Below are 69,526 nucleotides of genomic sequence, written 5' to 3'. Positions count from 1 at the left end.
CCATGATAATACTATTGCCCAAGGCCTCCTTGATATTTGATGGTGGCACTCAAGCCATACTGAATGATGCATAGAATAGTACCCGAATTCCGATTCCGAAAGTGATGGGACATTTGTAAATAAAATGGAAACGAACTTAAGACTAATACTAACTAATTCTCTTTCATCCACACAATAATCTACTTATCTTTGATAAAGAAATACTAAGCAAAAAACAAAACTGTACAATTTTGTTGTTTTACTCTTAGTTCTTTAACTTATAACTGACCCTATATTTCAACTTTTTCAAGTGGGGTAAGAGAGATGAGAATTCCGATGATTGTTATCCCAAACTCATTATTAGCTCATATTATGAATCATCTGTCATAACACTAGTATAACTAATCCACATAGTCATATATTATTAGCATGTAATTTCTGTTCTTGATCTTTTGAAAAATTGATGGGGGAAAGGTAGACCCTACCTGTAGCATTAATCTGCAAAGAGATAGATACCTCCCTAAGAGTATGATCATTAGATAAAGGTTCTTGACTACAAAAGTACTGGGCTATAAGCCATAACAACACCAAACACACTAGGATTCTTGCAACAAGGATAGTAACACCACCTGACCTTCTATTGCCTGCCAAACAAATGTTTATCTCAACCAAACAATACATCGGTGTTGTAAATTTATTGTTACAATCACAAAGATTGTAACTAGAATTTGGGTTGATTGAGGAACCCACGACTGCCAAATAGTTCACTTCGAGGAGAACCAAACCTCCAAGATAACACATAAGTGTAATCAACTAACATTAATACGGATTCTCTAATTCAATACATGGCAATTTATAATACTTAGAGCAACACCCTTTCAATAACCAACTATTAAACCACTATCAAGGCAATGCCTAGAATAAAGGAAACTAACAATAGTAACCTAAGGAACACTACACTTAATCCTACGTACTGACCCCCTACTAGATGTTGTCATGCAACATAACAGTATACCATTCCATCCCCCTTTGAAGATTGGTTTGTCCTCAAGCCGAAAACAATGGCAATTGATTTTGAGTTTCATGGAACAATGAGGCTCCTTAATTTACATTGTGTCCGTCCTTTATTTCTTAGAACAGTCTCATCCTCGATCTCAGGCTCCGTTTAATTTGGGGTGCTTTTGAAAAATTGTTGAGCAACACGGTGGACTAAAGAAGAATTTTCAACAAGACACCTTTCATTAGCGAGCATAACCCCGTCTTTAAATTCCTTAAGGCCCACCACTCGGATATGCTCCTTGCAAACTTGAATTTGGAATCACTTCCACCTTGATAATTCCCACACAGTGAGGAGTAGGTGGCGTACTATCAGTAAGTAGTTCTTGGTCCTCTCCTTCCATTGAATCCACCTGCAAAGAAATTGCATGCAGTTTTTTGAATCCACAATTGCTTTCTTACCTTGCATGATTTGTTTTAGCCTTTTCCTAATAAGAAATCCTCTAAAAAACCTTGAATGCCAGCACCGTAACAATTAATCAACATTTCCACGTTGGTTTTGAATTGTTCCAGTCAGTGAGACTCACCATTGCAACAAACCAATGATAAAAAAAAAATGACACCATGCCCCAAAGAACGCAACTCTGATATTTGTTACAGTCACAAAATTGTAACTAGAATTTGGGTTGATCGAGGAACCCGTGACCTCCAAATGGTTCACTTCGAGGAGAACCGGACCTCCAAGATAACACCGAAGTGTAATCAACTAACAACAATATTAATTCTCTAATTCAATACATGACAATTTATAATACTTAGAGCAACACACTTTCAATAACTAACCACTAAACCACTATCAAGACAATGCATAATATAAACGAAACTCACGATAGAAACCTAAGGACCACTACACTTAATACTACGTAATGACCCACTACTAGATGTTGTCATGCAACACATCAATATAACATTTATCTCTCATGACAACCATATATTAATACAAGAGAGTTAACCGATATCTCCTTAATGTGTCCACCAAGATTATTACCTTCATATATTGCCTTTGAAAATTGCTTCGTCATAGCCATGGTAGGATTCGTTATTTCACCAGGTTAGCGCTCTCTGACGTGCTAACCGTAGAGGGGGGGCCCTCTCCAAAGTACTAGGTGCCACATCAACAGTCCCACCTCTCCTTGTTTCTCAGAGGATAAAGGAGTATTACCTAGAGTAATAATATCTTTAGTCCCTTGGATCTGCACTAGTTCCCCATTAACCCCATCCACTTGCATTTCAGAATCAGCAACTTGGACATTATGCTTGGGAGTATTGAGAACACCACCTTCACTCCATTGGTGCTCCCCTTTTTCTTGAACAACAGGGAAATGGTTTGCCATCTCTGCCCTACACTTTTTTGCTAAGTTACAATGACACGAATGGGTGTGTCCGTATCCGACATGGATACGAAGTGTCTGACACCGCAAATTATAAAAACTTGAGGTTTATCACATACAATATGTGTCAGACACAGAGTGGATACATATCCGACAATATGGCATGTCCATGACATAGCTTTTTTGTCCTTTTGAAGCTCGCTTTGCCAATACCATATATCTACTAGTCGCATTCAACACATTCCCACTCCTATCTTTGGCCTTAGAAACCCAAATCTTCGTCATACCATTTCCACGATTGCACTGCTCAGTTGAATGTACAAATATCTTGCATACATTACAAGACTTTGGCATCCAATAGAGTTCAACTAAGATACTTTGATTTTCCCACTCTCCGGTTCAACCTTCAACAATGACTTTCATCAATAAACAGAAAAGGTCCAATCGTCAACAATGCAGGAAGCTTTGGGTTAACCTCTACCTCAATGCATATTCTTGCAAAGTTTAGCCTTTCTTTCTTAAGCTGTTGTATCATCTAGACAGACTGGAACCCTAATCATACTAGAAAGGTACCCAAGACCATAATTCTTAGGTACACCTTCCATCTTGACTTTCGTTGTGGATTGGTTGCCTTGTTTTTCAACCATTGGCTCCAGGCCTAACTGCAAACAGTCTTCCAGCAATAAGCACGGGCCCAGATCTAAGGACCATTTGTCTATCACTCTATCCTCAATCCTCATGACAGACCATAGATAAAACAAATCTTTATCAGCCGATTTCCATAATCCGCTTTGTTTTTTTTCATTTCTCTTGCAGGATTTCTTTCACCGAGGGAAATGTTAGTTTTGTCTCAATGAAGTTTTCTCAATGAAAAAACCCACAAGGTATTCTTTTCATTCAACCACACCCTGCTCAATAATACCTTGTGGATCTTTGCAACGCCCATCAACAGTGCTCGGTGTGAACTGATTAAGCACTGCATTCAAGCTAGTGGAATTTCCATGCTTAAAGAGCTCATTTCAGGAGATTGGAACATTTGCATCACGGAAATGTTAATTGAAGTATTTGAATCATAGTTAACAACCAAAGGAAGGTGCAGATCTATATCATCAGAATCTATTCCCAATAAATCTGGTGGATCAGGGTCCTCTGTACCCTCCATAACCTTGCCATGGAGGAGCGAACAGCGTTAGTGACACGAAGGCTCCAATTAACCCACACTGGAAAAGGGAACCCTAGTCTCCAAAGAGTCTTAACGCTTTCGCTACATGAGAAATTTAGCATCTAATTTCTCAAGTCTCATGAAAGTTGCATCCTCTTTAAAGACATTACTTGTAATTTCTCAAGTATCCAAGTCATCCACGGGTTGTCTTTACTGAGGTTTTCTCGATAGATTTCCAGTATTTGGCTTCTAGTGCTTTTAAAGTGTAATTTTAAGTTTGAAAGCATGGGAAAATGGAAAGATATAAATAAGGGCATCATCAATTAGTCCAAGAACTCCTCGAGTCCTCATATTGGTGACGAAATCCGATGTATCACATACTTTTGGAAAACTTATCAGAATATTGTAGTTGCCAAACATTTCTCTTTTCTCTACGTCTCTAACATCCGATATATACTGATGTTTAAAAATGTTGGTTTTGGAGACATGATATTATAGTTCGATAGGCCATTTTGTTCTACCATTGTAACTATACAAGCATTGTCTTCCCAGTCATTTCTGCATTTAACTCTATCACATGCATCCTAGTTCTAGACGTGATGGTTGTGAAAGAAGAAGCATTGCAAACTGGTTTATTATTTCAAGCTAGACAACCAAAATGGAGTGATTGTTGCATAAATCAAGTTACTTACCCTATGCTGTGACCGTTCGTCTTGTATGGCCACTGTAAGCCCTGTTGGAATGTGAGTCATTCTAACAGCACTATTTGTTGTATTAGCATGCTGGCCACGGATCCGCCAGATCTGTGCATTATCTATTCTCAAATCTTCATTGCGCAACTGCACATCTACCTGCCAAAACCCAAGAGAATCTGGATTGAAATAGATGTTTGTACCACAGAACTTCAGACACATAAGAAGGTAGACATAGGAACTTAACCATAGAAACACAATGAAAACTTTGAATACCTACTGCAAGGGACTCAATTGTCTCACACCAAATAGAAAAGTGTAACAAACAAATATGCTTCCTCTATTTTATTTTTTCAAAACCAATAGAAATCAAAGGTTAAAATATCTAAGCACCTCGTCAGCCTGAGGAAGGATAGCAACAGAAACAGCACTAGTATGCACTCGTCCAGCCTTTTCAGTCAAAGGAACTCGCTGCCATTGGAAAGAAAACACCAAAATCAGTAGGTGATAGTTTATTCCTATTTTAGCCCAATAAAGAAGCCAACTGGAGCACCTGCACTCTATGAATTCCACTCTCAAATTTAAGCCTCCCAAATGAACCAGATCCACAAATTGCTCCACTGGCTTCCTGAAATTGAGATTTATGGGTCAGGATATCCTGTAAGACACCCTAATTAAACAATTAAGGACAAGCATGCAAATGCATGTGACTTCACAACCTACTAACTGAAGGGTGTCCGTCAATGAACACCTTTAAGAAGCAGCTAGAAGGCCTACTATATAACTAGCATGCCCTAACCAAAGGCAACATCAGATTCAGAGTTGACCAATCCCTCCAATGAGGCCGAACATTTGAATATGTGCATATGTGCGTGCCCTACTTTGATTTTTTTTTTCTTTTTCGGTGGGGAGCAAAAAGAGAATGGGGGAGGGGCAAGTGTAAGAAGAGGGAGGTGAGAGTTTAGCTCTAACCTTGATTCCTTTAAGACCAGATTCCATTATATCCACAACGTCAAACTTCCAACCTTGTTTATGTGCATATTTCTCGTACCTAGTGTTCATACAATTAGATAAATCCGGTGCAATTCAGAATTTGATAAACATTGAACTCATAATAAGCAACTTCCGAGTTCAAACAGATTTAGTATCATACATTCTGAAAATGTCCAATGCAAACAAAGATGCTTCTTCGCCTCCAGTTCCTGCCAAACATTCATCACACAAAAGGAAAAATTGTGAACAGTCTTTATGCAAGTAGTAATGGTAACATCAAAAGGATTTGAACTTGCATTTAAAGGAAATAGTATCTTTAAAAATAAATGTTACCTGCTCTCACCTCCAAAATGCAATCCCTTTCATCAGCGTCGTCCTTGGGAAGCAATGATTGGAGCAGGAGATTCTGTAATCTTTTCTCCTCCCCAATGGCTTCATCTAATTCCTCGGCTGCCATGTCGCGCATGTCTTTATCTTCAGGACATTCAGCAATAAGTGACTTTAAACCATCAATTTCCTGCCAATAGGTAAAAATAATATAAAATATATCATACCCCCTAAAAGTAGTTCCAAACATAGCTGAGCCTAGAGATAGTGCCACACTGGAGATAAGTCAGTTCTTCAGAAAACAGAGAGATACGCACAAGGTGGATATTGCATAATTCCTTGAACAGAATTTGGTTTAAAACTTGAAGCCCAAATCCCTATCATAACTTCCAGCTAATCAACTGGCCATTCTAACTCCTAAATTGGTCTTTGCCTTAGTGACAGTTTGCATGAGTCCTAAAAGTGCAAGCCATTTCCCTTCGACTCCACAAAGCTCACTAAGTCTTATGCAAATAATACATATATAATGTCGCCCAAAACCCCAACACACTAGTATCCCACATGCCCATTAAACCAAAACACACTATGAGCATATGGCAATGACCCTATAAACTACATTTACTAAATAAGAAACTAAATGAAATGGCATACCTTCTGTTTAGAGCGTAAATCAGTAATAAGTTCCATAGAGCTTCTAATCTTACGTAACTCTTTATTAGCTCTTGAATATTCTGAAGGTGTGACTCCTTCAGGCTGGTCTTCATTTAAAACATATATTAAACTAATCAACCAATTAATTATAACATTAGAAGAAGAAAAAAACTTATAAGCAATTACCTGGTTCATAAAGTTTTGAAGACAAGTGTTACGGTGTTCGATAGCAATAAGACGTGTCTCCATAATCTTAATAAGATCAGTTGATAATTGAGGTTGTGACTCATTATTAGTTGAGAAAAAACGTTTTACATTTCCATTTCTAGTCTTCCAATGTTTTTGTTGTATAAACCTTTTTAATAATAGGGCACCCCTCATTTTCATTGCCTAAAATTGATTACTAATGATTTTCGTTTACTTGAACCAAAGAAGGGAAACGGGCTGGACTTGAGCCCATATATAATGGGGATCTTTAGATATCAAAGACCATTAATACTCAGTAGTTGAGAATGCTCCCAGTGACCCACATCAGCCCCCTTTTTCTGCGGGGCTGACGTATGATTTTTCTTAAAAAGTAAATCTACATACTTTTTTTGATTTGATTGTTAAATGAACACAAACAAAAATAAAAAAACAAAACTCTCCACCAACATCAGATTTTTCTTAAAAAAAGTAAATCTACGCCCTTGTTTTTTACAGATTTCAATTGTTCGTAACCCAAACAAAAATAAAAAAACAAAACTCTCCACCAACAGAAAAAACAAAAACAAAACAAAACAAAACCTACCACTTCTTATTCACCGCCTTTACCACCACACTTTGCCACCACTCCAGCGGCTGCAACTCGCTTTTTTTGTCACAATACTAAATACCCATCTCTTACTCTTCCAAAATTCAACAAATCAAAACACCCCTATCTGTGATCTATAAAGAATTTGCAAATGAGGAGATTTGCTGGTTTTTGGATTAGTAGAACTATTGGCTTAAGATGAATGCTCTACTATTTTTTTTCCTCATCCCTGTTACCATGTATTTTTTAAAATGTGGTTGCTTTCCATATTTCCTATACGTTCTGCCCCAGATAGAACCTCTCCACGAGAAAATGTTGTACATCCGTCTTGATATTAATCCCACGATGGTTTTGTGTAACAAATTACTCGGTCTAGATTTGACTTAATAGTTAGATAGTTGCCGTCTCAACTTCAATAAACTCCAGCTTCAACACCCTTTTCCAGTTATGATCCTCAACAACAAACTTTTGATTTCACCGTTTAGTATATGTGGTTTGGGACTTCTCAAGGTGAATATATATATAAAGAAGTCAGGGGTATGATGGAAATTGAGTAATATTATTTTTTTGCTCTCATTTTAGGGGTTCAGCTCTGTCAGCACTGAAAGGGGAAAATGATGAAATTGGTAAACAGGCTATATCAAAATTGATGGACGCTATTGACTCATACATACCTGGTCCCGTGCGTCAGGTTGACAAGCCTTTCTTGATGCCAATTGAAGATGTTTTTTCAATTCAGGTGAGTTTTTCAATAAATCCACGAATAAAGAAAATAATTAGTGGTTTCGATGTATTTGCTTCCATTCCAACTATTGAAAAGTCTGATGGTTATGAAACAATTATGAATATATACAACTCTTGTTTTGTGCATGCAGGGTGAGTATTGATGTTAAGATCAACTACTAAAAAGCAATAGGTGATTGAGAGTGTGGTTAGAAAGCAAACATTAATGTATATATTGTTTTGGTTTTTCAATGATTTGTAAATATTTTTCATTTATGTCTTACTTCAGTCCCTTTACTAAAAATAAACGACTAGAGTATATTTACGCAAGTACATAGACAAGAGGATTAGTTCATGTGCAGCTGTTGTAGTATGTGAAAACAATGTCATGTTTTGGAAATATGAAATATCGGTATTGGGCTACCAAAGCTTCGGCGATGTAAGCCTATATTTAGGATATTTTCCTTTGCGATATCTGAAACCCCACCGGATCTGCTATGATTGTCTTATGGTTATAATTATTTCTTTTTCAACCTTTTTGTTTTATATATATATCGTGTAGTTCCTTTTTAGTGGTAAAACATGCATTTCTTTACTTCATAAAAGATGTAATTCTCGGTGAGCAAGTTGCTTAGTTCAAGGTTACAACCTTCCCACTATGAAAGATTTAGACTTTGGATTACATGACAAGGCTATCCCAAATGATTTTGAGACCTTAACCTTAGGTTCATCAAAGCTTCTTTGCTCCATAGAGAGGGTGTTTTACAAGATTTTGTATAGCACTCTAACAAGAAAATTATCTGTAAAAGAAAATTGAAAGTAAGGATGGTATATGTCACATTGCTCTAAGGCATTTGTTATCTCGCTTCATATTACGTTAATGCGACATCATTTTTGCCTTTGATTTTTAGGTGGGTTTTCTTTTGTATTTTTGGCCCTCGCATACTTATGTCGCAGTGATGACTCTTTGTTGGAGGGTATGTATTCTTTTCAAATTAAACTAAGCGCATCGCGATAGACATATTTGGGATTTGATTCTTTTTTTTAGTTAGGAAATGTTGGTGGGTTATCATGTCTTGGTATTTATAATGTTATTCAGGGTTTAGAATGTTCTCTCTTCACGGATGCTTACGGTGGGAGAACCTGCTTTTGTGGCTTTGAAGAACTCCCTATATCTGCTCCCATTGGGGTACATGGCCTATGGTGAGTTCTCATCCCGGTATAAACTCTTGACCATCTAAAAAAGCCTCTTTACTTTTTACATTCAAGTCTTGCATGAAGGCAAATCGCAAAGCCATTTTAATAGCCGAATTCGGATAGTTTGCCCTTTTCTCTGTTTCTTTTTGGATGTATATATGTCCTCTGGATGTTTTACAATCATGCTATAGTAAACTGAAATACACTTGGTATAAAACAACTAATGGAGAACGAGAAAAAGTTAGTAGGGGTCATAATTTGAATCCCGAGTCTTTTAGATGTCTTTAATGATTGAAGATGGAGTCCCCTAATTCCTCCTCATCATGGCACTTCTCTAATTGTTAAATGTGAAATAATTGTTATAATTGTTTACTTTGTCAAATGTTATCATCCTTGGTAGAGATTGGATTCATTATATGGAAGGCTGTTGTCTCAACATATCATCAAACGTCATCAAGTTCCCATTCAATAAAAAGTATGTAAAGGTCTTGTAACGATCAAGTAGCATCTCTAATTTACCCGCGACAATGTTCTCGATGATTATAAGAAGTCTGAAATTGTTGGATCTAACTATTCTGAGTTCCAACGCCGTCAAATAGCAATTATAAAAGATCGGGACCTTCAAGTTTACTGCCAATAGAAATGTTGAAGGACCCCGGCAATCGATCCACTTTTAGAAGTTCAAATTGGCCAACTCCCCGAAGAGACTACTTTTATTTCAAAATTTAACTTCCGGAAGAGGAGAGACAAGAGCTTATTTTGTTATTGGGAAGAATAATCATGTGTTTGCTTGGGAAATAGAGCAAATGCCGGTATAGATCCTTCCGGTGGCTTGTCATAAACTTCGACATTGATCCTAATGCAAAACCCCATTCGACAAAAGCCCCGAAGGATGGCCCCGATAGAAAGATGAAAGTAAAAGGCGAAATCGACCGTCTTTGTCCATTAACTTTATAAGGCGGGCGTGACTTATCCAACATGGATGTCAAATGTTGTCGCCATTATGCCTAAAAAGAACGGCAAATTTATTTGTTTATATCGATTTCACAAATCTCAATAAGGCTTGTCCGGTTCATCCATATCCATTGCCTCAGATATCTGAAATGGTCGATGCAACATCCGGTTTTCAGCGATTGTCTTTTTGGATGCTTATTCGGTTATCATCAGATTCCGTTATTCATTGAGGACCAAGAGTTCACTGCATTCATTACAAACCAAGGCATTATCGTTACCGGGGTAATGCCTTTCGATTGAAAAAATCCGGAGCCACATATCAAAAGCTAGTCAACACTATTTTTCGACATACTTGGAAAGACGATCGAAGCATACATCGGCGACATGGTTGTCAAATCTACTGAAGCGACCGATCATCTTCGCGATTTGCAAGCCGTTTTTCGACAGACTCTCCAATTTCAACAATCGTTTGAATCCCGGCTAAGTGTTCTTCGGTTTATCATCGGTAAATTCTTATGATACATGATGACTAGGCGGAATTGAAGCAAATCGGATCGGTCGAAGCTATCCTTGAAATGCCTTCTCCGACGCCAAAGAAAGAAATTCAACGACTTACGGGGATGCTTGGCTGCCCTAAATTGCTTTATCTACCGGTATTCGATCGATGCCGCCCTTTTTCCAAACATTGAAAGACGATCAATTTGGACGAAGGACCGTGGAACTTGCATTTCGTCATTTGAAAGCATACTTAGTCCAACCTCCAGTTCTTGCCGGTCCCAAAGAACGGGCAGCCTATAGGTTCAGATTTAGCCGCCGATCATCATGCCGTAAGTAGTCTTATTTGTCAACGGTGGTGATGGTCGCCCCCATATTCTTTGTTAGCAAGACTCTTACAACCGCTGAAACAAGATATTCTCGAGTGGGAAAATTGCATTGGCTTTGGTTCATGCTTGCCCGGACGCCTTAAACCTTATTTCCAGGGGACGAGGTCGTCAAAGTTTATAATGGAATATCCACTTGAAAAGCTTTTTTCGCAATGCCTGTGAATCAAGTCAGCTTCGCCAAGAGAATGGAAAGTTACCTTAGTGCTTATAACATTGTGTTTGAAACTCGCGGTACCGAGAAAGGACAAGCTTTGGCTTCGCTAATGGCTGATTTTCCAATTGAGGATATTCTTATGTCCTGACGACATTACTAGGGCAGAAGAGAATGTCGCCGACAACACGCCATTACCTCTCGTGGACGATGATTTGCCAAACTTATCGATGTATCTGGCTGATTGTTGGATTGTTTACACCGATGGTTCGGTGATAATAAGTATGGTTCCGTATTGGGTGTGTAATCTTGCAACCGAATGGAGAAAAATTGAGAAGTCATCGCGTTTGGGTTTTGACGCTTCAAATAATGAGGCCGGCCGAGTAAGTCATTTGCCATTTGCGTCTTTATGCATCGCTTCTTCACTTGGGGCTTACTAAACTACAATTATTCACGCATTCTAAGTTAGTCGCTAGCCGGTTTGGTGGATCGTATCGCAGCTCGGACGATAGAATTGCAGCTTATGTGGACTTAATTCATCGGATTGCTCAAAATTTTGATTCTATTAGTATTTGCCTCGGGCGACATGATGCGTCGGCGACATGCGGATTCTCTCTTGCTTATTTATCCGCGATGCTTAAGTCGATAAGCCTCGCCGGATAACCATTGAATTTCAAAAGGAACCGAAGTATCGACCGTCCATCGAGGATCTTGCGCCGATATGTACATCACTCGAAGTTGTTTTTCATCAAGACATTTTTCGAGGAAATCACGTTATGCCAATTTGATATCTCCCGCGGTTTCTCGGAAGAGCAAGCATGATCTTGATAATCAAGCTATCATTGCAGAGAAAACGCTTGATCCACAACTTATGCTATCAGATGACTACAATGATCCTGTCAATGATATTGTCTCGGTCCATACCGGCGGCGCATCATGAAGCCGACAATGCTCCGCAGGTTCCCGATATAGAGCTAAGTTTTCCACTTACACCTTGTGACGAAGATGATTGGCGTCTTTCCTTATATCACATATTTACATGATCACATCTTGCCTCCCGATCATAAAGTGGGTGATCGCGGTCAAACGCCGATGCTTGGAAATATTGTCTCATATCGACTTCGAACGGATGTTGCAACTTTATCGCTTAAAGGCACAAGTCTTAACCCTATGTTTCGTTGTTCGGCCAGAAGAAGGTTTGCTCGCCCTGGCGGAAATTCATTCAGGCCTATGGGAACCACTCGGCTTAAGTCTAAGTCATCATGAGCAATGACACAAGGATACTGGTGGCCGTACATGCAAAAGGATGCTAAGCGTTTGTCTGAGAAGTGCGTTCCTTGTCAGAAATATGCTAACATGGGAAATCTTCCAGCAACGGAACTTCATCCAATCTTGAGCCCTTGGCCGTTTGCAAAGTGGGGTCTTGACATCGTCGGTCCTCTTCCGAAAGCTCCTGGCAGTGTTCGTTTCTTACCGTCGCGAATTGGCCCGATTATTATTTTACCAAGTTAATGAAGCTATGCCCTTAGCCCGATCCATGCTTCAGATGTTAAAAAATTCTTATGGCGAGACATTGTTTGTCGTTTCGGTATTCCAACATCATTGACTTCCGACAATGGCAAACAATTTGATGCTGAAGAAATTCGACAATTTTGTTCTGACTTGAAGATTAATCACAATTTCTCGGCACCATACCATCCTCAAGCTAATGGACAAGTCGGAAGTTACTAACAAATCCATTCTTGCAATGCCTCGGCGGCGAACAGCCAAAGGAAATTGGGTTAAGGAACTTCCTACGGTTATGTGGGCTTATCGAACCACACCTAAGCATTCATTTGGATTTTCTCCGTTTAATCTTGCTTACAGATGGGGAAGCGGTCTTGTTTCACAGAGTTGATGACACCAACCACACGAACTTCTAATGTGGAATTGGAGTCGAATGATCAAGCACTTACTCAAGCCAAAGCCTTGATAGATGAGACAAGAGATGTTGGTCTTCAACAGTTAATTAAGTTATCGTCGATATGAAACGAAAATATGATAAGAAAGTTCGACTTAAAGTGTTTGAGAAAGATGACTGGGTACTCGCGCCGAAAAGCGAGGTTGATAGATTCCGTAAATTTGAGAAAACTGGACGGTCCATACATCATAGATCGCCCGCCACCAAAGGATCTTATTTTCTCCGAGATTTAGATGGGAATGTTCTCGATAAGCCGTGGAATCGTTTCATCTGGGCGCCAAGTTCTATAAGTAGATTTTAGTTGTGTTTTCCGTTATCCCGGAGAAATAAAATAATACAATATTTAATTTGTTTCAAGTTCAGGCATGTATTTTCCGTTGTTATCTTTGCATTTTTTAAGACTCGGTAATCAATAAAGAAGCAGTTCTTTCACTTCAGTTCTAATGATATAATTTTGGTTTTAGCGAACCTTATAATCGCTCCAACAAAATCACGGCTTAAATTACCACGTTTAATTTCGGTGCGCCTAAGTTGAACGCTTTTACGCCGCTTTTTAGTCGTTACTAGCGCTTATAACAAAAATCTGGCGAAATTACCACGTTTAATTTCGGGTCTAAGTTGAACGCTTTTACGCCGCTTAGTCGTTACTATCGCTATAACAAATCTGGCGAAATTACCACGTTTAATTTAAATTGGTCTAAGTTGAACGCTTTTACGCCGCTTAGTCCGTTACTATCGTTACAACAAAATCCGGGCGATATTACCACGTTTAATTTCGTCGGCCTAAGTTGAACGCTTTTACGCCGCTTTAGTCGCGTTACTATCGCTACAACAAAATCCGCGAAATTACCACGTTTAATTTCGTCGAGTCTAAGATGAACGCTTTTATTTCGCTTAGTCGTTACTATCGCTATAACAAAATCCGGCGAAATTACCACGTTTAATTTAAAACCGGCCTGATGAACGCTTTTACGCCGCTTTTAGTCGCTACTATCGCTACAACAAAATCGCGAAATTACCACGCGTTTAATTTTGTCGGTCTAAAGTTGAACGCTTTTTACGCCGTCACGGTCGTTACTATCGCTATAATAAAAATCTGGCTTAAATTACCACGTTTTAATTTCATCGGGTCCTAAATTGAACGCTTTTACATTTCGCTTAGTCCGTTACTATCGCTACAACAAAATCTGGGTGAAATTACCACGTTTAATTTCGATGGCCTAAGTTGAACGCTTTTACGCTCGCTTAGTCGTTACTATCGCTACAACAAAATCTGGCGAAATTACCACGTTTAATTTCGTCAGTCCAAGTTGAACGCTTTTACGCTCGCTTAGTCATATTATCGCTACAACAAACTCTGGTGAAATTACCACGTTTAATTTCGTCAGTCTAAGTCGAACGCTGTTACGCTCACTTAGTCGTATTATCGTTACGACAAAATCTGACGAACTTACCACATTTAATTTCGTCAGTCTAAATTGAACGATTTTACGCTCGCTTAGTCAGTTACTCGCGCTATGTCAACATTTGATGAAGTTACCCCGTTTCGTTTCGTCAGTTCTGCGTCGGAGCATTTTTTCGCTCAATCTAATTTTGTAAGCTTAAAGTTAGCATTGGGGGCGTTTCATTCTATTTCGTGTCATCTATATAATTCAACAACATTGTCAGTTTTCCACAGGTATGTTATCTGACATCACAATGATATTCAATTGCCAACACATACTTTATTTTTATTCAAAAGAATTTTTTTAGCTCTATGGTATTACAAACGCAAAAATCACATGATCATTGGTTTGGGCAAATCCAATGGTTCCTTACAAACTTTTCGCATATACAACTCGTACAAATCTTTTGTAATTCATCTTTCACGCTCTAGTTCATCTCCCGTTTCTATTAAAGTCTCTGTCGGCTAATTGTCTTACTGGACGATTCACAATGTGCCATTTGCACGCGTGATCTTGGCCGAGCCGCTCGTTTAAATATGTCATTCGCTTGTTATTTTTCGCCTCTTTTGCGACGCGTTTAAGTTCCTCGATCTTTGGTCGCCACGAAAGTGCCTTTAATTCTATCACATCTGTTTTTAAGTGTTTGTGTTCTTCCATTATCTCACCGTGCTTTCCCAAAGTCTTCAGATGATCTCTCTTCGGCTTCTTTCCATTTCGGTTAAGTTTTTGTTTTCGCCTTCTAACTCTTCTTGGTTCCGCTTTTAACGCTTTGTTTGCCTCTTCCAATTTTCGGTTGAGTATTTTCACTTTCTATTTTTCTTCCCCTGCGACATTGACTTCATCGAGGATCGATACTTTTCTTCGCGAACTTTTTCATGAATTTCTTTGGTCTGCATTTCTCGCGTATAGTGTTTTTCTTCGATTGGGATATGCCCAAAGACTTATATAGGATTACTGGCGGGTTTTCCGGTGGTGGGATTCTTCTCCAACCCAATTTCATCTCTACTCTCAATTCTTATCTCATCTGAACACTTTGAGTCAATTCAGTATTTAACTTCATTTTATTATTATTATTACTAAATTGCCCCTACGTTTAATTTTCAACGGTATAATCCACGATCGCTATTCCGTTGGCGCATTGTCAATTCAAATTTCATTATTATTACGTGACGTTGATCTGAGTTTTCGCCAACCGATTTTTTTTTTTGCAATTTTATTTCTGTGCATATTTTATTTTTTTCTGTGCATTTTTGGCCATCTTTTATTTAACTACATTGCGTCCCGTGATACGTTGGTTTGCCATTATTTCGTTCCCGATAATTCACAAATTTTTTTTTTTTTTTTTCGACAGTCAATTTTCCAATTATTTCTTTTCGCGCATACACGTTATCATTCCGATCATTTTTTTTCTTTCTTTGCCATATGAACTTTGTTTGCGATGCCAAAGAGGGGGGTGTTTCAACCCCACCACCTACGTGGCAAACGCCCATTGGTAGGAGTCTCCACTTTATTCGTTTGACCGACGGGGCTAAAGCCCAAGCAATATCATGGATCAATGTACATGTGCCTGATTAACTCATGTGGCTAAGGCTGAACCTTAGCCACATGGTTTGCCACTAATGTAACGTTGATTTATGTCCAAATTCATTTCTTATCAAAAAGATAATTATCGGTTGAAAGTTATAGTATATCACAATTTTCAAGCTACAAGATTACTTGAGCTACAAGGGGACTCTCTACTCTACCTATATAAATACCAAATTATTTTTCATACGTAACTACGTTCTTGAGACTTGATCCCACCGGATAATTTGGGTGCGAGGGCAAACCATAAGGTACAGTCTCATCATTCCCCCGATCACCATCATTTTTCTAATTACTTTTCTATGTTCTTCGTCTTTTTCATCAACACTTGGTGTTCTGATCATATTTGGTCGAAACAGTAGTGTCCGGCCAAACTTGAGGCCTAGAAGTGAAGGAAGACTCGCGTGCGCCTCCCTTTCTATGCTTGGGCTAGCCATGCATGCTGGTCTTATTTAGCTTCTTGTTTCCAGATTTGACAGGATTTAGTTTTATAAGTCTAGAAGTTGAGATGGGATTTCAGAGATGAAACCCCAGTTCAACTTCTTAAGCTAGTGAAATGGACTTAGAGATGAATCCATTTCGCTAGGGATCGACGCTCAAGCCAATTCGGGTTTGATAATGAACCCAAAACAGCTTAGAGATGGTGGTAATCCGATACTAAGATAGGATAATATGACCTTGCATGAGCAGCATAATTCTCCACCCCTTCTTTTTCTTCGAATATCTTAGAAAACATCTTAGTTTTTACCGTCTTTTGTATTCTGCGTGTTTAAACGTTCGTTAGGATTTACATGACATAACTAAACCTAGTTAGTAATCTAAAATTGAATCTTACTCACTAGTTCCCTACTTATAGCACAATAAAGTTGTACGCTGTCCTAGTATTTAGGTTGGTTCGAATCCTTTCTCGAATTAGACACACGAAGACGTGAGTAAGGACTTGAATCTACACCAAACGAAAATGAGAATCAATCTTATTGCCACAAAGTGTAGATATCAACATGCTGGTAATGAAAGTGATGTATCGACTAAGTGCAACTCTATTTGGTTGTCATAGAATCAAAACTCTTACTGTGACGTTATGTCAACAAATAATTAAAATCCAATAAAATTTTTCTAACAAATATTTTCTTATTTCCTTACTGATAGCAGCTTATATAGAATATATGACAATTTCACCTGAGAAGCTTCTAAAATTTAAGTGAAACATAGAGAAGATAAAATGTAGCAAATGCAAAAGAAAGCTTTAAATCTCACCCCCAGTCTATAATGGCCTTATGTCTCCATTTCATAACTTCTCTCCCTTTATATTATAGAAATATAAATAGGCCCAAGAGGATAAAAAAATCAGTAGAACAGAGGTCATAAAACATCTGAAGAAGGGACTAACTCACTACTATGTTAGTTTCAGGTAGCTAGTTAAGTGGACCAGTGCCTGAAGATTTAGGAAGCCTACAACACCCTTACCGAATACGTGTTGGTTCTAATAGATTGGGAAGTTGAGCTGGAAGTAATATGGATTTTCTATCTTCAATTGAGTAACTGTATCAACTTAGAAGTCTTAAGTGTATGTGGAAATGTTCCTAGAGGTTCAATACCCAAGTCCATGAGAATTTTTTTCTCTACAGTTGAAAATATTGACATAGAAATAATACAATATTCAGGCAACCTCATAGGTTTGAAATATTTTGGTGTCGCAGATAACCTTATTACAGGCAACATACCAAACATTTTGGGTAGACTCGGATATAGAAACAGATTGGCAGTACAAATATCATCTTCTATTGGGAAGTTAATGTTACTAAATATATTATTTTTAGCTTTCAACAGCATATATGGAATTATACATTCAAATCTTGCAAAGTGCCAAAACTGGTTACATAGAATACAAATGAGTTTACCTGCTAAAGTCAGAGAATAGAGGACTACCAATTTTGTAGTTGATGTTCTAGAGACTTGTATGCATTAGATATCCTGAAATACTTTAGTATAATGAGCAATTTTACTCAAAAAAGGTTAGCTGCTGAACAGAGAATAAGACATCAATCAGGTGGTAAAAAAAATTATAATAACAGCAATAGGTAGGACTTAGAGATTACCATTTATAAAAAAAAAAAAACGTAGTGATTTTCAGCAAGATACTTGTAGTACTTCTTTGTATACCACGTTCCTTGTATGAGCACCCGAGTGATCATTGAGAGAACCATTTTTTACTAAAATCCTTGTTGTCTGCCTTAATATACCCCTTGACAGTGCAACATATAGTTGTCCATGGCTGAAGACATGATCCGGCAAGCATTGTCACCAAGTACGGTACGGGTTTAAAACGGTGTATTTGAAAAAAACTTAGTTCGTGTTTTAAACAGAACGTCTTGGGAAAAAAACGGAAAAAAAAAAGCGTAAAAAAACATGGGGCATAAAAAACGGGTTTAAAAGATTATATGCATACAATACGTAAAAGAAACGGTAAAAACCGATGATAAATAATATAATAGATAAATAATTTGATTTTTTTATAAGAGTGGAAAAAAGAATTGACACATAAAATAAAAATAAAAATAATACAAATGAAAGAAAATTCAAATACATGAAAGTATCAAATTATCATTACTTATCCAAATACTATAAGTTTTAGATTCAGTACCAAAACACGACTCTAAGATACTACTAATTACCAACCATAATGACATAATCAAGTTCTACAAATAAGTTAATAACTTTAAAATTTATAATTAATTATTAATAATCCAAAACAAAATAAAACTGTCTCAATAAGTCAATCTAACGCCCACTCTTCAAAAAGGTAAACTCCAAAACCCCTTTTTCTTCTTCGTGTTTTCTTTTAGATTAAAAAAAAAAAAGTTTTAAACGGGAGATTTTCAAAATCTCTGGTTTTAAACGTTTTTTAAGTTTAAAACGCGTTTAAAACGGGTTTTACCCGGGTTTTAAACTGGAACCAAACACCTTGCCAATATCTCGGGTTTTAAACGCGTTTTTTTCAAAAAAATGCCGAACTTGGTGACAATGCCGGCAAGTATACACCGACGTGAGGTAAGGTCTGGCCTGTGATTTGTTTATAGTAAGTGCAAAACTTAATCTTACCGGAAACTGTTTTCTGATAACCAAAAAACGGGACCTTAGCATCATCAGAAGATTTGAGGGGAATCCTATTTAATAAAGCAGGCGTGCCAAAGAAACTTCTAGTGATAATTTCTACATAAATAAGATTTTGATAGAATCTATGACACAACATCCTTGTACCATTGCATAATCCATTTTTCGGATCAAGGTTTCTGAAGAGTATTATTGGTGACCCCAACTTCAAAGTTAATTCATGGGGTGGTAATTCACCAGGAAACATAGAATGTAGAAACTCCAGAGGATACAAATTATGGGTGCCATTTTCGACATAGTCGAAGGTATAGTACGTGTGTTCTTGACCAGGAAATATATCAATGACTTGATGGTTAAGCATCTCCACATTCTTGTTCAATGGAGTTATCAGAGCTCTATCTATCATGTAATTGCAGTCATGTGCATTTGATTGTAGATCTGGGAAGATCTCATTTATAAGGCAGTTTAGAGATAGGTCATCTTCCCATGGAATGATTATATCATCCGGAAGTTTTATCATATCGCCCGATACATAAGTTTCTGTACCATTACCTATTTGCAATAATATATATGAAAACAAAGGATCAGTTCTGGCCTGCATGTTCTCATTGAGACGCAAGATATGTACATGTTGCCACAAAGGGGAGTTGGTAATGCATGCATCAACAGTTTGGCTTCTTGTACCATGGCTAATGACGGGAAGTAACTGTCGAAAATCGCCTCCTAATACGACCACCTTCCCTCCAAAAGGTAATTTTTTATCAAAAATGTCTTTTAGGGACCTATCCAACGCTTCAAGTGCATGTCACTGAGTCATCGATGCTTCATCCCATATTAACACACTTGCCTCCCAAAGTAATGGAGCCACATCAGATTTCTTGCTGATTTTGCAAGTTGATCTTGAGTATGTAGGATTGGTATTTTGAACCTTGAATGAGCGGTATGCCCACCTGGCACCATTATCGATGTTATACCAGATGTAGCGGTCGCTACTACTATGTGACCATCATTTCTCAAGGAAGCTAAGAGGGATCGATATAGAAAGGGTTTTCCAGTTCCACCCGGACCGTCAATGAAGTATATAGAGCTCTCTTTCCTCTGTATAGAAGCCATTATCCTATCAAAGGCATATCTTTGGCCAGAATTCAACTTGACATATGAAGATAGATCATCAGCAGATATTGGTGCATAACGTTCTTCAAAGAATTGAGCTTGGGACATATGGACCTTCTACAGGATGATCACATCGAGATGTGAGATCGAAATCAAATATTTTTCTGCCAAGTTCACTCAACGAAGATTCGAGGTCACTGAGCAAAAGATTGACTGCATTACTGGAGCTTGTTGAAGTATAATCCTCCATCATGAAGGAGTGAAATTCATCCCACAATTTTCTTTCCGATGGGATTCATGTGAACTAATATTGTGACAAATAGTCTTCTCATGGCAGAAGGCATGTGCACGATCGACGCCTCAAGTAATGATTCTCAAACGGTGTTGTCAGATTTGAGGAAACCAAGATGTTCAGCTGCATTTCTAAATGTTGTGTGTCTTGTGGAGCCAACCTGTAGGAGATCTTGGAAGGATGTGGCACCTCGAACATGATTCAACATCAACCTCAAGTAATATATGTCACCCTCAGAAGCAGATACATTGGAGAGTCTTCCAATAACTCGGTTTTTACTTCTTTTACGCCAAATCTTCTATTGCTTGCACCATGTATAATGTTCCAGGAATTCTTGATCTGAGGATACTTTCTTGCTTCAAGGTCAATACTATTCAAACGAAAATATTTCATCAACATTGTCCGAGACGCGTTTGTTCATCCCTCATTAGCTCACAAAGGTCCTGACCATCTGTGAAAGTCACTTGATGCATGTTGGGAAGGTGAACCTGTAAGGTATAAACAGAACGGTACATTTTGTTCAGAGGAAACATATATATTCTCCATAAAGCTTCATGTGGGCATATCCAGCGACCATCAACAAATTGTTTTATCTCGTCTTTATCACCATTAGACCACGATGAGACCTCCATAGAAACACAATCACCTCCTTTGTAGACATACTTGTATAAATATTTCACACTCTTGATGCTAGAGCAGATCTCGACGCGTTGATATGGCAGTCATACTTCTTCGAGGAGCCAAGGATTATAAGGAACTACCCATCGATTATCGATCTCTTAAGTGCCCGGATGAACACGGACAACTCGACCATCATTTTTCTTCGATGATATATCGGATAGGAATCGGTACCTTGCATAGTAACATTTGGAAAGTTCTTTTTGCATTTTCCATCCTTCATGCAAACGCAAGATGGATTTAGACTCCCACATGGCCCGTGAATCATATGCTTCAAGACAACGTTAAATAACTCAGGCTCTATAGATGGATCTAGAATTTCTGCACGAACTAATTTGTTGTAGTCGTCAGGAGTCCGTAGTTTTTCATATTCATCAAATATTAGAAGAAAGTAAACATGGGGTAAGCCTCTCTTCTGAAATTCAATGACATGTACGTGTGCAATCACCTTACCTAGTACATGGTGGTTGAACAAATCATTTTTTCGCTCTTCGCACTTAGCTCGAAACACCCTAGTTGTCACATCTGGCCTGTCTGGTGGTGTTTGCCCAGGATACAACCCCTCAATGACCTCATCCCAGTTTGGATTGCAAGTCATTGTAAGGAAAATGTCGGGTTTACCAAATTTTCGAACCAAAGCCATCGCATCATGATATCTTCTATGCATATCACGTGGACTACCAATGTATGATGAAGGCAAAATAGTTCTTCTTCCAACGTTACCTTAAAAAAAACAAAAACAAAAACAAACAAACAAACAAACAAACAAACAAACAAACAAACATTAGTTAAAATAATTAATAACAATAATAAATATTTTTTGTAAATGTAAATAAAACAAATATAAGTTAATATTGTACTTGTAGATGTTTCTCCAGCTATGGCAGAGTCATGTAAGCCCTGGTAAAGCTCGGCACGAAGATTGTCTTGATTTTCCCGTATATATCTCAACTGTTGAGTAGAGATTTTGACATATTGGTCAACCACATATTGTTGAAAAAGCCTTCCACCAATAAGAAATAGGGAGTCAAGATGTTCTCTGATCTGAAAGATAAATCAAAGTGAATATATAGTAGGAAATAAATAGATTACTTGATAGATAAGCGTGAATTAGAAGTAAATAAATTGCAAATAAGTAGTGTAAAAAAATAAAAAAAAATTAATAACGCAAAATATTTTTAAAAATAAATAAATAAATAATGGAACCTATAGCATGTAAGAGTACTAGTGAGTGCCCGTGCCTTCGGCACGGAGTGTTTAAATTATTATTATTATGTGTATTAACATTTCCGAAATACTTATTGTAGTTTTTGTTATTTTATTATATAGTTGTAAACGTTTTTTTTTTTTTACAATTTGTATGCTTAGTATATGTATCGTGATTAGTTATAGGCTTGATTTTGAATATGCTCGATATTTAGTAGATGCACAAAGTCGATTCTATGTAATATAAACTAACGCATACATTATTTGTAGTTTGATTGTTTTTTTGAAATGTAGGCAACATGGAAAGTGTAATCAACCCAAAAAAACACTTATTTGGGGATACAGTTTGGGGTAACTTTATTTACTAAATATTTCGCCAAGGGATTGAAAGTATTTAGAAGTAGATAAATAATGCAGAAATTTGACTATCAGCGGAAATAATGGTAATAAGAAAACTCAACAGTTTCAATTTGTTTGTTGAAGGTAAGATAGTGGCAAGTGATGATCGAGTTTAACTCGTGATGTATTACAAATTAATCTATGTCGTCTATGGAATTTGAGTCCTGTTCTATATCATCATTTTTTTGCGATTGGTTTCTCCCCAACCGTGACCTTTATTTTCTTGTGCGACTTGTAGATGTTGTCGAAAATATAATTCACTGCTTTTAGATTTGTAATAATTGAAGTGCTATGGGCCTTATAAATGGTGAATCTGTCTTCAGAGGATGTTGATGATGGCATGCTTGTATTTGGAGCTATGATTGGCAGATTATCCATTCCTGAAAAAGGAAAATAGTGATTCAATCAACATATTAGGGAGGAATGAGGTAGGAATAATTCCACCGGACAAAAGTATAGATTAGTAGATTCTGCAGTAATGATAGGTTATTATGATTAATTGGGTTAATAATAGAGAGAAAAAAAAATAAAAATAAAATAAGACTATTTAGAAAGAAAGAATTTAAAATACATACAAACATACCACAATGAAGAGGGGAAGGAAAAGGGTAACTTTTTAACAAATTTTGTTGTTCATCTGGTTGAAAATGATTTATATAGAGTTAGAGCTTAACGTGGAACCTAAAAGTGAAACCCAGTGATAAATAAGTTATAATTGACTTAATTACTAAGGGAGCTGTTTGCAACCACGTGGCAGTGCCGTTAGGCAGTGTGTGTTTTTTTGCCTAATTTTCTAGTATTTTCAGTGTCGGAATGGTTGTGCTCTCAAATGACTGATTCCAATTGAACCTATTTTGGTTGTCGAAGCTGCTGAAGGCTCTGTCGTAGATAATTTTGAGGTTGTTGCTATATAGAGTCGGCTGAGTGTGGGCACACTCAATATTGCAATATGTGGGTGGTTATGGAAGTGGAGTTCTTGGCTGGGGAATTGTAGGCTTCAGTGAATGCCTTGACATGATGTCGGGCATGATTATAAAGACCTTGTATTGCAGCATGCTCAAAGTTGGTCCTATTTCGGGCATTACATATTCCCAAACAACAATTCAAGGTTTTAACTCTTTCTTCGCTGATACATTAGCTCAAACTCACAAGCAATATTCATGCCCAACTCAGCTTTCACATACCCACTACCATTCGACCTATTCGGCATCGGATTTTATGAGGACATACTTTACAGAACCAATCAGAATTAGAGTTGAGGCTCAGGTGGTTCAGGAAATTGTGAAGACAGTACCAAGCGTGAATTTTTTAAGTGATTGACATCATTGAAGTCCTCAAAGTCAATGAAATTTATGCTATCTAAAGTCAAAGTAGTTGGTCCAATTCCCATGCAAGTATAATTGGATGATGGAAGTTTCTACCCGTCAATATGCACAGACATAAATAATAGGGATGAATAAATGATAGGAATTTTATACCTTCAGAGCATGTGAAAATCCTGATTGATAGATTGAATTGCGGACAATAGACTGAATTGCGAGCAATCTCACACAGATCACATGAGCTTAACTTCCATACTTGGAACCAAATAACATTGTTTCTTCATACCTGAATGATGAGAAGATTTCTTTAAGCTTGTAAAGTACATAAAAACTTACAAGGCATTTTTGTTTGGCTGCATGCATGCATCCATCCCATAACGGTCTTGGGGTGAGTGCATAAATTAATATTATTAGGTGTATTAACCATCCATACTTTTTGTAGTTTTTGTTACCTTATTATATAGTTGCAAATGTTTTTTTTTTTCAGTTTGTTTAGTATACGCATCGTGATTAGTTATAGGCTCTCGACTTTGTATATATATATATATGTTAACAATGCATCACCTGGTTTGAATATGGTCGATATTGGTAGATGCACAAAGTCGATTTTATATAATATAAACTAGCGATATATTATTTGTAGTTTGATCGTGTTTTTGAAATGTGGGCAACATGGGAAGTGTAATTAGCCCAAAAAAAACACTTAATTGGGGATGCAATTTGGGGTAACTTTATTTACTAAATATTTTGCCAAGGCATTGAAAGCATTTAGGAGTATATAAATAATGTATAAATTTGACTATAAAGGGAAATAATGGTAATAAGAAAACTCGACAGTTTCAATTTGTTTGTTGAAGGTAAGATAGTGGCAAGTGATGATTGAGTTTAACTCGTGATGTGTTACAAATTAATTGATGTCGTCCATGGAATTTGAGTCATGTTCTATATCGTCATTTTTTGCGATTGGCTTCTCCCCAACCGAGATCTTTATTTTCATGTGCGACTTGTAGATGTAGTCGAAAACATATTTCACTGCTTTTAAATTTGTAATAATTGAGGTGTTATGGGCCTTATAAATGGTGAATTTGTCTTCAGAGGATGTTGATGATGGCTTGCATGTATTTGGAGGTATGATTGGCAGATTATCCATTCCTGAAAAAGAAAAATATTAATTCAATCAAAATATTTGAGAGGAATGAGGTAGGAATAATTCCATCGGAAAAAAGTATAAATTAGTAGCAGCAGGTTTGTATTAATGAAAGGTTATTATGATTAATCGGGTTAATAATAGAGGGAAAAAATAAAAAAAAAAAAATAAAACTATTTAGAAAGAAATATTTTTTAAAATACATACAAACATACCACAATGAAGAGGGGAAAGAAAAGGGAAACTTTTTAACAAATTTTGTTGTTCATCTGGTTGGAAATGATTTATATAGAGTTAGAGCTGATTTATATAGAGTTAGAGCTTAACGTGGAACCGAAAAGTGAAACCCAATGTTAAATAAGTTTTAATTGACTTAATTACTAATGTGTTTTAGTTATGGGTATTAATGTGGTTTGAAGTCACACGTTTTTTTGGGCGTAAAGCCCTCATTTTGTTCATAGCATAATTGAAGCATTAAATAACATGTCATTAGGTTTTTTGTATGTATGTTGCGGTTGCGTGATCTTTTTTGAACACGAAATTTTGGCGATGCCGTTCCATTTTGGTTGAGTGTGTGTTTTTTGCGAATTTTCTTATTTTTTCAAGGTTGAAAGCGGTTATGCTCTAAAACGACCGATTCAAATTTTGTACCCATTTTGGTTATCGGCGAGAAGGCGGCAAGGCTCATTTTTTGCATAATTTTGGGGTGGATGCTATATAGAGGCTGCTGAGTGTGGGCATACTCAATATTGTTATATGTGGGTTCTTATGGAAATGGAGTTCTTGGCTGGGGAATTGTAGGCTTCAGCGACTGCCTTGACATGATGTCGGGCATGATTATAAGTACCGTGTATTACAGCATGCTCAAATTTGGGCCTATTTCTAGTACTACATATTCTCAAACAACAATTCAAGGTTCCCTAGTTAATGTGGTGTAGAGATAACTAACCAAATTAGTTTTTTTGATCAAGTTAGGTTGCGTGTAAATCTAAGTGCGTGGCTAACCCTCACATAGTAGTTCAACAATGAAAATCTTTGACTCATATTCTAAATGGGTAGAACTAAGGTGAAAGAAGTGATACTCATCCAGTACATGGTGGAGCCGATTCCTACTTTAACCAGGCGAATTCATCTTATTGATAATATTCTTAAAAACAATACAATAATATTTGCAAGACATAAGCAGAGATATGTAAGCATGGCATGAACACAAACAGACTTTTTGAAAGGCGAGCCTCCTTAGATATTGCAAGAGTATTAGAGTCAGGCACAATGAGATAGCAACTGAGTGCGTTTCAAATGGGTAGCACTAAAGTATGCTTCGAAAGGAGCACACAAAAAAAACTAAACTACAACAAACATAGCACTTTTTGAACAATATATATGGGCATTTTAAGTAACGATGGGATGCCCTTGTGTGGCGGGGAAAGTAACTGGCCCAAAGACAGGTTTGATATTCCACACCATACGAACACTTCCAGACCAAATGGTACTACAGGCCGTTAGAAATCGCTCAAAGTTTCACCCTTTGATACAAATTAATCGGTATAAATACTGAATAACATGTCTAAGATGAACCAACACACACATAAAAATCAGTGCTTTTACACAAAACTCTCATCTTCCAAACATTTATTCCCTGTTACATAACATAACATCTCAAATGTCAACCTGGGTTTAAGCATGATGAACATAGTTACACAACGATGGTTGGCATCCTAGGGCGTCGGCGGACGGTTCAATGCCATAAACAAAGGTTACTTGATGAAATGGTTGAGGATGGTTCCGTCCCCTAACGTGGTAACTTATAATCGGCTTATTCACAGCTATGGTCGTGCAAATTACGGATGAAAATGCTTGAAGAGCAATCATGATGTTATATGGACTGCAGAAAAGGCATGCAGGGGATGGGTGGTAAAGCGCCATGAGCTAACCTGCTTGACCCATATCATTGAAGTACTTGTGTATCTATACGCAGACTAAGGAGTAGAGTATAAGTCCGAAGAGAAGAAGGGTTAAGACCAAGTCTAGGGAGAGCAAGAGAGCAGTTTAGGGTTTAGGGTTTAGGGAGGATAGGGAGAGCAAAAGAGGGCTTGTTGATGTTGTTATTGATTTCCTTAACAAATCAGGTCTCAAGGAGGAAGCCCGCTCAGTATGGGAGGTTGCTGCACAGAAGAATGTCTACCCAGATGCAGTGAGGGAGAAGAGCTCTTGCTACTGGCTTAAAAATCTTCATGTCATGTCTGATGGGGCGCAATAACAGCTTTATCAAGGACACTTGCTTGGTTTTATTTGCTAGATGCTTATATCCAGGGATTGGACCTACGCGTATTGATATAGTATTTGGATGGGGCCGACGCTGAAGGAGGGGTAGATGGATCATCAACTTTGTGCATTTTCAAAATATTACAAAACAAGCCAAATGTACTTAGATACACAAAAGGAGAACCAAATTAAAGTAGAAAGAAAAAAAAGGAATAAGAAATTCTCAAACTGTAAAAGAAAACTCGGTATATATTTAAAAAGACAGAATTTCACTAACCTTATCGACTGCATGAATTTACATAACCTACAGATGGGCCTATTTCGGGTATCACATATTCCCAAACAACAATTCAAAGCTTCGCAAGGCAGGCAACAACTTTCACCATACCCGGGCAAAGGAAGGCTGGTGAATAGTGCTCTGAGGAGATCTAATTCTGGACAACTCCGATAACTGCACTGTGGGGGTGTCAACCCTTTTAGCATAAGTAGGTTCTCACGTTAGGTACAGCCTGAATGCATAATTTAACGTTTACAGATTTTTGGAGTAAGAGAAACAGGAGAATTGAGCTGTTAATGCTTGTAGAATATATACTAAAAGACAGATGGACTAACCATAATGGCTTGCGTGAAAGAAGCGAAACGTGTTGAAAGGCATTACCTTTGCTTTAGCGGTTAAACCATATTATTGGGGGCTTAACTCTGGGAGGAGAAATTAGCTCATGGTATGCAAGCGAAACAATATAGGTGAAAAAAGGGGGGGGGGGGGGAGGGGATAATAGCACCAAGAAGAATTAATTATAAAAATCAAACCCAAGCATACATCAAATTAAATAAGAGATTTGCGTCTTAAAACACAAAGCACAAATTAAGAACACATCCCGGCTTAAAGTAGAAGAAACCTTGTGACAATACATAGTGTCTAACAATGTCACACGAGGGAAAACTAAAACGCAGCAGATCCGAAAGGTGGATTTCAAGGAAGAGAAGTTTGTGAGCACAAAATCTCATAGAAGGAAGAAAATGGTCACATGATTCGGGATGGATGCCTTGCACACATGTCCTGCATTGGGGAGAAGAAAATAATTAGGTGTAGCGATTGGTTTTATGTTCTTTACAAACAAACCAATAGAGTAGTGCAAGTGAGTATAAGTGAAATGGAGAAAATGGTTGAATAAGTGTTTACCCACTACATTATCCTTTTTTTTTTTTGTTAGGGGAGTTCAGATTCCATAGCCTGGCTTGACACCTCAACTCCAATAAGCCCATCATCTAAATCAGTGCTTCGGTTTGTTTTATCCTGCATTGAACCAGATTTAGTTGAATGAAGGTGAATTAATATGAAATTTAGTAAAGGGAACAGAGGATCACCTTTTCAATGGTTTCTTTTTTTATCGTGTCATCATCAACAGTAGTTGGGAAAATTTTGTAGATAACAAAAGACTGGTTTTCCTTATTTTGGCTGTAGTAATTTATTTTAACTTGGAAAATGAATTCTTTTCCAGTAACTTGTTCCAATGCGGTCTGAACAGCCTGTGGCCCATTCTCCTGTAACGGTGAGAAGATATTTCAAATTGGCTAGACCTAGGTTTTTTTTGTTTCAGCTGAAAAAAACAAACGCCGAGGTGATATGTAAAATTGCAGGGGCTTGCCTTTTTGTAGGAGTCAACCAATTCCTTAACCGGCTTTTGAATAAGATATTCAGCTTCTCTATCAAATGCGACAAATAGAGTAACCCCAGACGGATCTTCTACATCCATGCGTAGCATGTACCTGTCCATTTGAAATAAAGTTTCAAAGATAGTTAAGCTAACAAAGAATTGGTTGGATAAGGAATTTATAAGTCACCTCTCACTTCGGCTGCCAACTTCAACCCCACAGTCCGGGCACACTCTGTCTGCAACTTTTTTGTTACACTTGCTGTTGCTGCACGAATTATAATACCAATTTGTGTTGAAGATATATCCGATGGTTGCTCTGCAAGTATATGTTTCTCCCTGTTTTAAGACAATCATTTCCATTAATGAATCACACAACGAAACACAAGAAACCTAAAAGGAGAGAACGTTACCTTGTGGGATTCATCTAGACCCATTTCTTTTAATTTGTCTATCGAAACCCTACGGTTTCTAAGCGGTTCTTCTTCCTCGAAAAGGCCCAATGTTGTAGATGGATCAAGGTGGTCTATCTGCATGTGGGTACCCTCAAACTACAATGAAAAGGAATGTGACAAAGGACATGAGTAAGAGGCAACATGATCAAATTGTATGATAGAAGAATGAATTGGCGCGCAAGCAGGATAGATAAACCTGTTTCTGTAGGCAGTAACATCAGCCACATCCAAATTGAGGTAGACCTTTGTTGCACTGAGTGATGAAAGACAAATTTTACCTAACAATATGGACCGTCAAACACTTGTAGCTCTTTTTTTTGTGAGCACTACAAAAGCGAATTCCAATAGTGTGAATCAAAAAAGTTATTAACCTTGAATTTCTTTTTGCGTTGAGTGAAGTTGCAATGACAATAACACTTTGTTGTGAGAAAATGTCTTTGAAGTCGGGGTCAATCCGACCCCATAATGTAATAGTCAATTCCATTTCACTGATAATAGGATCACCTGTGTTAGAAGGGAGAATTCATACTGGGGTCATTTAAGATGTAAGGACGGCAAGTCACCTCTTGTCCATGATAACAATCTCCTGGAAAACTGTCCCAAATTTGGCTGTAATGTTGCCGACGCTCTTCAGTAGGCCAATCACGTCTACAATCGTTAGTAACATAAATGTCAGGAGAAAGCCAAAACGTCAGGAGAAAGCCAACCAACAAAGGGCTGATTTAACAAAGGTAAGTGGCCATTGAAAGAATATAACCTATTAGGTGAGTCTTGTCACCAACTTGGCTTGAAACAGTGTCAAACTGGGAGAAGGCGAATTTGTGCCTTGCAATGTCAATACATTCTTCATTAATTGGCGCGATCAATGTGCCAGTTTTGAAAAAGATCTTGTGATCATGCTCAACCGGCCTATAACTCTTTGCAAACCAAACGTCGAATTTCTCTAATGTGTAGATATTGCCTTCCTTTAACACATTCCCTTGAAGGATATCTCCAAAATCCATAAAATATTTCTTCAGTAGGACAACATGAATATGAGTACCCTGTATATATGTTTGAAAATAGCCAAGGCAGTGAATAAATTAGCTTGGCCGGGATTTTCTCTGGTTTTTGCATAGACGGCACATTGTATTGTAATTACCTTTGCATCCAACAGAAGAAACTCCAAGCTAAGCACTTCCCTAGTGTACTTATTACTCAAATTGGTGATTCGAGTCTTGTGATGCGGCCTAAAACTTTATAGCGGTCGATCCATTGGCGGATTTTATCAAGAGCTTGATAGTTCTCAGCGTCGTCGACATTCGGTAGCCGCAAAGTTTAATGAAAGGGGCAAAATTAACGATGAGCGGTCCACGGTAAATAAATAATTTTTAGAAATGGAGGAGAGAAAGGGATTACGATGGTGATTACGTATAATAGAAAGTTTCTTGGTGTGAAGAAGTCGAACATATGTTGACGGAAGGAAAAACGCTGAATTTATAGAGGTTAGAAAGATACATGAAGAGAGGGAAGGAGAATAGGCCCATCCGTTACATGGCAGCTAAGCGTGGAATATGAAGATAACCGTTGAAGAAGGCGAAAATTTGAAGGTCCGATTGAATTTTGGGTAAGGTAGGATAGGAAGAAAGGCGCACGGTTTTTTGGGTTTCTTTGGTCTTTATCGCTTGCAATTTATAGTTTGTTCACATATTAATACCATTCAACTTTAATAGAAATAAAGAGGTTCCCACTCCCACACCAACTACCACTCCTGAATATTGCTTTGCCCGCTTGTCAAAGTCAGGGGCTTCCCTATAACATGGGTTACTAAATATAAGGAGAAAGAACTCAAGCACTAAGGGGATCAAAGCGATCTTTCGCACATGCTCTCGAAAAGGTCGCCTAACCCCATTTGTATGGTTGCTCAACAGTTATGCATATATACCTGGAATAATTTTTTTGAAAAAACCTGCATTAAGGTCTCTCACAAAAAGCTGCTGCAATACCATATTTTGCTTTCGAATCCGCTTAAGGTTCCATGAAAGATAATCTTGGGGCAGCAGCCATATATAGTCTGCTGAGGGTGAGCACACACAATGGCACTATTGAGTGTTGTTATGGAAGGGGGCGTCTTGGCTTGGGAAGCATAGGCTCCAGTGACTGTCTCGACATGATGTCGGGTATGATTGCAAACACTTTAAAGTGTAGCATTCACAAAGTTGGGCCTATTTATGGTATTCCATATTCCCAAACTACAATTCAAGGTTCCCTGGTTAATGTGATGTAAAGCTAAGTAACCTATTTAGTTTCCTTAGTCAAGTTAGGATGCATGTAAATCTCAGCGTCAGTCTTACCTTCAGACAGTAGTGCACACTGAAAGCCCTTGCCACCCATTCTAAACGGGTGCAACTAAGGTCTACGAAGAGGGACTCAGCAAGGACATGGTGCAGTTGATGCCTGCTCTAACCAAGCGAACTCATTTAATTTATAATCCTTAGTAAAAACAATACTATAATATTTGCAGCACATTAGCAGACATATATTAGTATGCCATGAACACAAACATGTTTTTTAAAAGGTGAGATATCCGTCCACATTGCAAGAGTATTACCATCAGGCACCATAAGTTAGCAACTAAGCTTGTTTAGAATGTCGGGTACTCAAGTAAGCGGAAGGAGCAAACAACAGAGACTAAATAACAGCCGGACCTAGAATGGAAACAATATTTTTTTGCATTTAAAATAACAACTGGGCTGGGCGCTCTTGTGGTGGTGGGGAAAGAAATGGTCGAAAAGACACGGTTTGTTTAATTCACACCATAAGAACACTTCTGGTACTTGACTCCATACCAAATTCTGCTTCAGGCCTTTAGAAATCTCCGGCTTTGTGGTATTCTATAGTGAAGCTTTAATCTGTCTGTAGGAAAGTGTTGGACACACAATGAATAATATCCAATGAGATTAAATCAAAGCCGGAATGCGAGGAATAAGACCCTACATCAAGCCGGCAAAGAAATTAAATAAGACCCTACACCAAGCCGACAAATGACAAATGGTTTGCATCTGAAACGAAACAACATTTTTTTTTTGCAGGATAATATCAAGTAATTGCAAATGCCAAGCGAAACAAACAGGTGCGAATGGAAATATATCATACGTATAGTAGGAATTAGGAAACAGATAAATTTAGCAAAATGAGCAAGGGTTCTCAGTTAGGCAGTTTTCAGAACGGGAGACACCATGACCAAAAGCAATTAGAATGTTTTTGCCAAAGTGTTTTTTTTGGTCCAGCAGGTACCGTTGTCAGTGGTTAAAGTTGTTCTAAAAGTTTATTAAATGTGAATAATATTAGGTGATCCTAGCATGTTAAGGCCACACGCAAATTTCAAAAACCTATCGACAGAACCATTTCGGAAAACTACCATGTATTGACCACATGCCAACCAACAAAATTTGAGAGTAGGCCTCAATTATGCAGTTTATTCCGTCTGCTAAAAAAAATAGGTAAACACCAGAAATCGATGGATCAAACAGGTTATCTCCACATACAGTTGGCGGGATTGACAACCGTGAATATGGGTAAATGCACTGCATTTTTAAGAGTAAGGGTGGAATAATATTAAGTTTTTGTTAGGCATGTGATATTACCTGAAGTCCATGTAGAATAAGAATGCCTACTTCTCATGCACGGAAAGCTAATGCTTACAAAGAAGTTATCTTTCTGTAAACATTTAGCCTGCAAGTAACTCAGTTATGAAATGCATAAGTTAGATAAGGATAGATGGAAAAAAACCTGAACAGAGAAAGGCTCAAATCGGGGAATGAGTGAGCCACACCTTAAAAGGCTACGATATAGTGAAAGCGGTTGACTTACAACGGCATGTATAGTGTCAAGTGCATAATTACAAAGAAAACCAACTATTTCCCAAGACAAACCGACGGCTATAATAGTTCGGGAGTTATTAGGACGACATACCTATAGTTATAGCAAAACTTCTGGGTAGACAATATTTGTAGTACAACCAGAAGCATCTTGTGGAAGGAGGACACTAATTCTTTTTGATGATGTGCATCTCGAGAGTGCGACGTATAATTGTCCATGATGAATACCGGCGTCCGTAAATCTATCCTAACGTGCATTTGACTGACTGCCCTTGGGATTTATTAATCGTCATCCCATATGCGAAGTCGTGATAGGAATTGCCGCCTAGTCATGGGAACGACCATCTCTCAGAGTCGTCGGCGCGCCAAAGATATTCTAGGGAGAAGTACTTGCTGGCCTGTTTTGTCTCCAGTTATAATCATAGCTTGAATCACTCTGGTAGCACATTGAAGAACTATTAGCCGCGTTCCATTGCAGAGCCCATCTCTTGGTTTAATATTCCTTAGCAACATGACTGGACTTCCACGTTTCAACTTTAGTTTGAAAGGAGGTAAACTGGATGGATCAAGGGAGTTTAAGAACTCACTTGGGTACTCACCAACGCCTGTATTAGAGCTGCCATTTTTTTTTTTTTGCTTTTGAATGAGACCCATTGAGATTTGCAGGTGAATTATGAGTTGCTTCCCTGTCTTGTGACCGAGGGTCCCTATCTCCTTCAATAGCTTTATCCGCAGCCAGATATTCAATAACATCTCCAGGGAATAAATTTAAGGCTTGTTCATTAATCTCCTTGACATCGTCATTACGTGCAGCTAGAATAGTGCGCTCTCTAAAAACTTCGGCTTGAAGCGGTGCCCTCCACATTTAATTTTGGGTAAACAGAGTCAATGAGGTCTTTCAAGGTTTGAACAGTTTTGAACACCCGATGGTAACTTCGATTGTCTCGGTTGGATTTGTGCCAATCTAAATAATCAACCAAAGGAGAAAATTTAGTCATTATGTGTAGAATTTGTGAGAAAACTGTTCAAAGTAAAATATTTCAAAATAATTTTATAACCTCTCGTAAGAAAGTTTGCAAAATTGATGTTATGCGGTTCGACATGTCGAGGCGATGTTATGAACCAAATGCAAAACCTGGACATGTCTCCATAGTAAAGACCTCCGTGAGTGATGCAAGCAACAAAATCTTCACGGACACCTTTTGGTATAACAGGAAGAGTCTGTCGAAAATCGCCTCCAAGAATGACAGTGATGCCGCCGAATGTTTTTTTGTTACTACATATATCTTGAAGTGATCGATCAACAGCTTCAACACAGTGCCTATGTTGCATGGGGACTTCATCCCAAATAATAAGTTTGGTCTCTTTGAAAAGTCCGGCTTGCAAAGAGTCCTTAGAAAAACCACACATGGTGTCTTCAAACACATTTAGTGGCAAGCTAAAGGTTGAGTGAGCAGTTCTACCACCAGCCAATAATAAAGATGCAATGCCAGATGAAGCAACCATAATAACAATATTTCCAACACTACGACATGAGGCTGCAATGGTATTGTACAGAAAAGTTTTTCCAGTGCCTGCAGCCCCATTTAAGAAAAAACTCTACCTTTCGTGATTGTGAACGGAATCATCGAAGTCAAAAGCGGCGCGTTGCTCTCCATTAAGGCGGCTAATATTAGTATCGCCTCTTGTTGCAGTCCCTCATGTTGGAGTTGTTGCTGATCCCAAATAAGCCTATTGGGGACAATATCTCCCCACTTTTCTTTCGGCAATGGCATGTCTGGGAAGTTGGAAAGGCTCCTCCCACCTTCTATAAGAAGTTGATCCAATAAAAATAAGCCGTAGTCGTTAACTTGTTCTTGAGATGGATTTTGTATAAGTAAAACTGATTTCATCTTAGGCGCAAGGTCATCACAAATATGGACGCCAAATCTGGCCCAAAGTAATTCTGGGCTGGTTGGAGAGCACTCAAGTAGGATAATGCTGAACAGTCGACGCAGTTGATAACCAGTGCTCATTTCTGAGGCCTCCTCAAGACATTTCTTCCACTCTGCATCATCTTCCAGTAGGCCTCGTGCGACACACGCTCCTTTGAACGTATTGTATGGAACACCATTGACAAATCTCAATGAATCAAATGATGTGGGGCCCTTTACAACTGTTAACAACAACCGTAGATAGAATCGTTCTCCGGCATTAGGCTTCTCAAAATACATCCGACCAATAGCGGGAGAAGATGCTTGATTCCTGAGTGTCCATTGTTTGAATTTTTTGTTGAAGGCAAAGCGGTGAGGGATCTCGGATAAGTATACCCTCGGGCTATTGGGTTGTAAAGACAACATTTAAAGAAGGCGTGAGAGTTGACTCGACGCTCTCCTCGAAAGTAATAATTTCATCCATTGGTTCATTTCAATGTAAAGAACCCGATGCATGCCGGGCAAGTGGATTGCCAACCGAACAACATTGGGCACCTCCTCGTGCATCCTAAACTCTAACAGGGCGCCATACGCCTTTCCGGTGGCCCGATATACCTTGCATCAATGTATTGTTGAATCTCATCATCGGCGCCTGCTAAGACGATAGTTGTTTTGTCGAAACCCTTGTAGATGTATTTATGGATATATTTGACTGCACGAACTGATGCACACACTTCAACATTAATGTGGCAGTCAAACTTTTCAGACAGATATGGGTTATATGGAGCTACATTTTCGGTTACTAACAGTGGTGTCTTTGTTGCGCTTTGTAAACTCTCGGTGTTGCGGCGATATAAAGAGGGTAGCCTTCTTGATCCATCGTCGTTTTCTCAACAAATTCTCGTGGGTAATGGAACCGTCCATCTTGCATACAGGCAGCGTTTGGTTTTTCAGCACCGCACGGACCATGAATCATACACTTCATAACGGTCTGGAAGAGAGTAGGATGCGTATCAGGGTCTGGAATCTCGGCAGATACAATTCGATCCACTTGTTGAGTAGTGCGGATCTTATCCTCATGTTGAAGGAATATAAGAGCGTGCAATCCGTGCATGTGAGGCAAGCCCCGCTTTTGGAACTCTATGGTGTAGACGTGTGCAACGACCCGGCCAAACACACCTTTTTTTAATATTTCTTCCATGATTGCTTTTCGCTTAAGATCAAAAGCGCGTGCAACCAACACAGGTTTGTCAGTTGATTTCTGATGACTTTTCAGCTCATTCGAATTTCCGGCCGGTTTTGATTTCTTTGTGGCGATCATAAAGATGTCCGGATGTTTATTATACCGCGTGTGATGGCCATTGAATCTTGGTATATTTCATACATATGCCGTGGACTTCCTGTATGAGATGAGGGCAGAATAATACGCTGCCCAACTTGGCCTGGGCTTAGCCCCCGGGCTGCAATATCTGTCAACCCCGATCTGATTCAGCGAATTTCGCTTGACGATTTCTAATCCAACGCGGTTACGTTGCTGGCTGCCCAAGCATCGACAATGAACTGTTGTCCTAGAGGACCACCATTCAAGATCGGGGAATACTCGGTTGGGCGATCGAAGAAACGGTAAGCATAGTATTGCGTCTGAGTCAAGCGCACATTGGACGGGCGGATTCGACGACGTTCCATCGGGCAGAGATCGGGGAGACCAACCGAAGTTCTCCTCTAGGAAAGAAAAAGAACATAATGAAGGGGTAAATATGCAGGGTTACACTCACTGATCCTCGCTAACCCACCCCTTCAAACGTAGAACAATATCTCGGATGTTATCGAAAGCACTACCATCCCCTGGCAAAAGCACAGCTATTTCGTCTGTTGATGGTAGGTTGTATCGACGTCGATCAGTTCCAGGATTGTAGTGAAGTCGTGCCGGAACATTGTTGTCTGCAAGATTTTGGGAATCTAAAATCTCAAAAGCATTCTTATAGAGCTTACAAAAGCCATTGAGCTCTGTGAGAGCAGATTGGATGATTTTCAAGACTTCCTTTGACAGTTTAGGATTACGACGGATGCGGTGATCCAAAGCCTCATTGCCGTCATAAAAGTAAAGTTGTGAATAGACGGGATCCCTGCCTGGATCCGGCAGCAATGCTCCAACTCTATGATAAAGCTCTCCGTGTATAACAAATGATTTTGGCCCCCGCCCCTTCAGCACGCGTTCGTCTGGAATGATACCAAGGCTTGTAAAAGCATTACATGCATTGTATTGCCGAATGTGTTCACGGAATGAGTTTGCGTGTCCACCAGATCCTTCATAGAGTGAGTGGAGAGAAGGTGGCAATGGAGAAAGAAGAGGCAACTGAATTTTGCCCTGTAAACAACACATTCCAAACCTAGGCCTCTTCTTAGATGAGTGCACCAATTTCTCATCTAGCCAGTGAAGAGCGGAACAGTGTGAACAACGCACATCCATCCGACCAAGGAAATGACGTTCTACCGGCAGATTAGTCGTTTGTCCAATTGGAACATCCGCCTCCATGTCTTCACATGATATTATTGATTCATTTAAGATACTTATTCCTTCTTCATAGGCTGGTTCGTTGGAACGTCCATCGCTTCCCGGACATCTTTCAGACCTGGGACTACAGCAACATGCGAAGCAATACATTATATATATGCATTGGGTGAAATGGCATTTCATTGACGGATCAAACACTTTTTATAGAGGGACAAACCTGTAGATTCGTAAAGGTGTGGTTATCTGACTATGACCCAGTTGAGGATAACAACTGCCAAGTTCCACAACATTTTCTTTGCATAGAACATTGTTTTCTCGAGTGGAGTCCCCAGTAGAGGATGACCCAACCAAATATGTTACTGTGGTATACAGTGGGGTTGGCGCCAAATCACGAACAATGCTCTTTCCTTTGTCTTTTAGAGCACAGGGTTGCAATGGTGAGTGAGAGTCGTCTGCTGCTTCTGATGGTACACGACCCATGTTAGGTAAAAAGAGGCAGAGAGACTCTCCATTTTTTCACGGGGGCTCTACGGCACGCGCGCCAATGCCTTCCGAGTAGGTAGCACAGCTGAAGTGGAACGATTGTTTAAATCAGATGAAGACTGGCCACTATGAGCCTTGGGAGAAGATATGACTGATGATAGATGTCCCATGTTAGTTAAAGTAGAGGCAGAGAGCCTCTCCATTTTCTCCCGGGCTCTACGTGCACGCTGCGCCAATGCCATCCGAGTAGGTAGCACAGATGGAGGGGAATGATTGTTCAAATCGGATGAAGACTGGCTACTATGAGCCTTGGGCGAAGACATGGCTCTAGCCGTGTCCCTTCGAGCACAGCATGAGACACTGCCGCGAGATGGTTCGAGAGTAACAGTACTTATAGGGAGCTGACGATGAGGCTGTACCTGAGTTGTTGGATGGTGGTTGATTGGAGCCCCCGAAATCTATCATCAATAATTTGACATGATTAATTGCAAGTACTTGATATGGTGACATACATGTGCAGATTTCAAAAAAACACATTGCACTGAAGGCCACTTCTCTGCCCGTACTGTCTGTAGACCCACTTTTTCGTTAACTTGTAAGACTAAAGGAAAAATACTATACAAACCTGGGCGCCAATAACAGCTTGAGGTCGGGTTTGCAAATCAAAGCTTCCTTGAGCGCCAATATCAGAACGTATGGATGACTGTAGTTTAGCCAAAAAATCAAACATTCTTTAAAGAAAAAATAAGAAGGCTAAAAAGAAATTAAGCCGTGATAACATTGTAATACAGGAACATAACCGACAAAATAAATAACATGTACCTTAGTATTGGTTCGATTTTTCTTACGCACCCTTGGCCCAGTAATATCTACATTCGGCTGCAAATGAGAAAAGTAGTCAAAACATACTCACAGATAGCTTAGACAACGTGAAATGAGTTTGCATGAGAGACAGCAGAGAAAATGTTTGTTGTACTGTTCTGGAATACACTATGGAAAAGATTTTGCAGACATACATGAGGTTCAGCAACACTTATATGTCGAATTTGTCGTCGTTTACTTTGTTGCAGAGGCCCCACATCCATCTGCAGGAATGAAAAGTCTCTGCGGTGAGATGCATAAAGGAAATTGTGCTTGATCACAATGGTTCTTTTTTGGAAAAAAAAATGCATACCTGAGTTACTACGTCCTTTTGCGTTTCCATGTTTGTTTGCCAGAGCAAAAGAGTGTACGCTACTCAATGCTATGGTTTCACTTGATCGCAAAGAGCTCACAAAAAAAGGGGGGGATTCGTTGTTCTTGAAAGCTGGGAGAGAGAGAGCAAAAGGTGCTTAATTGCGTGGGAAGACAGAAAGAGAGAGAGAGAGAGAGTGTTAGGCGGGCGATTTATTTCTCAAAAATTAATTTTCCCCTCGATTTTATCGCACCCATTCGATCTTTGATTTTAATATTCCTCTTAACCCTCCCTTGTTATATTAGATTGCCAGTCGTACTGTTCATTATTATTGCCAGTCGTACTGTCGTGAACTTGTTTCAAAATAGTTAATGGATTCTTATGAAATGCTTTAGCTTTGCTATGTGATTCTGTGTTCACACACTTGAACTATATTGCAATTAGAATTGAATATACAAATATATTTTATTGCTAGTTAAATTTTGTTCCAGACAAATTTCATATTACAATATTCTATGAAATTTGAGTGATTCTTTGGACATGTCCAACCTCTGTTTTTTAGGGAGTTCGACTTTGAGAAGATGATGCGTTTGTGGGAGGTGCTATGGACACACTACCAAGCTGAGCATTTCCACTTGTATGTATGTGTTGCTATCTTGAAGAAGCACGGAAAGAAGATCATGGGTGAAGAGATGGACTTCGATACACTCTTGAAATTCATTAATGAGCTGAGCGGTCAAATTGATCTAGATGCTACACTGAGAGATGCAGAGGCTTTGTGTATATGCGCTGGAGAAAATGGTGAAGCTTGCATTCCACCCAGAACCCCAACATCCTTGCCTCCATACTTGTGTTTGAAAGTATCCTTACTCCATCACACTCTGGAATTAATATAACGGGTTCATCATAAAAATAATTAACGGGATCTCCATAAGGACCAACCATGAAAAGATTGTAGCACGCTGTGCAATCCACACCAAGCGTTTTGTGTTTTGGAGGTAAGGCCGACTGCATAGGAATAGCAAATCTGATCAAGATCAAACAACTGGAGGTAACTTTTAAAAGCAAGAAGGTTGTGAGTTCTTTTTTCACACAAACAAATAAAGGTTTGAAACTGCACTACATTACCTCAAAATGATAGGATGAACAAATATTAACAGCATGAACAGGTAAAATGGTCCAATCACTATAAGGAATAAAGCCAGTTATCACAAAAAATGAATCCAAAAGTAAATTTGATTACTTTGAAGAGCAATCAAACACGCACCTAAAGGAAAGTAAACAGCTTAAGAGACTTACCTCGAGATAATAAGCATCTTTGTTTTTCTTCTGCTTGACAGAATTACGAATATCCTTGGTGATTGAATCCACTTCATCCGCAGAGTAAGCTAAGAATGCAAACAATGTGATTAGGCAAAAATAAAAAACAATGGAAGTTTGATAATTCAATAAATAAGAAGAAGAAGACAAATTTACAGGTTAGAGTTTAAGTAGCCATACTCTAAGATATTCTAAGATGATGAAAATCATATATTTTCCAAGACCTAATAGTGAATAACATATCGGCCCTCAGTGGAACAATTGACAAAAAGAACTTTAGACCAATAGCATTAGTAAACAACTGGCTGATCCCACTCCCAATGTAGCAGCCTCGTAAGACCATCTCAATCCGGGAAAGTGATGGTTCTGAGAAAGGATGTTCTCGTCCAGCCGTGGGCACTCTGCCGATGCGATATCAGCAGGTTCAATTCGGACTTGGACTTGGATGTGCTCATATCAGCAGGTTCGTCGACTTGATGTGCGATTCTTAAATCAGTGTAGATCTTTGTGCATCTCACTTCTGAAAGATAGGTGGTGCAGCAAGGGGCAATCGATATGATATACGCAAGATCGGTTTAAGGTGGTGAATGAACAAAGAGATGGAGGTGTCATATCTATTGTAAAGTGATCCAATCCAGTTACTGAATCTGATTCCTTCAAGTAGTAAGACGAAGAAGGAAAGGCTTTCTGCTCCTAGGACAATGCCAAATGAATAGACCCAAGAAGAGAAAGTTCACTCATTTGATCGGTGGTAATTGGTTCTGGCTTCGAACGAATCAGTGGAGGGGTCCCGTCCGCCTTGTTTGAAAGTATCCTTTCTCCATCACACCCTGGAATTAATATGACTGGTTCATCATAAAAAAAATTAACGGGATCTCCATAAGGACCAACCATCAAAAGATTATCATGCCAGTAGAGTAGCACGCTGTGCAATCCACACCAAGCTATTTGTTTTGGAGGTAAGGCCGACTGCACAGGAATAGCATATCTGATCAAGATCAAACAACTGGAGCTAACTTTTAAAAGCAAGAAGGTTGTGAGTTCTTTTTGCACACAAACAAATAAAGGTTTGAAACTGCACTACATTACCTCAAAATGATAGGATGAACAAATATTAACAGCATGAACAGATTAAATGGTCTAATCACTATAAGGAATAAAGCCAGTTATCACAAATAATAAATCCAAAAGTAAATTTGATTACTTTGAAGAGCAATCAAACACGCACCTAAAGGAAAGCAAACAGCTTAAGAGACTTACCTCGAGAGAATAAGCACCTTTGTTTTTCTGCTGCCTGACAGGATTACGAATATCCTTGGTGATTGAATCCACTTCATCCGCAGAGTAAGCTAAGAATGCAAACAATGTGATAAGCAAAAAATAAAAAACAATGGAATTAATATGACTGGTGCATCATAAAAAAAATTCACGGGATCTCCATAAGGACCAACCATCAAAAGATTATCATGCCAGTAGAGTAGCACGCTGTGCAATCCACACCAAGCTATTTGTTTTGGAGGTAAGGCCGACTGCATAGGAATAGCAAATCTGATCAAGATCAAACAACTGGAGCTAACTTTTAAAAGCAAGAAGGTTGTTAGTTCTTTTTGCACACAAACAAATAAAGGTTTGAAACTGCACTACATTACCTCAAAATGATAGGATGAACAAATATTAACAGCATGAACAGATTAAATGGTCTAATCACTATAAGGAATAAAGCCAGTTATCACAAATAATAAATCCAAAAGTAAATTTAATTACTTTGAAGAGCAATCAAACACGCACCTAAAGGAAAGCAAACAGCTTAAGAGACTTACCTCGAGAGAATAAGCACCTTTGTTTTTCTGCTGCCTGACAGGATTACGAATATCCTTGGTGATTGAATCCACTTCATCCAGAGAGTAAGCTAAGAATGCAAACAATGTGATAAGCAAAAAATAAAAAACAATGGAATTAATATGACTGGTGCATCATAAAAAAAATTCACGGGATCTCCATAAGGACCAACCATCAAAAGATTATCATGCCAGTAGAGTAGCACGCTGTGCAATCCACACCAAGCTATTTGTTTTGGAGGTAAGGCCGACTGCATAGGAATAGCAAATCTGATCAAGATCAAACAACTGGAGCTAACTTTTAAAAGCAAGAAGGTTGTTAGTTCTTTTTGCACACAAACAAATAAAGGTTTGAAACTGCACTACATTACCTCAAAATGATAGGATGAACAAATATTAACAGCATGAACAGATTAAATGGTCTAATCACTATAAGGAATAAAGCCAGTTATCACAAATAATAAATCCAAAAGTAAATTTAATTACTTTGAAGAGCAATCAAACACGCACCTAAAGGAAAGCAAACAGCTTAAGAGACTTACCTCGAGAGAATAAGCACCTTTGTTTTTCTGCTGCCTGACAGGATTACGAATATCCTTGGTGATTGAATCCACTTCATCCGCAGAGTAAGCTAAGAATGCAAACAATGTGATAAGCAAAAAATAAAAAACAATGGAATTAATATGACTGGTGCATCATAAAAAAAATTCACGGGATCTCCATAAGGACCAACCATCAAAAGATTATCATGCCAGTAGAGTAGCACGCTGTGCAATCCACACCAAGCTATTTGTTTTGGAGGTAAGGCCGACTGCATAGGAATAGCAAATCTGATCAAGATCAAACAACTGGAGCTAACTTTTAAAAGCAAGAAGGTTGTTAGTTCTTTTTGCACACAAACAAATAAAGGTTTGAAACTGCACTACATTACCTCAAAATGATAGGATGAACAAATATCAACAGCATGAACAGGTAAAATGGTCCAATCACTATAAGGAATAAAGCCAGTTAGCACAAAAAATAAATCCAAAAGCAAATTTGATTACTCTGTAGAGCAATCAAACACGCACCTAAAGGGAAGCAAACAGCTTAAGAGACTTACCTCGAGAGAATAAACACCTTTGTTTTTCTGCTGCTTGACAGAATTACGAATATCCTTGGTGATTGAATCCACTCCATCCGCAGAGTAAGCTAAGAATGCAAACAATGTGATAAGTAAAAAATAAAATTCAATGGAAGTAGCCATATTCTAAGATATTCTAAGATGACGAAAATCATATATTTTCCAAAACCTAATAGTGAATAACATATCGGCCCTCAGTGGAACAATTGACAAAAAGAACTTTAGACCAATAGCATTAGTAAACAACTGGCTGATTCCACTCCCAATGTAGCAGCCTCGTAAAGATCATCTCAATCCGGGCAAGTGATGGTTCTGAAAAAGGATGTTCTCAATCCGGGCACTCTGCCGTCGCGATATCAGCAGGTTCAATTCGGGCTTGGATGTGCTCACTTTCGCGTTTTGCGATTCTTAAATCAGTGTAGATCTTTGTGCATCTCACTTCCGAAAGATAGGTGGTGCAGCAAGGGGCAATCAATATGATATACGCAAAATCGGTTGGAGGTGGTGAATGATCAAAGAGATGGAGGTGCCATATCTATTGCAAAGTGATCTAATCCAGTTACTGAAGGAAAGGCTTTCTGCTCCTAGGACAATGCCAAATGAATAGACCCAAGAAGAGAAAGTTCACTCATTTGATCGGTGGTAATTGGTTCTGGCTTCGAACGATTCAGTGGAGGGGCAAGACTTTCATTTAAGCAACGTCAATAAATGCTCCAGGAAAGCTTTGCCAGATCTATCGAAGGGAGAAAAGCCTCATCTGTGACCTCTTTTAAACCTTTTCTTCTGGCCAGATAATTCCCAAATCTTTAAAAATGTAAATATGGAATAATAATAATAATTTGCTAAATAATATGATTGAATTTGCAAGCACACACAAACGAACAATAAAAATAAAAATAAACAGAATAAGATGATTAAGCAAGATGATTTCGAAGAGATATGGAGAAGGTACCTGGTTTGGTGCACGAAAATGAAGAGTTGAGAATCGAAAACACCCACAGATAAGAGGTGGAGGAAGAAATAATAAAGGAAAACCAAAATGTTTTCGCTGTTTTGAAAAACCTTTGGGTTTCTTTTCTTAAGTGAGAACCAAGGGACGAAGGGTTTTCACCGTTAAGCTCTCTTATTAATTCCCAATCCAACTTGGAGGCATTGCGACCCTCGATTTATCCTCCCTCAAACTGAATCCGTAGGTCATAAAACTTCCCTCCCTTGTTATATTAGATATTTTTTAGATTATAACTAGAATTCAAAAAATCATACTATCAGAGAGATGTTAGAGCGACAGGTTTAAAAATTTGAAAAAATACCGATGCGTAGCACGGTTCGCATACTCGTTAAATATAGAAGGCCGAGAGATCGAAAAAACCACGGTTCGCATACTCGTTAAATATAGAAGGCCGAGAGATCGAAAAACCAATTAAATTCTCAACCGAACTGTGTATTTATAATCTCTCTATTTTATGATTTTAGAATCACCTCCTTTAATTATTCTAATCAGCTCCTTCCTTTTTAAATAATTTACCAAAAACTCTCTCACTTTATTGAAATTAGAATTATTTTCATATTATTTAAAATAATTTAGAAAACCTCATTCACGTCACTCAAATTATATTCAACCCCTCCTAATGTTTTTATATTATTTTTTAGATTATAACTAGAATTCAAAAAATCATACTATCAGAGAGATGTTAGAGCGACAGGTTTAAAAATTTGAAAAAATACCGATGCGTAGCACGGTTCGCATACTCGTGTCACATAATAGCGCTTACCGATAATGCTCGAATCAAGCGAATAAACCCCAGCACACCTTCAGCTCGTGGTCCCCTTGGCTTCCTGTTTTAGCAAAACTCAGTCCATTTGAAAAGATGTATACCTCCCCTACACCCTTAACCAGAATTAGTTGCACATACTGTCTATTTTACTTGGAAATGAACATGGTCTAAGTAAGGGTAGTTTCAGGCTTTCAGAAATAGATTGGTCCTACCAGCCTGAGATGAGAGGTTTCTTTACCATCTAGCCACAACTGAAGTAAATATATCAAGTAGGAAACTGGAATCTTACATAGTACACAGAGTCAAAAGTATGGGTGACCAAGGTACGTGTCCCTGACAGTCATGGACCATAGTCAAAAGAAAGGTTGTAGACTTACACCAGAGTTCAGTTGTAAATCACAATTAGTGGGAGCGCACAATTGTTGCGCGCTTGTTACTGTTCAAAATTTTTACCTTTAGAAAGAAGTAGAGATATATTTTTAAGTTTCTTTATGTACTTATAAATCTAAGTTTACATACACCAGTAGCATCATACATAATATCTAGAGAAACAAAAACAGGTACATTAAGGCACCATACAGATGCAAAACTAGACAAGTCATCAAATGACCATGTATCCTTTCTGTAGGATTTAGATCTCCAAACTGGATCCGCAACCTTCTTGGCCGAATAGGATGGGAAGCAGTCAGCACAGTCATTGCCTTCCCTAACACCCATTGCATCTTGTATGCTTTAAAGAAACCCAAATTTCTTCTAACTCGTTTAGCAATCTTCTTGAAATTCCAATGCATTTCTGATACTTTTGAAAAATGCACATCCAGAAATGCTCTCTGCATTAAATTAGCATTATCAATTGCAAATTTGACAGTGATAATCATTTGAGTAGATTTTTTTATGAAGGTTTTCTTTTAATTTAACTCTGTTCACTTAAAAGAAAGGATTGTACCGAAAAAACAAATAAATTATAAGAACAAAACAATCTTTTCCATTATAATAAAAAAAATTACAAACCATTAAAAAGATTTTGCACTTTTATCATTTCAGATTCATTTTTTAATAGAAATAGAGTGTGTAGTGCAGAACAAATCTTTTTTTCTTGACCATTCTTGAATGGCATTGAGCTGCATGTCTCAAGAGGACAGATCATCATAACAGATCCTGAAAATGAACATTGAACAACATCACTTAGATAAATACATTTAAAAGACCAAACCTACAGACGAGCCAAATTAAATGAAGCAAACTTAAACGATCAAAGGAGTCTAGCTTGTATACTAAGAATCTTACCTTCAGCGGTATCAATATCTAGATCACCAACATATGCTTCATCATCAACACGACCTGCTCACCTACCATTTAGGTTGGGTAAAATTGGTAACTTTGAAACGCTTAATAGCAACATCCACTTACGTTTTGCGGAGACTATACACCCTTCCAGTAGGAATTTGAGTCCTAAATACATCATATAACCTTTAGCAAAAAGATCTGCCGTGAAATTACTTGCAGCTTTAATCAGGTTTTCACCACTAATATTGAGGGCAATTTGATCTGTAAAAAATTAGTTTGTCATTAGCTTGCATCCAACCAATGTTAGGCAGTTAATCTAATCCGGTAGTCAAGTGATGAGATCAAATAATAAAAATCATAATAGGCCATAAATCACTATAATAGAAGAAACAATACAACATTTGAATCAAGGGAATAAATCAAAATAAAGAGCTAATTTAATATATGTTTTTCTAATGGAGGTGGAAAACCGTGAGACACTACTTGCTCTAGCCTTCAAAGAATAACTTCGATCAGTGCTATTTTCTCTATTAACACTATTGCAAATTTGATGTTGATAATCATTTGTGTAAATTATTTATATAAAGGTTTTCTTTCAATCTAACTCTGTTCACTTAAAAAGGTTCCAGCAAGAAAGGATTGCACCAAAAAAAAAACAAATAAATTATAAGAATGACAAGATAAACACAATCTTTCCCACTAGAAGTAATAAAATTACAAACCATTAAAAAGATTTTGCACTTTTATCATTTCAGATTCATTTTTTAATAGAAACTGAGAGTGTGTGGTGAAGAACAAATCATTTTTTCTTTACCATTCTTGACTCGCATTGAGCTGCATGTCTTGAGAGGACAGATCATCATAACATATCCTAAAACGAACATTGAACAACATCATTTATATTTTAAAGACCAAACCTAACGACGAGCCCAAATTAAATAAAGCAAACTTAAACGATCAAAGGATCCTTGATTGGGAAGATTATCTTGAGTTTCTGACATTGAGGTCCAACTGAAACAAACATTGCTAGTTATTGGGTAGGCTTCTTATCAAAGGAAAAAAAAATGGACGTGATCTTTAATGACAACAAGAAATTTGCTAATTGCAAGTTCAGGCTACCAGTATGCGGGTTGAGCAGTTGTTGTTCCACATTGATCAGGGATTCAGGTCAATGGGGATTAGTGAATCTAAGCACCAAATTACTAGTATCCCTAAATATACAACTTAGCTATATTATAAACAGGCCTTGGTGGCAAGAAGATGAACAATTCTAACTCGAAAGAACTTGGGTTTCATTATTGTTCCTACACAAGCAGTGGCTTGAAACGAATCTACGAGTTCAAATATCAATTCACCCTAATATGAACCCATTCAACAATCACTTAAACTTCCAGGATAGAGGAATTATGGGTGATGGTAATGATATGCCTCAGGCATACACCCATAACCGAAGTCACTAGATTGTAGAGCAAGAGCGAGAATGTCCGAGTATCTGTTTTGATAAGCTCCCACTTGGAGCACCATCAAAGCGTCTAGTACACATGCATAGTAATAATATAAAGAATAAAGATACATGAATGTTTGAACGTACGACCTTTATACACAGTCCACACAAATCCTAAAGCTGCATACGAACAAAGTAAGATGTGTTGAGAAATATATGTTAAATTCTTACAATACAAGACTATGTGAAAACTCCACGTGCTTCTCTTCATTTCTATTCACCCCAAATCCATTTCCATCTTCAGTTCATCCATATACTGATATACACACTGAAAACCAACAAACCGAACTTAACTAATTCAGACTTCTAATATTTCTTTCTTTGTAACTCACTTTTGGAGACTAGGATACAAGCTCGCCTTTAACTTATGAAGAGTTTAAAAAAAACTGGGTTGTAATCTGGGTTTGGTATCATTTTTTTTTTTGTTTTTCGGCTTATAAGCAGTTTGAAATCTTAATTACTGGATGAAAATTGATCAAACGAACATTCAGTTTCACAATTTTCATTTCTGAAGCTGTCTTGGCAAATGAATTTCTAAGCACAACATTCATACACATATAATCATCGCAACATACACATCATCCTATTATATAATCAGCCCAACATTGCACAATGTTAAACGTCAACCCGACAGATCAAGCACACAACTATCCCTAGGTTTTGGACGCAATTTATTAGATTACTCTTAATGAAAATTTAGGACTGCACATTTCTTTTTCCAGAGCGAAGTGCCCAGTGAGTCCCATCCTCACTCCCAGTTCTATTTCTCCAACTTACGCAGGTGTACCATTTTTTAAAGTTTAAAGTGAAGCCAATGTAATGTGAACTATACTTGTTTTGAGAGAAAGAAAAGAAGGGACTTTGTGAGTTTCTATTGAACCTAGGGTTTGAGGACATGTTGTCTGTCTCGTTAAATATCGTCTATGTTATGCGTAACACTTCAATATTCATTTTCAGCCCAAGAATTTCTTAGGGAAGTTGCAGTGAATTAATCTTCAAAACATCCAAAAACAATACCGTACAGAATTGATCAAGTAAAAGAATAAGAAGCTTACCTTAAAACAAAGTAGGCTTGCAAAACCATCAAAGTAGCATCCTTCAAAAGATTTCAATTCAACAAAAAAAAAAAAAAAAAAAAAACTAAACTTCAAACTTTAAAAATAAAAATCTTACTTTGGACGTTTACCATTCTTGGTTGGGGAAGCCAGCGAGCTTCTTCCACTCCCATGCTCCTTAACTTTCTCAACAAGGACGTAAAAAAAAAATGAGAAAAGAGATCATTATAACACCATAGATAATAATTGAGTGACTCTCAAGAACAAAAGTGCCGAAAAAATAACTTGAGTCAAGGAACCTTTTTATTTTTGTAACTCACAATAAAAAACTGATCGGATAGATGAAATTTCAAGTATACCCCTGACACAAAATAATTAATATCTCGGCCCGGACAAAACTACCCGGTGTATTTAGTATGAACATTGATTGGGTATGAACATTCAATTTTCATAGTCTTTTGGGTATGAACATTCACATGAATATTCGATGTTCATAGTTCTTGGGTATAAACATTCAATGTTCATAGTCCTTGGGTATGAACATTGATTGGGGTATGAATATTCAATGTTTATAGTCCTTTGGGTATGAACATTCGATGTTCATAGTCTTTGGTCCTTTGAGTATGAACATTCAATGTTCAGTCTTTGGGTATGAACATTAAATGTTCATAGTCCTTTTGGTATGAACATTCAATGTTTATGCATCAATATATTATATAAGGTACATTCACCTATTTGGATATGAACAATTATTGTTCATACACCAGCAGAAGATATGAACACTCATTGTTCATAGCAAAATGACAAAAATGGTAAAATCGGAAAATATTTATTTTAAATCCGGGTCATTTGTCCTTGAGGGTTATTTTCACGGAAGGGTATAATTGGCATTTAAAAAAATGTAAAAAGGCAGGGCCAATTTATTTTGTCCTTGAGGGTTACTAATTTTGAAATAAGGGGTTCGTGAGTTACTTTTCTCCAAAATTTGTCCTTGTGAGTTATTCATAAAAAATCGTATCCTCTAGACTTCATTTTCCCCAAAATTGGGCCTTGAGACCAATTTCTTGGTAATTATAACACCCAAGTCCCAAGATCAGTATATTACCCTCTTTCATGTACATATTTTTCTTAACCAGCAATACGTGACAATTTCAAAAATTTGCTTTTTCCAAAGTTTGTCTTCCACGGTTCGTAATGGAAAATGGGAAGTTAGGTGACCCAATATTTTTACTCCAGAGTCTAGTCAGCATTTTAAGCAGTACTAGTATACCGTAAAACGGTGAGCCGAACGAAGAAGAGGAAAGAGAAAACATAACTTGTGGTTTGAACTGAGAAAGGTATGCCAAGTGTGCTTTCGAGAGATTATACGTCGTAACTATTTTGAAAAATCAGCCAGTTCACTCTTTTATGAGGATTGATAATGGTAATACTAGGGGTGGGAATTTGGCCCTAACGACCCTAACCCGGTCCTGACCGACTCGATCCTAAGCCCTATAAAGCCCTCACAACTAAAGCCCTCACAGCGTTTAGGGCCGGCCCGGCCCGGCCCTAATGCTTTCTAGGGCAAGGCTAGGGCTAAGATTCTAAAACATAGGCCCGACCCTAACCAAGCCCTAACCGGCCCTGTTTCATACTTTCACTATAAATACACATACCATAATTGTCCAACTCTTTGTTAAATATTTTCAATTAAAATAACATTGTCCTTTGTAATTTATCACTTACACCCAAGGGTACTTCCAATAACTTGTTTTATATAACAAAAAACTTGTCAACTTAGCCATGAAGAACAATGAGCACTAGCCTAATAAAAATAAGACTTTATTCCTTTGATCATCAAGTCAAAGTCTATAGCTTATTATTCTCAATTTCTTTTCTCACTTATTTCTTATAAATTATATTTTTATTCACATTCAAGCCAAGTCTAAAACTAAAGGTTTCCTTCCACACCATTAAAGCAAAATACAGAGCAGACATTTGTAACATAGAAACCAAAAACACCCTTTGTCGAGGAAAAATGACATTTATAATCTCAAACCTTTCTCCATCACTTGTTCAAAAGCCAATATTTTCATTTCCATATACAAAGCTTGAATCACTTTTAAATTAGAAGAAAGGTAATATTATATTTGTTTGAATCTATTATAGAAATAATTTATGATATTACAAATAGTTTAACAACTTCCATGACCCTTTAACCAAAACTATTATGTTTCTTCTTTATATCTATTACTTCTTCCTTTTAAAATGATAATATAATTATTTGTCTATGTATTTCAATGTTAAATGTAATTTTAGTGAGGTTTGAGTACAAGGAAGAACAAATTCGAACTCTCGATGTACTTGAGTTCATTAGATTGTGGATGTGCATTTTAAATTTTTGGACTTATACGGGATTATTACTAGATTGGTTGGACTTTGAGTTTGTAGATTATTGTACATTTTTGTAATATAAATGAGTTTTTAAAACTCGATGTAGTAAAAAAAGAAAATATATAGGCCCCCTAAAGCCCGACCTAAAGCCGACCACTAAAGCCCTTAAAGAGGGCTAGGGTCGTGGTCGAGGCTTGAGATTTAGACTTGTGACCGGCCCGACACGCCCTATGTCGACTTTAGGCGGGCAGACGACCCGCCCTAATATCTGAAGGGCTTTAAATATTTAGGGCCGGGCTAGCCCGACCCGGCCCATTGCCCACCCCTAGGTAATATACTTGGAACATGGTATTGATACAACTCTCTCTCATAGGGATATAGTAAGTGCGGCAGCTCTAACAACAATGTTGGATTCCATCCCACCTGTGAGACCAAACAAAGATAAACAGCCTCTGGTCAATCCACAATAAGGGGAAATTTCCATCAAATCTTGGTATTATGCTATGAATTCGATCTCATAAGACACCACATCCTCTTTAGATATAATGTATTTCCTTGTCGTGTTATTTGGGGATCCAAGGTTCCCTTAAAGGTCACTTTCTTTGTGTAGTGTGCATCCTTAGGTAAAATCCTAACTATTGATAAATGATAATCTTAGAAAGAGGTCAGGAAGCCTTAGTTAACCTTTGTCCTATGTGTTTAAAGGATGGTGAGTTTAAAGGATAGTGAGTATGTGAATCATATCCTTTTTCGTTGTCATTTTTTTTACTAGTTTGGCGCTTTCTCATTCAAGGGTTAGGTAGTTCATGGGTTAGTCCAGGTTTGGTGAAAGGTATGGTAGCCTCTTGGTATTCAGATTTTCAATCTCAAAAGGGGAAACGTATATGGAGTATGATATCTTTTGCAGTCTTGTGGGGCTTATGGATGGAAATTAGCAAAAAGATTTTTCAGGGTGAGGTGGCTTCTTTGGAGGTCGTGATCATGTCTATAAAAGGCCTTTTGTTCTTCTGGGCTAACGTTCATGAGGAAACTAATAATATTCTTTTTGAACATGCACTTTGTGTGTAGATAGGAAGACATTCTGACTTGAGACCATTATGTTTTGGTTTGATGTACTTTTGTTTTGTTAGTTTTTTCTTTAGATGTTTTTCTTTTCTTTTGTAATGATACCTCATCCTACTTTTCCATGTTTCCATATTATTATATCAATAAAATATTTATATTTATATTTATTTATTACTCGCACATTCATAACAAACTTCACCAAATTACATTTGTAATTTATTCAGTGATAAAAGATGATAAATTACATAGAAAATTTCATATTAATCTAAAAAAATTGCACCTACCTTCAAGCAAGGAAAAAACACGATGCTTTTAGTTTCTGTATAGAGAGTAAAAGAGAGATGAAATGATGAATGTAGTAAAAATAAAACAAAACAAGATCAATAAAAATGACCAAAAAGGTTGCAACTAGTGGTGTTCATCAAAAACCGAAAACCGAAAAACCGAACCGAACCGGATCGAACCGGCCAATTTTTTCGGTTCTTTGTAGACCCAGTTCGGTTCTCGATTCCTAAAAGTGAAAACCGACTGGGTCGGTGCGGTTCTCAGTTTCATGTCTCGGTTAACCGATGCCAACCGAACCGAACCGCGTTTAGTTCATACCCTAAGTTTCGTTTTATTTCAACCATTGGATTAGAACTTAGAAGTCTAATCTTGCGTACCGCCTAATCCTTCTCAAATCTCAATCACTTAAAAGGGGCTTCGACAGTGAAGCTCACCTTCTCCATCTCCACGTACTCTCCATCATTCCACTTGTGCCAACAAGAGAAAGAGAACCATTACAAGTAACTCTTCACTAATTATTCACTCTCTAAGTCTCTATTTCTCTTAAATCTTACCAATTTCTGTTTGATGGCCTAATATTTCGTCCCCCCTCTCTTACTTAGATTCATGGATTCTTCAATGAAACAAACAAATGCGGAAACACAAGCTGCTAATGTGACACTTCAACCTGATGCATCTAACGAGAATGAGGTAGCTGTTGCAAAGCGAAGAAAGAAGACAGATACGTCGGATGTATGGAGTCACTTCACCAAAGTTGAAGGTAGTGTTCCTTTAAGTTCTACCTGTAACTATTGTAAGACGTTGTTTAAGTGTGATTATGTTATTAATGGAACTTCCAGCATGAGGTCTCACATTGCTAGTGTTTGTAAGAAATACCCAAACCGTATACCAAAGGACTCGAAGCAATCGACATTGACTTTCAAACCCAAAGAAGAAGGTGGGCATGAGCTTGTGGCCATCACATTTAGTCAAGAGTCTTGTGTAGAAGCCATTGCCTAAATGATCATTGTTGATGAGCTTCCATTTAAGTTTGTGGAGTGTGAAGGGTTTTTAAACTTTTGTCGAGTTGTTTGTCCACGGCTCCATGTCCCAAGTCGCACAACAATTACTAGACATTGTGTAGCTTTGTACTTGGAGGAGAAAAAAAGAAGTTGAGGCGTGTCTTGAAAGGTCAAAAATTGGTGTTACGACCCGATACATGGACTTCTATTCAAAATATTAATTATATGTGTCTCACCTCTCATTATGTGGATAGTGAATGGAAGTTAAAGAAAAAAATCCTTTGCTTTTGTGTAGTTCCAAACCATAAAGGTGAGACCATTGGGAGGATGGTGGAGCAGTGCTTGCTAGAGTGGGGTATTGATAGTGTTTTGACTGTTACATGTGATAATGCAAGCTCGAACAACGTAGCCATTGATTGGTTGAAGAAAAAGACTAGTCATTGGAAAAATATAGTCTTAGAGCATGAATTTTTACAAGTTAGATGTTCTACTCACATTTTAAATCTTATTGTTCGTGATGGCTTGAAAAATTTGATGAATCAATTGTTAAGATAAGGAATGCAATAAGATATGTGAGATCATCTCCATCTAGATGGACCACTTGGAAGAAGTGTGTGAAAGATGAAAAAATTGTGTGTGAGAAGAATGTATGCTTAGATGTGGCAACAAGGTGGAACTCGACATATGAGATGTTGGATCGGGGAAAAGTTTGAAAAGCATTTGATAGGCTAGAGGATGAAGATGTTGGATATAGGAATTACTTTCGTACTAATAGAGATTGAGAATGAGGATGATCTTGAGGATGAAGAAAGCACGAGAACTCCAACCACTAAAAAGCGTAACATTGGGCCTCGGATGTTAGGGATTGGAAGAGAGCTAGAATGTTTGTTCAATTTCTTCAAGTTTATTTTGAAACAACAAACAAAATTTCTGGTTCTAACTATGTCACTTCTGATCTTTTGTTTAATGAGCTTATCATTGTGAGGACAAGTTTGAAAGATTTATGTGATTCGGCTGATTTATCCTTATATGATATGGGTTTGAGGATGGTTGCAAAATTTGATAAATATTGGAGCCCCGAAAAGATCAATCCCCTACTGTTGGTTTCAGTGGTTCTTGATCCTCGCTTCAAATTAGAATATGTGAGTTTCAGTATGACGGGGCTGTACGGAACAGCCACTGTTGACTCAATTGAAAAGAAGGTGAAGAACACACTAGTACGTTTGCATGGATGGTATGTTAGCAATGGAAAGGGCTCAAGCACAGCACCACAACATGAAAGTGAACCTATTGTGTCAAGTGATCCGGCGACGAAATGGATGATGCGTAACATGCAGGGAAGTTTAGGGAGTATGTCTGAGGTGGACAAGTATTTGACGTCAACTCTTGAAGAACAAAATATAGAGGAATTGTTTGATATCTTGGGTTGGTGGAAAGCTAATGCCTCCAAGTATCCCATCCTTTCTCTTGTGGCTCGTGATTTGATGGCCATTCCGGTGACTTCCGTTGCGTCGGAGTCGGCTTTTAGCACAGGAGGCCGTATAATTGACCCATTTCGTAGCTCTTTGCGACCTAACACAGTTGAAGCCCTCATTTGCACTCAAAATTGGTTGTGGACTAGTGCGAAGCCAATTGATCTTCAAGCAGCAATGAGAGAAATAGAGCAATATGACGCAATTGATTCAGGTAATATTATGTGAAAATAAATAGTTTTTTGCACTCCTAACTATTAGTTATACAACTGTTTTATTCTTATTTTGATCATCTCTGTAGAACTGTTCGAAGCGATGATTTCATCAGAGAGTAGGTCTGATTGAGGGCTTGAGTTGTCTCTTTTGGCTTTTGGTAAATAAAACTCTCGGAAGTTTTTTATAACTTGTTTGCATTTGTGTATAATTGGAATTTGCTTTGGTCACTGATTATGGTTATTTAACTGTTTGAAAGTGATTATTAGGTATAGATCGAACTAAGGATGCAGCAGATTTTGGATCACCTTTGAAGCTTGTTACTAACTTACTGGTGCAAAAATGTATAGATTTCCCAATATGGCAGTTTTTGGAGTCATTGTTGGGATGGTTGCTGATTTACTACAGGGAATATGTGAAGATACAATGAATACGAGAAGATATAACAGTTTGACAGTTTTTAGGACCATATTGGGGGATCATATGTAATACTTTAGACTTTCTTTTGCATGTTTCTTTTGCTCATCTACCACTTTTGGGTGACTGGGGGATCATATATAATAGTTTAATTAGACTTCTTTTGTATGTTTCTTTGACTCTGCTACATATTGCCTTGTATAGCACTATATCTCTTATAAGTGAATATTTGTGACTAGTCGCTTTCTTCCTTTCACCCATTTACTCACCTCTTCATCTACAAGTCAAACATCTCGAGTTGCAGGCATGTGAGTTGTACATATAGGTTAGATTTACTAAGTTGGTACACACCCCTGAAACAGCAGGAAGTGGGGGGGATTTGACGAACTTGGAGGAAAGGATGACTTCAGCACTTATGAGTTGGAAGAGAGGATAGCAAAATCGAAGATTATAATTTTTGAGGGGGAATCATCCCTGAACCCATCAAAGTCCAATTCAACATCTAGAAGTGTCCGTCAGAGCTCACGAGCTGACTCATTAGATTCACAGATTAACTGCGCATTTGTTATGTCAGGCACTCTTTTTCCTTGGGGATGGTAGGCAGAGTTTAGGTTTGATCTACATGTTCGGACACAACCATGGCAGTGAAGAGCAAGGTTCTCGTAATAGGGGGAACTTGATACATTGGTAAGAGATTTGTTAAGGCAAGTTTAGCCCATGGTCATATAACTTACGTACTTCACCGGCCAGAAATTGGTTTCAACATAGACAAAGTTCAAATGCTCATTGATTTTAAGCAACAAGGTGCCCATTTAATAGAAGGGTCATTTTCTGACTACCAAAGCCTTGTGCATGCTGTGAAACAAGTTGATGTTGTTCTGTGCACAATTTCTGGTACTGATAGTAATAACCTCCTCTTACAACTCAAACTTATCGACGCTATCAAAGAAGCTGGAAATATCAAGGTAAGATCGTCCTATGACTGTGCGCAAATTATTTCATTATTTTAAATTCATGCTCAACATTTTATAATTTGCACGATTTATGTGCAAGATTTTGTACAAAAAGTCATAGAATTCAACAAAAATATAATTTATGTACAAAATTTTACAGCGATTCTTACCATCAGAATTCGGTATGGATCCATCAAGAATGGGACATGCACTTGAACCCGGAAGAGATGCATTTGATAAGAAGATGTTAGTGAGAAAGGCCGTTGAGGATGATGGTATCCCTATCACTTATGTCTCTACTAACTGCTTTGCTGGCTACTTCGTCGGTAATCTGTCCCAACTAAAGGGTTCATTTATTCCTCCAAGGGATAAAGTGTGCCTATATGGAGATGGCAGTGTGAAAGGTACTACAAATTGCAAATAACAACTCAGTATGTTCCCATTTCATCCTCGAGTGGCATAATAGTGCCTCTGCAACTGTGGGGTTGGCTGTTTTCTATGGGTTTATGTTGATACACTGGTTGACTTTAGCGTCACCATTATGGTATTTAACTATTTATTTGTATTAGTAAAGAGCTTTGTCCCAATTCTCTTAGTTCAATCCAAATTCTTGCACCCATTTCCCTGGTCCTTTTCAGGGAAAGCAATTCTTGATTTCCTGGTAATAGAGATGTCATTGGCTCATTGCATTGTATTTGTTGCAAGGCCACAGCAAGATCCATGTATTACATCGTGCTAAAAGTGTTCATGGAGTAAAGAAGAACATCCCAAAAGTCTTGAGCTGGTAAATACATAGTCCCACATCGCCCAGAGTACAAACAATAATAACATTACAGGTTTATAAATACATGGGCTTGGTTAGTTAACCAACTATTGGGCTTGGGTTTGGTGCAAATCAGGCCTTAAGATAGTAAATAAGCATTTTTGGAAAAGGGGCTAAGCATCGGTTTATAAACCGAACCGAACCAAATTTACTGTTCGGTCCGCACCTGGTTTTTGTGATTTATCGGTTTGTTGACGGTTCTAGTTTTTAGGAACCGAATAGTAACGGTTCGACTCAAAATTTTACCTAAAACCGGACCGAATCGAACCGTGGACACTCCTAGTTGCAACAACAAGATACGAAACAGTAAAGCAAGAAAGAGAGAGACTAATGGAACCCATGCCTTTTTAAATTTGTTCTATGCAATTTTTCCATGGCTCACAAATTTTGGCGGTGAAAAACAATTATCCAGCAACCCCCGCCAATCAAAATCAACTAATAAATTTCATTAGAACTTTTTCTAAGACTATGAAACAACCTTCAGCAGTTTTTAGCCAACAATTTGCGTTCTTTTTACTACTGAATAGTGTATTTTAGATTTCACTTTTATCAAAATATAAAAACACCTCCCTCATGTAACAACTTCTTTTCATAATTTAATAGCGCCCCCTCGCCAGTCTCCTAACGTGATATATACTACCTCCTGAATTAGAAAACCCCCGAGTATACCAGACTACCATCTACTACATCCAAAAAATTTAATATTTCATTCCTCAATTCTTTCAAAATTGAAAAGGCTATGAAGATATAGGATTGCTTAATATCTCTAAAAGAAACTACAGGTTCCATCTAACAAAAAGATGCAATGGATAAATAAAGTCTAAACCTGCATAACATGGAGAGAGCCAAAGACACTGAAAAGTGAGAACTATGTCCCATGAGAGGGATTTCCACACAACCTGAAAACATACACTGAGCTATAGAACTAACAAGATTACACAACCAAAGTTATAGTTGTTCCATATAAGATGGAGAACACCAAACAGACTGAAATGCAACAGGTGATGTAGATCAGCACACTGAGAAGACCTTGAAGTAACATTTAATTTGATATGATATTGTACCAACATGAATGGAAAAGAAAGCATAGTTTATGTTGGAATCTCTACCATAGTGTGTGTGTGCAAAGTGTAGGAGAAGAACATAGAGTGTTCTCTACACTTTTGTGCATAGAAGATAGCCCCACATTGGTTATCCACCACTAGCAAGTTAAGTATATGAGGACTTCCTCTACCATAAGGGTGTGCCCTTAGGGTGCAAAGTCTTTTGTATTAGGAGGGAGGACTCACCCAAAGCCACACACACGCGCCCGCACCGCGTCGTGTCGGGTCGGCTTGGCTAAACTTGCTACTTATCTATTTTGGAAACCGACTTTGCCTCTTCTATTCCTAGTAGGTTTCTCTTCCTTATCTGTTTTGGAAACCGACTAGCTGTGACCGACCTTGCCTCTATACTGTACCGCCAGAGAGAGTTATACTACTGTTCGAGTACAAATTAGTATGCTAAACCATTGTATCCTGTGAGAAAGACGCCACTGCTGCCTTTCTGCACCACTGGAAGGGGCAAAATCTTTCTTTAAGGATAGCCTAATCTGCGCCTTGATTGTTCCCTGTTACTGTTGTCCTTGTCTATTTATTGTTTTCTTTATTCGACTCTAACAATCTTAAAGAAAGAATCGAGATATCTACACCAACAGACATGCCGAACAAATAAACCAATTCAGGAGTCATGGAGGTTACTTCGAATATGAGGGATGTTGTACTTCTACTGAATGCTCGCAACTTACCCAATGTGTCAAAGATTGAATCCTTCAGCGGTTCACACTTCAAGCGATGGAGGAAAAGGGTGTTCTCAACTCTAGATGTACTCAACTATGCAAAGTATCTCACTGATACAATACCCATGGAGGGTTCTAATGATTTCGAAAGAAATCAAGCTGCTTGGCTCAATGTGAATAAGCTAGGTATGCCGTCATGCTATTTTGAGTACCTTATATAATGAAATTTTTTATATTTATTGTTCAAACAAGAATGCACATGATATATGAGAGAGTTTGAACAAAAAATACATAATAGAGGATGCTGGTACTCAAAAATATGATGTAGGGACTTTTCTAAAGTTCCAAATGAGAGAGGATAGAGATGTAACATCTCAAATCCATGATTTTCATGTGCTAGTTAATGATTTGAAAACCGAGGGTATTGATTTAATTCAAACCTTTATCTTGGATGTTTAATTGAGAAACTCCCCGAGTCTTGGAAACACTATAAGAATTGTATGAAGTATAAACGCAAACAGATGACTCTTGAGGATGTGATCATTCACATTCAAATAGAGAAAAAGAGCAAGACTTGGGATGAGGTGTTGTCTAAGGAATTCCATTCCAAAGCCAATATCGTTGAAGGTAATCCCAGCAAATCCAACAAAACCTCTAAAAAGTATAAGTACAACAAAAATAAGAATTTCAAGGTCAAAGACACTTCTTTTAAAAAGAGTGGTACTAGCAATGAAAATTGTTATGTTTGTGGTAAACCGGGACATAGGGCTTTTCAGTGCATGCACAAGAAGAACACTGATGATCCTCCCAATGCTAATTTAGTTGAGGGAGATGATATAATTGCTGTTGTAGTATAACAAGTGTTCATGGCCACTAGGAAGAAGAACTGGGTACTAGATTCTGGTCCCACCCGCCACGTCTGTGGTGATGTTGAAGCCTTCTCAAACTACATACTAGTGAAAGATGAAAATGTGTATATGGGTGACTCAAGGTCTGTTCCTATTGAGGGAACATGCAAGATTCTTCTGAATTTAACTTCAGGGAAAACCCTTTCACTTAGTAATATTCTCCATGTTCCTGAGATTCGTCAGAATTTGATTTCTGAGTCATTACTGGGAAAAGCTGGCATCAAGGTGACTTTTGAAAGTGACAAGTTCGTTCTGAGTAAGAATGAGAGTTTTGTTGGGAAAGGTTATTGTAATAACAATGATCTTTTCATGTTAAATGTACTTGACAACATTATTATTAATGAGAATGAATGCATACTTCGCTACTTGCTTTGACTCTTTTAATATATGACATGGTAAACTAGGACATGTGAATGTTCAATTATATGAAAAAAAGATGAAAGTATGTGGTTTATTGTCGATATTTCTAATATTTCTAATGATAAATGTGAGATATGTCCGAGACTAAAGCCACAAAGAAAGAAACCTTAATCAAGCTGTTTCTAGAGATAAAAGCTGAATTACTAACCCTTATTCATACGGATTTGGGTGAATTCAGAAGTACCATGTCTTGGGGAGAGTTTTATTATATTACATTCATAAATGACTTCTCTAGGTGCACCATGGTATATTTATTTAGAAACAAGCATGAGGCAGGTGAGATGTTTCTCAAGTACAAAGCTTAAGTTGAAAACCAGTTTAACTGTAAGATTAAAAGACTTCAGTCTGACAGGGGTGGAGAATATGAGTATAACCCTTTCCAGGACTTTTGTGACAAGAATGACATTATTCATGAAACTACTCCACCATACTCTCCTGAGTCTAATGGAGTAGCAGAACGGAAAAACAGAACACTAAAAGAGATGATGAATGCTATGCTTGTAAGTTCTAGAGCTTCCCTGAACTTATGGGGGGAAGCAATCCTATCTACTTGCCATATACAGAATAGGATACCCAACAAGAAAATAGGGAATAAGACACCCTATGAATTATGGAAAAGTCATGTACCTAACTTGAAATACTTTAAAATGTGGGGGTGTCTTGCAAAGGTTCTAGTGAACAAACTTAAAAAGAGAAAATTGGGACCTAGAACTGTTGATTGTATGTTCATTGGTTATGCTCATAATAATGCTGCATATAGATTTTTAGTAGTAAAATCTGATAATAATCTTGTCGATGCTAACACTATTATAGAGAGTAAAATACTGATTTCTTTGAGAATATGTTTCCTTTGAAAATTGGCATTGAGAGGTTGGTTGCTCCTAGTGAACAACAATCAACAGATCTTGAAATTTCTGAACAAGAAATTCGGAAGAGTAAAAGAGATAGAAAATCCACCAATTTTGGTGATGACTTTTACACGTTTCTCGTTGATGATGATCCTGTGACGTATAATGAGGCAATCAGTTCTAGAGATGCACTTTTCTGGAAAGATGCTATAAACTCAGAACTAGATTCGATTATATCTAATCGAACATAGGAGATAGTTGATCTACCTCCTGGGACAAAACCTATATGTTACAAGTGGATCTTCAAAAAGAAACTGAAACTAGATGGTTCTATTGATAAATATAAGGCTAGACTAATAGTCAAGGGGTTCTCCCATAAAAAAGGCATTGACTATTTTGATACTTATGCTCCTGTAACTAGGATTTCTTCTATAAGAGTTCTAATGGCTCTAGCTGCTATTCATAATTTATTTATTCATCAAATGGATGTAAAAACTATATTTTTGAATGGTGATCTTGATGAAGAAATATATGTGATGCAGCCTGAGGGTACTATAGTACCAGGGAATGAACATAAGGTATGCAAATTAGTTAAGTCTTTATATGGGTTGAAACAAGCGCCAAAACAATGGCATGAAAAGTTTGACAGTGTCATGATGTCCAATAGATATTAAATTAATGATGCTGATAAATGTATTTACTTTAAATCTTTTGATGTGAATACATATGTGATTATCTGTCTATATGTGGATGACATGTTAATTATGAATCCTAGTCTTGATGTTGTGAGAAACACCAAGATGTTCTTATCCTCCCAATTTGAAATGAAGGATTTGGGAAAAGCTGATGTGATTCTTGGAATCAAAATTATCAGAAACTGTAATGGCTATACGCTTTCACAAGAGCATTATGTTGAGGAGTTTTTGAAAAAGTTTAACTATTATGATAGTAAGCCTGTGTCGACACCTTATGAGGCAAATAGTGAACTTAAGAAAAATAATCAACATAGTGTCCTCCAGTCTAAATATGCCCAAATTATTGGTAGTCTCATGTACTTGATGAATTGTACTAGACCTTACATTGCTTATGCAGTTAGCAGGTTAAGCAGATACACTCATTGTCATAGCAAGGAACATTGGAGTGCGTTAGAGAGACTAGCCAAATACTTGAGAGGAACATTGAATTACGACATACGTTTTAGACAAACTCCACCTGTGATAGAGGGTTATTGTGATGCAAACTGGATATATGATTCTCATGATATCAAGTCCACTAGTGGTTATATATTCACCCTTGGTGGATGTGCAGTCGCTTGGAAATCTTCTAAGCATACCTTGGTAGCTCGTTCAACCATGGAGTCCGAGCTTATTGCTTTAGATAAAGCAAGTGCTGAGGCTGAGTGACTTACAAACCTCTTGGCAGATCTTCCTATTGGTACAAAACTACCTCTAGCTGTACATATGCATTGTGACTGTTAGGCCGTAATAGCAAAGGCAAAGAGTAAATTATACAATGGGAAAAGCAGACATATACGTCTGAGACTACAGTATATAAAGCAGTTGCTAGAATATGGAGTTGTGGGTCTAGATTATGTGAGGTTAGAGTTAAATTTGGCCGATCCTCTGACCAAACCGCTTAGCATGAGGCAAGTGGTTGAAACGTCGAGGGGGATGAGACTTTTGCCTAAGATAGAGTGCGACACTGACGGCAACCCTACCTATGTGATTGGAGATCCCATGAAGTAGGGTCAAAGGGAAAAACAAGTCACCTAGTCGCTCTGGTATGCTATCGTCTTTTTTGAGACGTGCCACCCTATGACGAGATAGTATTTTTGTATACTTTGTATAACTTGAATTGCAATGAGTAAGGATGAGTTATTTTACTCTTATTGGAATCCATAGTCCATTTCATAATGAGATATTGTATTTTAACTGCAATGTACACTTGATGGATATCCACCTATATGAATGTAGAACTGGGTCGGTTCTTATGAATATTTAGGCTTGTATCCTAGAGCATTCATGAAACACAGGTAGCGCAGGGCCAAAAAGTGCAACACCACAAAACTGGCATATAATGAAAGAGTAGTGTGGGTGCATGTGATCTATTTTACTACAAGGGAACATTGGTTCAAAGATTTTTCAATCCACCACTTTCACGTGATATAAGACATGTTACTCTATGACTGGTTTAAGCCCGTAAAACACCAGTATCTTAGGCATTACTTTTTCAATTCTCTCTGGCATTTCGTTAACCCATTTCTTTTGTAATATCCTATTTCAAAATAGTAGGAGATTATTAGTATTTTGAAATAGCGAGGGATTGTTGGAATCTCTATTGTATTTCAATATACTAGTGTGTGTGTGCAAAGTGTAGGAAAAGAACATAGAATGTTCTCTATACTTTTGTGCATAGAAGATAGTCCCACATTGGTTATCCACCACTAGCAAGTTAAGTATATGAGGACTTCCTCTACCATAAGGGCGTGCCCTTAGGGTACAAAGGCTTTTGTGTTAGGAGGGAGGACTCACCCAAAGCCACACGTCGCTACCGCGACCGCGACCGAAGTCGTGTTGGGCTTGGGCTTCTTCGTGTGTGTAAGCTAAGTGGGTAGTGGCGGCCAATTGCCTAAACTTGTTTTGCTCAGCAAGTTTCGGACTTCTATTCCTAGTAGGTTTCTCTTCCTTATCTGTTTTGGAAACCGACTAACTGTGACCGACCTTGCCTCTATATAAGGGTCCTATTACTGCCGGACCCCAATTTGTGTTGGGCGGACTCCCACAAAAAAAACAATTATTACAAGTATGTCATTGGTTTCAAAAAATCTAAAAAAAATACAATTATTACAAGTATGCCATTGGTCCCCAAAAAATTGAATTCGAAACTCCAAACTTAAACGACACGCTGGAGTCGTTTGGATTAAGAATCCTTAAAACGACTTGGCACACCGATTTGGGACTTAGTCCAAACGACCCGGCCACACCGGTCAAGAGCCCAAAAACGTAACTTTGAATTTTTTCATAGTTCAAATCTCAAACGACATTATCGTCGTTTTGAACTCAAGTCCAAGCGGTGTGACCATATCGCCAAGACTTAATCCAAATGGTGTGGCCATATCGTTGGGGATTTTTCTAAGTCCAAGCGGTAGACTATTTTTTATAAGTCCAAATCCCAAAATGACATGACCACATCGTTTTGGACTCGGTCCCGGTGTGGCCACGCCGTTTGGGATTTGAACTTTCAAAAAAAATTTAAAATTGTTTTTTGGGCTCTTGACCGGCAATGGGCCGGGTCGTTTTGGACTAAGTCCCAAACGGCCAAGTACAATCGTTTGGGACTTAGTCCAAACGAACCAAGCCGAGGTTGTTTAAGTTTGGGATTTCGAACTCAATTTTTGGGAATCAATGACATACTTGTAATAATTGTTTTTTTTTTTTTTTTTTGATTTTTTAAACCAATAACACACTTCTTGTAATAATCGCTTTTTTTTTTGAAGTCCGCGCCCAACACAAATCGGGTCCGCAAGAATAACAAATACCCTATATAATCAGGACTGTGCGTCCATAGAGAGCACTACCACATCCAGAGAAACAAAACTCATGAAACCCTAGCCTCTTCTTCTTCTCTTCTTACTGTACCGCCAGAGAGAGTTATACTGCCGTTCTAGATAGCAACCTGTTCGAGTGCAATTCAGTCTGCTAAACCATTGTATCCTGTGAGGAAGACGCTACCTACTGCTGTCTTTCTACACCGCTGGAAGAGACGAAATCTTTCCTTAAAGACAGTCTAATCCGCTTGGTTCATTGAGAAATATGTGTCAAGCTCATTTATTTGGGGGATCTGGAAGAGGACCTGCAGCAGGGCCCTGGGAATTGGAGGAGTGCAAAATGGCAACACCTGTGACCCTAGCACTGGCAACCATGTACAAGTAGCAGTGCTATTTCAACCTACTAGACGGCAGAGATTAGAGGTAACTTCTTCATTATATTTTTCATGTTTTCATTGTTGGAATGATTTAGTTGAATTGTAATGGCGGTCTTTAATTCGTAATGATGCCATTTCTTTGGTTTTTTCTGTTTGAGCCAACGCAACACAACGCAACACAATGAAACAGGTGAATTCGTGTTTCTAGACCACTGTCACCAGTACTCTATCCGTTTTTTTTTTAACTGGAGATGAAGAGGTGTTTTATATCTGTTTAAAACTCCAGATTTCGTATAAAACCCGTCTTTAACGTTTTAAATCCGTTAATTATAATATATTTCAAAATATCCGGTTTTAAACTTTTATATTTTTATTTTAAAATTTTAGTTATTTTGTTTTCTAAAAGTTCTATATTTCTATTCTCTATTTTCTTACAAAATTGCAAACTCTAAAATTATTTCTATTGGTATTAATCAAATTGTGTTGAGGCAAGAAATTTTGAGATATCATTTGTAGAATTTGTAGAATGGTTTTTAAAACTCTTAGTTTTAAGGTTTGTTACATTTTTATTTAGCGTTTCTTTTAATCACAGACAAACAAAATTTCTATGTCTATTTGTTGTCTTTTTCTCCGTTTCTATTGTTTTTTTTTTTTTTTTTATGTTTTAAATTTATTTTCTGTTTTATACCCATTTATTTTCCCAACGTTGTTTTACACAATTTTTTTTTTCGTTTTTTTGCTGAACTACTCCTTTAAATTTGAAATAATTTTTTTTTTTCAAATTTCCCGTTTTAAACCCATCTCTTACTTGGTGACAATGTTTTAGACTAGACGGACAAGTGCGTCCTGGCAAAATAAGACAAAGGGTGTGGTCGAGGTGGCATGCATGCAACTTAAAAGTGGATTGCTGTTAGCCATGTCTCATTCCACATATTAACGTTTGTATTTCGAGAGTACTGAGTTTTGGAAGGATACAAGAGTTAATCAAAGAAATTTCAAATGGCGAAACGTAACTCTGGTATATGTCTCTGAATAACGGAATAACCTAGTCAAAGTCTTAAATAAATTAAGACAACCACTGAATTGATCAAGTTAATAAACAATCCCGGGTCAGAAGGCCAAAATTTCTTATATCCTGCCATCAAAACAAGTGTCATGATTTTATGGTTTCATTAGCATAGCAGGTGTCAATCAAAGAATTCATAAAAAAACCTATAAAAGCCCCATTTGCAGTGATCAGCTTAGCATCTCAGACTGTTGTGTGTAATTGTGTATTTGATTTGAAGAGTTAAAAAGAAGAAAAAGAAGATAAACAGCAAGCATGGACAAGTCTCAGAACGCTAGCTATAATGTTGGCCAGGCCCAAGGGCAGGCAGAGGTGAGCAGTGAGTTTATTAAAGCTTCTATATATGTTTTCATTCATGTCGTTGAAGTCCGTGGTTTTGCACAATAGTGTACATTACAAGAAGTCCATGGTTCCACCTACGGTATTGGTGTATGAGCTTGTGTATCATGAATCATGATGATGGCAAATTGGTGGTGATGTTGATGAATTTTACTTTTGCAGTGCACGAAAGACCAACTTATTGACAAGGCATCCAACACTACCCAGTCAGTTAAGGACTCGGCGAACCAGGTTAGTTAAAAATTCAGCTGAGCAAGTGCGTTGCACATGTTATTCACTTATTCCTTACTGAAATATCGTCACCTGGCACTTCACGTCAAGGGCATATATTTTTGCACATAATTTTTTCAAAATGCTACTGCTTACCTCGAGTTGTTGGTGATAGTATGTTGTTTCTCAAACTGTATAGGCTGGTCAGACAGTGATGGACAAGGCACACGGAACTGCTGATGCTGTGAAGAATGCAACTGGAATGAAATAACTGAAAGACAACAATTCAATAATGCAGTTTTGACTAGGTCTCTATGGCGTTTTTACGTTCATTTTGTGTTTCATGTCTGTTTAGGTGCTCTTGAATAGCTGATAAGAGACTATACCGCACAATTCATCTTGTTAAGAGTGTTTTAAATAAATAGATTTTGTTCCAACTTATAATTATAGCACGCATTCCTGCTCAGACCTCAGTCCTCGCAAGTCTTATTTCTTGCTCCTCTTTCTATTTTTTGTATCTTTCAAAACCAATACATCTGTGCATTGCAAGGCAATCAATCTCAAGTTCTCAACAGCTAAGTTTCAAAATGACTAGCTTAATAATGGCAAAGGTCCCAAGTTAAATTTCTTTCTTTAATAGAAACACGAAGATACAACTGCAAAATCCAGATGGGGACATCTCTCTTGACATAACTTCTTTCCCATTATCGAGTTCAGGCTCATTCTTTAATAGAAACAGAGCTTTTTGGTGCAGAACAAATCTTAAAATTTTCACAATTACTGACTCGCATTTATCTGAAAATGGACATTGAAGAACGTGAACGGTTTAGAGACCAGTCCAAATATCTAGTCAATAAACAGATGAAGTAAACTTAGACCATCAAAGCAGCATATATCCACTGAATTTTTCTGAAAAAAGAGAGTACAAGAATGGTGTACTCACAGATTGAAAAGAATTTAGTTAGGTGATGACAAGCTTGTATAAACGACTCTAAGATATACTTGCAATGGTAGTCTGTTGTCTGACGAAAGCACTACCGCATGGAATAGTATCAAGAGATAATTCAGATTGCCGACAAATTTAATGAAGAGATCATTACTACCGACTTTAATGTGCCCGATCTATTATGCCTGTATCCTCAGACAAAATAGATCAAAACATCATTAAGTGATATTATGTCTAGCGATACCTTTAAGGCTCATTCGAAAACAGCTTGACTGGTTCTTCTCTGTATCCAAGAGAGCAGAGGAAGTTTAAGTGATCACTATTGAGAGTAAAATCATGGACCAAGCCAGGATCCATTGCACAATTAGGCCACATATGTCCTGCACTATAACTGAATGGCGTGGCATTCAAGGAAAAGGCGAGTGTTGACTAGTTTCATTAGGTATTTGCAAACACATACTCATGTTATACACGTAAAATCCTTAATTACTTGCTTTTGGTTTCAATTCTATTATTATCGATAGAATCATGTTTGTATCACAATTTTACGAACTTCTTGTTGTCGGAGTTATCCCTCACACGAGGAAGAAGAGAAAAATAGGTACTATTTGTGTGAATAGGTCAAAGCGAGCGTAATGCGCTCAAATTGCCTTGCTCTTTTGCGTTAGCGCCTTTGCCATGAAAAAAAGAAGATAGTTTTTTTTGACCTCTCCACCTAAACATGTCTACCGGAGTTTTGTGTGCAAAAAATAATAGGGCACGCTAGCTCGATTGGCCTTGCCAATAAGCGTGCCCACGCTCATGCTTAAAATTGTCCAGGTTCGATTTTTCTCGGTAAGCCGCGAAATTTGAGATCGTGAAATTTCAAATTACTATAAAAACAAAAGTAAGGTTTTGAAAACCGAGTCTTGAATATAAACCCGATTTTGAGAGCAATCAAAATTAAGAGAAAACCCTTACAAAGAAAAACTTGAAAGGAGAGAGGAGGTCTAGTAAGGTAGAGACTTGAGAGGAGTGATTGTAATATTCCTTCCTATACTTATAAAAGGATTTACTCTTGTGGACGTATGCATCATTAGCCGAACCACGTTATATTTTGTGTTTTCATTGT

The 69,526-nt window shown here is 37.8% G+C and overlaps 7 protein-coding genes, 1 long non-coding RNA gene and 1 pseudogene across 31 annotated transcripts in view; 2 read left to right on the top strand and 7 right to left on the bottom strand.

Moving 5' to 3' along the window:
* LOC147481096 (Peptide chain release factor 1) overlaps positions 1-6,619 on the bottom strand; it is a 12,887-nt gene extending 6,268 nt beyond the window's left edge. For 2 of the 10 annotated variants that reach the window (XR_015203877.1, XM_086576030.1), the window contains exons 1-8: positions 6,378-6,619; positions 6,192-6,293; positions 5,547-5,730; positions 5,374-5,422; positions 5,193-5,271; positions 4,774-4,848; positions 4,614-4,691; positions 4,221-4,379 (exon numbers count right to left, since the gene is read on the bottom strand). Coding sequence is in view for 8 of the 10 variants with exons in the window: in XM_086576030.1 (XP_086432156.1) it covers positions 4,221-4,379; positions 4,614-4,691; positions 4,774-4,848; positions 5,193-5,271; positions 5,374-5,422; positions 5,547-5,730; positions 6,192-6,293; positions 6,378-6,578 (927 nt within the window). In the remaining 2 variants the exon portion in view is untranslated. Of the gene's footprint in view, positions 1-4,220; positions 4,380-4,613; positions 4,692-4,773; positions 4,849-5,192; positions 5,272-5,373; positions 5,423-5,546; positions 5,731-6,191; positions 6,299-6,377 lie in introns of all 10 variants that reach the window. The other 8 variants (XM_086576027.1, XM_086576032.1, XR_015203876.1 and 5 more) reach the window with 7 other exon arrangements.
* A 21,828-nt stretch (positions 6,620-28,447) lies between these two features.
* LOC147481095 (replication factor A protein 1-like) lies at positions 28,448-29,615 on the bottom strand. Its single transcript, XM_086579911.1, has 6 exons — positions 29,487-29,615; positions 29,264-29,412; positions 29,068-29,188; positions 28,787-28,963; positions 28,602-28,715; positions 28,448-28,478 (listed from the first exon to the last, which is right to left on the bottom strand). Exons 1-5 carry the CDS (start codon positions 29,607-29,609, stop codon positions 28,629-28,631), a joined length of 657 nt encoding a protein of 218 aa, XP_086436037.1. The 5' UTR covers positions 29,610-29,615; the 3' UTR covers positions 28,448-28,478; positions 28,602-28,628.
* Positions 29,616-29,624: 9 nt separating this feature from the next.
* On the bottom strand, positions 29,625-30,727 carry LOC147481094 (replication factor A protein 1-like). Its single transcript, XM_086578835.1, has 5 exons — positions 30,670-30,727; positions 30,286-30,571; positions 30,092-30,176; positions 29,900-30,016; positions 29,625-29,781 (listed from the first exon to the last, which is right to left on the bottom strand). The coding sequence occupies exons 2-5, from the start codon at positions 30,530-30,532 to the stop codon at positions 29,625-29,627; spliced, it is 606 nt and encodes a 201-aa protein (XP_086434961.1). The 5' UTR covers positions 30,533-30,571; positions 30,670-30,727.
* A 3,651-nt stretch (positions 30,728-34,378) lies between these two features.
* LOC147481093 (uncharacterized) lies at positions 34,379-35,601 on the bottom strand. Its single transcript, XM_086578834.1, has 3 exons — positions 34,992-35,601; positions 34,524-34,926; positions 34,379-34,409 (listed from the first exon to the last, which is right to left on the bottom strand). The coding sequence occupies exons 1-3, from the start codon at positions 35,599-35,601 to the stop codon at positions 34,379-34,381; spliced, it is 1,044 nt and encodes a 347-aa protein (XP_086434960.1).
* A 2,742-nt stretch (positions 35,602-38,343) lies between these two features.
* On the bottom strand, positions 38,344-39,503 carry LOC147481092 (uncharacterized). Its single transcript, XM_086578832.1, has 5 exons — positions 39,474-39,503; positions 39,316-39,384; positions 39,122-39,178; positions 38,925-39,002; positions 38,344-38,757 (listed from the first exon to the last, which is right to left on the bottom strand). Exons 1-5 carry the CDS (start codon positions 39,501-39,503, stop codon positions 38,344-38,346), a joined length of 648 nt encoding a protein of 215 aa, XP_086434958.1.
* A 416-nt stretch (positions 39,504-39,919) lies between these two features.
* LOC147481091 (protein VACUOLELESS1-like) lies at positions 39,920-45,062 on the bottom strand. Of its 4 annotated transcripts, XM_086580811.1 has the most exons (14): positions 44,707-45,062; positions 43,734-43,822; positions 43,563-43,620; positions 43,365-43,442; positions 43,191-43,262; positions 42,805-42,882; positions 42,614-42,702; positions 42,245-42,322; positions 42,054-42,142; positions 41,883-41,940; positions 41,685-41,762; positions 40,773-40,861; positions 40,602-40,659; positions 39,920-40,481 (listed from the first exon to the last, which is right to left on the bottom strand). In XM_086580811.1, exons 2-8 carry the CDS (start codon positions 43,808-43,810, stop codon positions 42,298-42,300), a joined length of 477 nt encoding a protein of 158 aa, XP_086436937.1. In that variant the 5' UTR covers positions 43,811-43,822; positions 44,707-45,062; the 3' UTR covers positions 39,920-40,481; positions 40,602-40,659; positions 40,773-40,861; positions 41,685-41,762; positions 41,883-41,940; positions 42,054-42,142; positions 42,245-42,297. The 4 variants fall into 4 exon arrangements, with proteins under 4 accessions (XP_086436937.1, XP_086436936.1, XP_086436938.1 ...); XM_086580810.1 differs by lacking the exon at positions 41,883-41,940 and having other exon boundaries at positions 44,707-45,061; XM_086580812.1 differs by lacking the exons at positions 40,602-40,659; positions 41,883-41,940 and having other exon boundaries at positions 44,707-45,061.
* A 941-nt stretch (positions 45,063-46,003) lies between these two features.
* Positions 46,004-49,698, bottom strand: LOC147481090 (uncharacterized). 8 transcript variants are annotated; one of them, XM_086580874.1, is made up of 6 exons: positions 49,494-49,698; positions 49,376-49,416; positions 48,492-48,588; positions 46,940-47,077; positions 46,817-46,870; positions 46,492-46,687 (listed from the first exon to the last, which is right to left on the bottom strand). In XM_086580874.1, exons 3-6 carry the CDS (start codon positions 48,529-48,531, stop codon positions 46,533-46,535), a joined length of 387 nt encoding a protein of 128 aa, XP_086437000.1. In that variant the 5' UTR covers positions 48,532-48,588; positions 49,376-49,416; positions 49,494-49,698; the 3' UTR covers positions 46,492-46,532. The 8 variants fall into 8 exon arrangements, 6 of the variants coding, with proteins under 6 accessions (XP_086436998.1, XP_086437000.1, XP_086437001.1 ...); XM_086580875.1 differs by having other exon boundaries at positions 49,507-49,621; XR_015206344.1 differs by lacking the exon at positions 48,492-48,588 and having other exon boundaries at positions 46,004-46,687.
* A 6,851-nt stretch (positions 49,699-56,549) lies between these two features.
* Positions 56,550-58,115, top strand: LOC147481089 (bifunctional pinoresinol-lariciresinol reductase 1-like; annotated as a pseudogene). The gene is made up of 2 exons (XR_015204881.1): positions 56,550-57,166; positions 57,315-58,115. The product of XR_015204881.1 is annotated as a bifunctional pinoresinol-lariciresinol reductase 1-like (transcript).
* Positions 58,116-65,502: 7,387 nt separating this feature from the next.
* On the top strand, positions 65,503-67,935 carry LOC147481088 (uncharacterized). Of its 4 annotated transcripts, none has more exons than XR_015206206.1 (4): positions 65,503-65,900; positions 67,141-67,232; positions 67,422-67,490; positions 67,669-67,935. It is a non-coding gene; the product is annotated as an uncharacterized LOC147481088 (long non-coding RNA). The 4 variants fall into 4 exon arrangements; XR_015206205.1 differs by having other exon boundaries at positions 65,509-65,900; positions 67,088-67,232; XR_015206204.1 differs by having other exon boundaries at positions 65,509-65,900; positions 67,039-67,232.
* The last annotated feature ends 1,591 nt before the right edge of the window (positions 67,936-69,526 follow it).

The sequence above is a fragment of the Coptis chinensis genome, chromosome 8 (assembly GCF_015680905.1).
Source record: "Coptis chinensis isolate HL-2020 chromosome 8, ASM1568090v1, whole genome shotgun sequence".
Taxonomy (NCBI): Eukaryota; Viridiplantae; Streptophyta; class Magnoliopsida; order Ranunculales; family Ranunculaceae; genus Coptis; species Coptis chinensis.
Note: the sequence above shows the minus strand (reverse complement) of the source record. Positions and strands in the feature narration are given on the sequence as shown.

Bases quoted from the DNA above. Each gene is read 5' to 3' on its own strand.
- LOC147481095 (XM_086579911.1), bottom strand. From the start codon at position 29,609: ATGCAGATAGACCACCTTGATCCATCTACAACATTGGGCCTTTTCGAG. The intron at 28,964-29,067 runs GCAAGCCCCTGC...TCACCGTTACAG, and splicing joins TGGTTGACTCCTACAAAAAG to GAGAATGGGCCACAGGCTGT. The intron at 28,716-28,786 runs GTGATCCTCTGT...GGTTCAATGCAG, and splicing joins AAAAAGAAACCATTGAAAAG to GATAAAACAAACCGAAGCAC.
- LOC147481094 (XM_086578835.1), bottom strand. From the start codon at position 30,532: ATGGATTTTGGAGATATCCTTCAAGGGAATGTGTTAAAGGAAGGCAAT. The intron at 30,177-30,285 runs GTTATATTCTTT...TAACGATTGTAG, and splicing joins TGACAAGACTCACCTAATAG to ACGTGATTGGCCTACTGAAG. The intron at 29,782-29,899 runs GTTAATAACTTT...TTCATCACTCAG, and splicing joins AACGCAAAAAGAAATTCAAG to TGCAACAAAGGTCTACCTCA.
- LOC147481093 (XM_086578834.1), bottom strand. From the start codon at position 35,601: ATGTATTTTGAGAAGCCTAATGCCGGAGAACGATTCTATCTACGGTTG. The intron at 34,927-34,991 runs GTAGAGTTTTTT...ATACCATTGCAG, and splicing joins TCCGTTCACAATCACGAAAG to CCTCATGTCGTAGTGTTGGA. The intron at 34,410-34,523 runs GTTTTGCATTTG...TACTTTGAACAG, and splicing joins TACTATGGAGACATGTCCAG to TTTTCTCACAAATTCTACAC.
- LOC147481092 (XM_086578832.1), bottom strand. From the start codon at position 39,503: ATGGAAACGCAAAAGGACGTAGTAACTCAG. The intron at 39,179-39,315 runs GTATGTCTGCAA...TCTCATTTGCAG, and splicing joins TAAGTGTTGCTGAACCTCAT to CCGAATGTAGATATTACTGG. The intron at 38,758-38,924 runs GTTTGTATAGTA...TATTGATGATAG, and splicing joins AAGCTGTTATTGGCGCCCAG to ATTTCGGGGGCTCCAATCAA.
- LOC147481091 (XM_086580811.1), bottom strand. From the start codon at position 43,810: ATGGAGTGGATTCAATCACCAAGGATATTCGTAATTCTGTCAAGCAGC. The intron at 43,443-43,562 runs GTAATGTAGTGC...ATTCCTATGCAG, and splicing joins GTTCATCCTATCATTTTGAG to TCGGCCTTACCTCCAAAACA. The intron at 42,323-42,613 runs GTAAGTCTCTTA...ATTCCTATGCAG, and splicing joins AAGGTGCTTATTCTCTCGAG to TCGGCCTTACCTCCAAAACA.
- LOC147481090 (XM_086580872.1), bottom strand. From the start codon at position 47,700: ATGTTCGTTTTAGGATATGTTATGATGATCTGTCCTCTCAAGACATGC. The intron at 47,078-47,630 runs GTAAAGAAAAAA...AATTTTTTACAG, and splicing joins CTCAATGCGAGTCAAGAATG to ATCAAATTGCCCTCAATATT. The intron at 46,871-46,939 runs GTAAGTGGATGT...GTAGGTGAGCAG, and splicing joins GTGTATAGTCTCCGCAAAAC to GTCGTGTTGATGATGAAGCA.